The sequence below is a fragment of the Mixophyes fleayi genome, chromosome 3, assembly GCF_038048845.1.
Source record: "Mixophyes fleayi isolate aMixFle1 chromosome 3, aMixFle1.hap1, whole genome shotgun sequence".
NCBI lineage: Eukaryota > Metazoa > Chordata > Amphibia > Anura > Limnodynastidae > Mixophyes > Mixophyes fleayi.
The window spans coordinates 68,212,669-68,284,757 of record NC_134404.1 but is presented as its reverse complement, the minus strand read 5'-3'; the positions used below and the strand labels follow the sequence as shown (position 1 = coordinate 68,284,757).

The 72,089-nt window shown below is 41.1% G+C and overlaps 3 protein-coding genes across 3 annotated transcripts in view; all 3 read right to left on the bottom strand.

Annotated features, from left to right (window-relative positions):
* Positions 1–5,406, bottom strand: part of COPB2 (coat protein complex I subunit beta 2) — a 14,093-nt gene extending 8,687 nt beyond the window's left edge. The window contains exons 1-6 of the mRNA XM_075201672.1: positions 5,295–5,406; positions 4,100–4,237; positions 3,928–4,014; positions 3,293–3,419; positions 2,153–2,301; positions 1,873–2,019 (exon numbers count right to left, since the gene is read on the bottom strand). Of these exons, the coding sequence (XP_075057773.1) occupies positions 1,873–2,019; positions 2,153–2,301; positions 3,293–3,419; positions 3,928–4,014; positions 4,100–4,237; positions 5,295–5,297 (651 nt within the window). The 5' untranslated portion in view covers positions 5,298–5,406. The remainder of the gene's footprint in view (positions 1–1,872; positions 2,020–2,152; positions 2,302–3,292; positions 3,420–3,927; positions 4,015–4,099; positions 4,238–5,294) is intronic.
* Positions 5,407–11,526: 6,120 nt separating this feature from the next.
* Positions 11,527–15,401, bottom strand: RBP2 (retinol binding protein 2). The gene is made up of 4 exons (XM_075200531.1): positions 14,909–15,401; positions 13,615–13,793; positions 13,429–13,530; positions 11,527–11,715 (listed from the first exon to the last, which is right to left on the bottom strand). Exons 1-4 carry the CDS (start codon positions 14,979–14,981, stop codon positions 11,662–11,664), a joined length of 408 nt encoding a protein of 135 aa, XP_075056632.1. The 5' UTR covers positions 14,982–15,401; the 3' UTR covers positions 11,527–11,661.
* A 4,904-nt stretch (positions 15,402–20,305) lies between these two features.
* On the bottom strand, positions 20,306–39,369 carry RBP1 (retinol binding protein 1). Its single transcript, XM_075201671.1, has 4 exons — positions 39,163–39,369; positions 34,268–34,446; positions 22,488–22,589; positions 20,306–20,534 (listed from the first exon to the last, which is right to left on the bottom strand). The coding sequence occupies exons 1-4, from the start codon at positions 39,233–39,235 to the stop codon at positions 20,478–20,480; spliced, it is 411 nt and encodes a 136-aa protein (XP_075057772.1). The 5' UTR covers positions 39,236–39,369; the 3' UTR covers positions 20,306–20,477.
* Positions 39,370–72,089: the final 32,720 nt, after the last annotated feature.

The window sequence follows — 72,089 nt, the reverse complement described above, 5'->3', positions numbered from 1 at the left end:
TTCCCAGCGGATGGCCAATGTAAGCATATACACATAAGGAGTGGAAGAGGATCATTGGCACTATATGGAACATTTGGTGTTTGCACACGTCAATGTGTTATTGATGTGACTATGTGGAGATTGCATTTATCGATTATTTAAGACATACTTCAGTATATGCGGTTATTATTTCTCTTCTATGCAGGTTTGTCGCTTGAACTGAAAGCCTTGAAGAAGATTATGAACAAGAGAAAAATCTCCTAACTAATTGGACATTGAACTATAGGATGTGGACTTATCGTCTACATTTTGAGCAACTGACTCTATACGGCAAGTTATGGCGCCTGAGGATCTAGCAGCTCATTGTTATGTACAGACCATGTGGGTAACTTAAGAGTCCATTTGTTGTGATAAGGCTGCTGTAATTGTATTAGGGTGCTCTACGAACCATTACATTGCATCATCATGTTTGCCACCTAATGACATGAACCAATATCCAGCTAGTAGTATACACATTAGTGATGGCTGAATATTCGCCATGGAGATGCATGAAATCACCTCCTGCACCAGCCATCACTGCTGACATCTAGAAAGAAGGATTCATTGACTTATACTGCTTTCCCCACACACCTTTGTCCAGCTATCAGCAAAGGAACAGTGATATATCAAGACTGACCAGGCTGTTATGCTCATAGTTTGTTCATTCTTTGAGTTATTGTTAACACTGTATGCTTTACTTATTGTTTATGTCCTAGTTCAACCCATAATGGTCATCTGCTATGTGACGTCTGACACATTCTGATTTGCAATGAAATGCACCATTACAATGCAGTAAGAGACAGAAATAATACCAGATAAGCAGTTCAGGTTTTTCTCAATTCTTTTTATCTCTATTCTTTCCTCCTCAACCGCAGCTACTTTCATTGTGCTCTTTAGTAGGAATACTAAACGTTATTCCTACTTTAATGCATCTAGAAATCATGCTAAAATCTCCATAAACAGTTTAAGCAGCTCTGAATATAAGGGCACAGTGTCCAATGAAGGGTCTGGAAGTCTTCGAGCTACGCATTCTATAACACATGATTTTTACCTCAACATTTAGAAAAAAAAACACAACTTAAACATGTCTCCAGACATTTCCCAAATATATATATACCCCCACAATGATGGTGAACTGGTTCAGCTAAAAAAATAAATATTTCAGGAGCCAGATAATCAAATCTAGAAACCCGGCAAAGTAATATGTATTTAAGCACCTTGGCTATCAGACTCCTGGGATTTGTCCTGATGGTCAGTAATGACAAAGTTTAAGACACAAACAACCGACTATCCATCTTCTTGACACATGACTTATCAATGGACACCTATGCATCAAAACTCACAACACAAGTCATAAACACTCAGATATATAAAAGGGGTGTCAACTTTTGAAGATTCACCCTCAACATAACCGGAAAACACGCTTGTCGCATATCTAGTAGTAGGATCCCTTTAAGCAACTTCCATTAGGGATGGATTGAGTCCAAGGTAACACAGAGGACCGCTTTTTGCTACAGAGGGTCAGGTTATATAAGGGAGTTGTCCAAATGTGGACAATACCTTTAAAAGGAAGAGAATATTTTAAAAATATATATTTTACAAATTAATTTTTTCCCCAAAGCAACTATTCTATTTTTCGATTGTCCTTTTCCCCTGCTCACTATTTCCCCAACTGAAGCCGACTCCAACGTCATCAAATGCGTGAGCCAGCGAGTGACACTGTGTTGTGGTTTCTGTTTATTTTGCAGTAATCAGAGTGACATAAAAGGTTTCAGACATGATCCATTTAAATTAATGACAAAACCTTAACTAGAGACACAAGATTTGATTGGCATTTACTGTGAGCTCACCAACCTGATAGTCCCAAATCTTCACCAGTCTGTCATCTGCTCCAGAGATAAGGTAGGGTTTGTCCCCTCCACTGTAATAATCAATGCAGTTAACCCCTTTCTCGTGTCCCTCCAGTGTAAAGTTGGGGGAGGAAGAGCCAAGCTGCCAAACCTAGTTATAATAGAGGTGTGGTTAAATGGAGCGAGATGTCAGTACAATAGTCATGTAGTGCATGCAAATAAAACCAAATAGGTCCAATATGATAATAATGTACAAAGCAGTAACAGGCATAAGGTATACTCGCCTTTATGGTACGGTCTAGTGAGGCACTTGCAAACTGGTTGTTGTCCTTGGGATTGATGACAATCTGCATGACATAATGTGTGTGGCCCTCAAACACTTGGGAACAGGACCACTTCTTGTCCCAGTCCCAAAGCTTAATCAGCATGTCGTCTGCAGGAAACAGAGGCAATGGACTGTAACAACTTCCTTCCAACCTGTATCTGTATTGTACTGTATTCGACAATATGATCTATGTGTGGTGTGAATATATTTATAAACAATTGGAAACACTAGCCTTATCTTTGTCATTCCGACACCACCACTCTAAAATAAATGCATCTTGCATTAGGGTGTGCATTTTAGGACACACCTCATCCATATATTTCTTTTTTTATATATAACTAGCAGGGTCACCTGGCATTGTGCGAGTCTGATTTGTAATGTGTAGCAGTTTTTATATAATAGCAAATAATTTGGTAAAAGGACAAAAATGCTATTTAGAATATAAGATTTGTTGCTTTGTCGCTCTGACGTTATGTCGTGTTGTGGCAAGGTTTCCTTCCCACAGTCATACAATTGTATACAACCCAAAAATGATGTTTTCAATATTTGTCGCTTTGTGGTCAAATAGGTTACTTTTCGATACTAAATAACTATGTACGATTTGACAGCTTTACCTTGAGAGCTCTGGAAGATATTCACCAACAAATATATCTATAGATAGATGAGTTTAAACAGGTACATAATATTTGTCTGCTTCATTCCTCACTTTCAGCATCAAATTTACTTTGACCAGAAATTATATTATTCAGAAGAGAAGCAGCAACACCCCTAAAACCTGGTCTCACCCAGAACCCACCATGCAGTTAGCCCCTCAAAGACAGTTAAACTTCACAGAACACAATTATGTTAGCTTTTATTTCTCTCATCAAAAAAGTAATAATGTGGCAATTAAAACATCATGTTTATTACATTACTTAGGTATTATAAGGAATAACTGTGCAAAACAAGTAGTCCCCTTAAAGTTCTATGCCCTGGCCTCTAGTTTTCTGCTTTCATATTTAAACAGGAACCTGATTCTAACATCCTTATTATATCTCACAGAGGGGTGTATGTATTCATTATTATTTTAACATATTTAGCAAGCTCTTTGAAATCTTACCACTGCTGGTGAGGATGAAAGGCTGAGTGGGGTGCACAGCGATGCAGCGGATGTAGTCAGAATGCGCCTCGAACATATGAACCCTCTCCAAAGTGTTGTAGTTAAACACTCTAATCTGCATGTCATCCTTAGAAAACAGAACAGATCAACACCTTCATACACAACACATAGATACACTACATGCATTGATTAAGGTAAAGGTCTATGTCGCTACCTTATCTAACTGAACAGTTCTGCGTCATTAATTACTTTGACCATTCAAGTTTATGTTAAAGAACAAGAAACTTTGTGTGAAAAATCCAATAAAATTGTTTACTCAAAAGGAAAAAGAAAAAAAGGAATAAGAAACAACAAGACTTTTCACAAATGATCATGAGCAAGTAAACGTCAACTTTTGGAAGTTTATTCACATTAAAGCCTTTATATTACTGACATAAAGTTTGACCAAATAATTTTTTACGGATATTGTTTAATAATAATAATACTGTATTTAAAAAAAAAAAATGATGTGATCTGGGAGAAAGACACAGGCGTATTTATTTTACATTTGCTGATAAATTGTAATGACTCTCATACAATTGCCAATAGAAAAAAGTATACTTTATTAATATAAATATATATAGGTTTACACTTACTGCTCCTGAGACAACCCAGTTTTTCCTTGCCACAAACTTTGCTGCTCTGACAGGCAAATCACATACTTCAAAAGTTTTCACCAGGGTCTGAAAGAACAATAACAGGTTTTGAGGCATATTTAAAGTGGAATATCACAGAATATTCATGCAGTATTTACTTATATTGCACTACCTGTGTGTCGTGATTCCATACACACACGCTGCCGTTGTAAAGACTCGCCAGCATCCATGGCTCTGTAGGGTGTAAATCAACACTTTTCACTCGGTCCGACCGAGCGGTCAGCTTCCTCTTAATGTCAAGTCGCAGAGGCTGAAAATGATCAAACACCACAATTATAAGATTACACAAATAGAAAGTTTCACTTGACTTTCATAAATTTACATACTTTGCTGCAGCTGAAGTAAAATTGGCCTTCTACAAACAACTGAGCATTGCACTACTACAAATCTCACATACAGCAAGTGGTATATTTACTAAACTGCCAGATTGAAAAAGTGGAGATGTTGCCTATAGTGACCAATCAGATTCTAGTTATCATTTATGTAGTACATTCTACAAAATGACAGCTAGAATCTGATTGGATCATATAGGCAACATCTCCACTTTTTCAAATCCGCAGTTTAGTAAATAAACCCCAGAATCTTCTACATCAAATTTGTATTCAAAGTCTTGACATTTTACAGTTTATTTGTAAAACTGTCTCACAGCCTGATCCAGAAATTACATTAATTCTTAAGCCGGCCACACAGTTGGAAAAGAAACAGAATTATCTTTCAATTTGGCAACTCATGTGAGTGGCCGAATCAAACAAGTTCCAGTTGTTCAGGCACATAATGGCCTGTGTGTGCATAGACATCTTCCAATCACATTTTCTATCATACCCAATAACGATCCTATCACTACTGCAGCATGTGTGGGCACCTTTACTAATCATGCCTTATATTTGCTATTACAAAAAACCTCTGCACTATGTCCTGTGAAAAGTTATTTTCCATGTGTAGTAATGACAGTAAAAATGCATCAAGCACAATCGCTACAGGCTGTACAGTTAGGCAGAACAGCCCATGACAGCATTGATCACACACTCTTAAATTAGACTTTGCATACATGAATGTATTAGGCAATGAATTCAGACTTAGACAATCGGCGACTGTAGTTGAACTGCAAGTCCCAGCATGCCCTGTCTATGTCTGTTCCAGGACTACATTGTATACAATGAACCCTGACGTGTTAAGTGAAGGCCTGGCTATCCAACCAAACTATATATATATACACATATGGAGTTCTCCCCGTTACCCTCCCCGCACTTTCCCTGGGCTGAGGGGACCCTAGAGAATGTGGCCCCGGGCTCCCCGGTTCTGCTCACCATTTCTCCGGTTGCTCCTGCTCGTTCCCTCTGACTGACGTGGAGCTTCCGGGACCCCGGGCAGATCTCGCGAGTGACTAAACCCTACAGCTTCCGAAGGCTGATCAGTCTCCGTGACGTGGGACTGCCATCTTGTGGTTGGCGAAGGGAAAGATGAGTGACGTGGCCGTATCGCCCTTGCATCGACGCCATGTTGTGAGTGGCAAATAGATGTCATGGTTTGTCTGAAGATAGAAATAATAGGAACTCTCGGGGTAATATAGTAGGTCGTGCAATATGACTGGAGATTATCAGCATTGAAATGAGCTATACTCTTACAATGATGCTCATTGAATAGTTAAAACGTAATGTCCGATATTATATCTTACAACAAAGCTTCTTCTATAAAGTGTAATAATATTATGTACTTTGTATCTTGCATTTATAGAAATACAAACCTTGGCTTGAGGAAAAGTCCCGTGTTTATTCTCGTTGTTGTCTTTTTGTTAGTGGGACTACATTTGCTTTATTCCAGTTCTCTGGATTACTCCTGTAGCTGGTGACTGGTTGAATAATTCTGTTAATGGTGTTACCAGCACCCCTTTAAGTACTTTTAGTATCCTTGGATGTATCCTATCTGATCCATCTAGTGTTTTCATAAAGTGTTTAGCATTTACTGATGAGATGGGAACTCCACAGACTGAGCTGAAGGCTGGGCCTACATGTTACTGGCATAGCAAGCCAGACTTTTCTAAACCGTGGGTAAAGGGACGAGGACAAATAACAAAAGTAATAGTGGTGTGTTATTACTGTACGCCTCTTCTATAGAAATGGTTTGCACTGATAGCAATTCATGGTGGGTAACTTGACAGATTTGTCAAGAGGTCTGTAAACCTGATACGGTAGAGTGGAATGGGCAGATATAAGTGATCTGGTGTTTTATTACTGTACGCCCAGGCCCGGCCTTACCGTTAGGCAGCTGCCTAGGGTGCCGGGCTCTGGGGGGTGCCACTGATGTCGGAAACTAATTATTGTGTAATGCTGCGCAGCAGTCGCTGAGCTTAACTTACACTGCCATCGACCAAGCTGCACAGCTTCAGATCCAGGGGTGGTGGGGGGCGATTGGGGCTATCGCTTGAAGCTTTCCCTAGGGAGCCGAGAAACCTTGCACTGGCCCCTATAGAAATGGTTAGGACAAAAAACACGAAAATGGTGGATTACTTGGTGGGTTTGTCAAGAGATGTGTGATATCTAGATGGTGTTGGCCTGGTCAAAAAAGGAAATTGTGTGGTTAGCTCTCACAGACTTTTAGTTGGGATACATTAGTGTAACAGCTGGGACTCCCTGTCTATGGTTGTTGTGGTACAAGACGAACATTTAGGAAGGTTATATAGAAAAATGCCTCTTAAGAACCTCTGTGATGTCACCTGTGCTTTATTATAAAAATAGCGGGAAAAAAAAGACACAAATTGTATTATAAGCAATAAATAATTTGGCTTGATACAATATTTTATATTAAATGGATAACGCCTTAACTTGTGTTTATCTCCTGTAGAATAGGCATAACATGGAATCCATTAAAGTCATTTCCAAATGATAATTCCTGTAGAAAAACGTCTCTGAATGTTGCCTTGCAGGTACCGCTTTTTTTTAATTATGAGCAGACCAGACTCAATGGTTGCCTGCTTTAAGACCATTTTGGCTGGGTGAAACCAGGTCTGCAAGACAAGTTCACCAATCCTTTATAGGATTAATGATTTTCTTTCGAAGTTGAAGGTAGTGGAGATATATTTACACACATTGCTGACACAGGGAAAATCATAATGTTACAGGAAGATATGTGTTTCCTTCATTTTTTTTAAGAAACTCACATACGGTGGTATGTTTAATCCACATATATAAGTCTGCTAAATATTTATAATAATCACTGTTAGCTTAAAAATATTTTATGTATTGATAAGCAGGATGTGATTAAAGAGGACTGGATTGCAGGTTAACAATGAGTCCTGTAGCAGGGACATGTAGGTATGGATATTGCTATAATTTAAAATGACGCAGGTTAGTACTTGAAATCATTGTTTTTCCTCACTACAGCAGACCATATGCTATGTATGTATGTATAGAATGCAAGAGACATGATTTCAGACAGCAATATACATAATATTTTAAATATGGAGAAACAATGTAATATAGAGTCATCATCATCATCATCTATTTATATAGCGTCACTAATTCCACAGCACTGTACAGAGAGCTCACTCACATCAGTCCCTGTCCTATTGAAGCCTACAGTCTAAATTCCCTAACATACACACACAATAAGAGAGACTAAGATCCATTTTAATAGCAGCCAATTAACCTGCTAGTATGTTTTTGGAGTGTGGGAGGAAACCCACACAAACATGAGGAGAGCATACAAACTCCACACAGATAGGGCCATGGTCAGGGAATCAAACTCATGACCTCAGTGTTGTGACTAAGCCACTATGCAGCCCCATGGCCCAAAATATTGGGTTGCAGTTGTGTTTTCTAATACTGTTCTTCCATTATTGGAATTAAATAAATATTTTTGTATCCACTATGTATGTATTTATTTGGTTTGCAGTGGAATGAAACACAAAAAAACAGACAAATGTTGTAGCTTATTCCATACAGAAATCCTTAAGTTGCACAGACAATATTATCGTCACCATTTAGAAGCAGTTACAAATAATTGGATTTCAAGCAGGTAATTCTTCACTTTGGAACTGAGCTCACCTGCGGAGAGTATCGGGTGCATGTAATATAAATTCACTCATTAAACAAGATTCAGTAGACAAAATGACTCTATGGGCTAGATTTACTAAGCTGCGAGTTTGAAAAAGTGGGGATGTTGCCTATAGCAACCAATCAGATTCTAGCTGTCATTTTGTAGAAAGTACTAAATAAATGAAAGCTAGAATCTGATTGGTTGCTATAGGCAACATCCCCACTTTTTCAAACCCGCAGCTTAGTAAATATACCCCTATGTCTTGTTTTGTGTCACTGTGTACTACAATGAGCATCGAAAAAAGAAAGCCAGAGAATTGTTTGAGTATGTCAGATAGAAGATTGCAGCCAAGCATCTCAAGGTTAGAAATCAATCTCCATAGACCTTTATCTTCCAATTTCCACAGTACATAATGTTATTAGGAAGGTTAAGACTCATAGCACTGTAGATCTACACTCGGTGGCCACCTTATTAGGTATACGTGTTTGTTAATGCAAATATCTAATCAGCTAATCATGGCAGCAACTCAATGTGTAAAAATATGCAGACATGGTCAATAGGTTCCATTGTTGTTCAGACCAATCACCAGAATGGAAAAAAAATGTGATCTAAGTTAGTTTGACCGTGGAATGATTGGTAGTGGCAGACAGAGTTGGTTATAGTATCTAAGAAACCGCTTATCTTTGTTTCTCTGAAAACCCAGAAGGGTGCTTTTGTGGCCGTAGTGCAAAAATAACTGGTGCAAAATCCAAAAAGGTCCCTGTATCTCTGAAACTAAAAGATCCCTTAGAGGGCAACATTCTTCAGACACTCCCCTTTGCCACAAGGCTTGGGTGTTCTTTTAACCTGGGATCTGACGAAGCTTCACTCAGGCGCCGGAAACTTGCCCATCTCCATAAATAAGTTCAGGGTGGTGGGACACACACCGCTGGAGGTGCAGAGACCATAAGGGTCTATCACACCCCCTAGATTCATGAAAAGAGATATTTACAAGTGACAGTGATAAGGTGTCCAATAAATAATTAGTGCCGTGTGGGTACAATAAAAATATAAAAATTCCTCCTTGCAGCCAAAAGGCCAGGATTCAAAGAGGCAATTGCAGAAAAAGAAAAGTGTGGTAAAGTGCCATATAAATCACATGATGGTGCATCATTAATTCTCCGGTACATCCGGGCTGCCACTCCATTATCCCAGGCTTTTTTCCACGCAACCTCAGCCTTCTCTCCACAGGGCCAAGTACAGCACTGCACTACTGCTGTTGATCTTAGCCAAAAGGCTAAGAGAGCAAAACTGCTGATCACAATGGATTTTCACGCACAGTCTCTACAGCAGGGGTGGCCAACCAGTTAGAGACTAAGAGGCCAAAAATATCTATAGATACCACAAAGAGCCAACTTTACCTTTTATATGTGTGTGCATTTAGATATACACAGTATAAACGTGTATACATACCGTACACCGTAAATTATAACATCATTTACAATTTCTTGCTAAGCGAAAAAGAAAATATCCAACATTGCCAAAATGTTCAAAATAATCATCAAATCAGCGCAGCTCTGCACCGCACAGCTCTTATCTCGCTGCTGTGCTCAGTATAGGAGGTTTCAAAGGGCTATTTATAACCTCTTCACTGCACACTACCACTGCATAATCACTGTGGAGGGACACCCTCACTATGCTTTGGTCCTGCTCCAGAAGCCACTTTTTAAAGTTCAAAAGGCCACATGTGGCTCAAGAGCCGTGGGTTGACTACCGCATCTGGCTTGAGAGCTGTGGGTTGGGCTCCGCTGCTCTAGAGTTTATAGACAATGGTGTGCAAAACAAAAATCATTTTCTGACCTCTCTCATGCCTTGTTAGTTAGAGAGGTCAGAGGTGAATAGCCAGACTGGTTCAAGCTGACAAGAAGACAACAGTAGCACAAATAACCATGCATTATCACAGTGATATGCAGAAGAGCATCAAACCTGGAAGTAGTTGGGCTACAGCAGCGGGTTACAATCTTGTGAGCTAAGAACAGGAAACTGAGGCTACAGTGGGTGCAGGCTCACCAGAACTGGACAATGGAAGAGTGGCAAAACGTCACCTGCTCTAACAATTTCAATTTCTGCTGCAACATGCAGATATTAGGGTCCGAATTTGGCGAAAACAACGTGGATTTATCTTAGTGTACTTTTTTTTGCCATGCTACTATCTTCAGTACAGTCTTCCTAGGACTCCATCATTTCTGACTACTGTGCACAAAGAATGAACTTGCTAATTTTTCACCTACGCCTGACTTCTAAGCTATCATTGTATCACACAGTAATTCATCACAATAGCAAAGCACATGAGACTGAGAGAACCCTTTTCTCTCCCCTTAGTAACTAGTTAATTCCAAACTGGATAGTTACTGTATTGACCACCTGTTCACACACTCTCATACCTTGTTCTAGTGTTAAACCCTACGCATTTCATTCTTTTGTACATTTCTTCAGGGAAAAATATTGCAATCCTGAGGGATTGAAGACCTTGGACATTACAAATGGTGCAACAGATAAGCTGTTAACATTTTTATTTTGATGTATGTGCAATTTTAATTATACATATAATAAGTGTAATAAATACTAATAGTAATTTAGTAATAATTACTCATAAGTGATGTTCTTTGCTCTGTTTTTTTCTGTTCTTACATCTTACCAAGGATTAAGTGATCTACCTGGAAACCCTGCTAACAGATAAGCAATCATTTTATTTATATTGGATATACTTCCATCCATATTTATGGAAAACCTTTATTTTAAAAAGCACACTAATTTGCTACACTAGAGCATATGACTTATGCTAAATTAGCCTATGAAAACTTGTGTTTGTAACATAGGATTGAGCTATTTGTGGGGCAATACACGTGCATTTGTGGAGTAATATAGATGTGTTTATGATAGTGATACTGTGCATTTGTACTTGGAGAATATAGTCAATAGAGTTTGTGCATATTTATGTTTGTGTATATATATATATATATATATATATATATATATATATATATATATATATAAAAGATTAGAGTATATAAAACAGGTAAACAATTCAGAGTAATGGAGAATTTATACACTTATAGTACCACTGTCCCTATGATGTGTTATGTGTATCTCAGCATATATAATTATCTATTCCTACTGTATGAATGTGTAGCAGAGTCTGTGTGTAAGTGGCTGGAAGGAAACTATTCATGTTGTGTGTATGCAGTACGATGTCTAGGATATCTGCTGTGTTCTGAATGAATGCTATATAGTGATACATATGTTTAACACAGAGTTAATTTATAACAGAAAATCAATTGTAGCTTTCAGGTTAAACTGGAAATTACCATTGCAAGTGGTTAATTAATTTATAGTAGTTCTAAATAGTTATAAAATGGTCATTAGCATATTTTGCCTTGCTATTAGCCCCTACTAGCACTTCCTGTTTTACTAATTTAGCCACAAGGGAACAGTTATGTATGCATGAAAAACATTAAAAATGTATTAACTTTTATATAAATGTATTTATTTTTGAATGCAGAAAAATACATATAAATGTATCACAGATGTTACCACTGTTTACAAAGAAAAAAAATGTAAAAAAAACAACTTGGCAGGGCAGATGTCTTGATGCAGTTTTTAGTTCTTCTTCTTGAAAACCTGCTGGCAAACTGTACCTTCACATGTTAAGTCCTGAAATGACAGCACAAGATATGGTAAGCATCAATGATAAGCAAGTAGAACATTGCACTGCAGCCAGGGCCGGATTAAGGGAATGGAGGCCCCTGGGCTAAGGGGGCCTCCATTCCCCGTGAGGCCCCCCCCCCCGTGATTGGAGCTACCCCCAGTGATCTGAGCCGCCCCCCCCGGCACTTACCTCCTTCTCCGGCACGCTGTACGCTCTTTACTGAGGAGATCTCGTGAGAGTGAGACTCACGAGATCTCCTCAGTAAGGAGACTACAGCGCGCCGGAGAAGGACCGCAGTGAAAGTGCTCAGCAGCCCCCGCCCCCGGCCATTCAATACTGCTGCTGAGCACTTTCAAGGGCCCCCTGGATGCCATAGGCCCCTGGGCTGTAGCCCAGTTAGCCCTATGGTTAATCCGGCCCTGACTGCAGCACATCCATAAAGTAGACTGTTTGATATGTAGAGAAGTGTTTAGAGCAGAGTGTGAATCCTGTAACTTTCCAGCTGGAGCATCGCTGGTTTCCTAACACTGGTCTAAAGCGTTATTAAGGACTAGTTCTAGATAGGTGTATGCTTGTGGCTCCCCTGCCCATAGCCAACATATTAAAACTACTTTACTAATAATTTTAACTTTTGTAATAATTTATTTTATTTTTTAAACTAACAAAATGCCAATGTGCTATAACCAGTGTCAATTAGCCAGATATTTGTTTCATTGTCTAACTTGCATTAGATTAAATGTAATTGCTGAATAGTTGCTATGGCTACTGCACATTTACACGTTACTACTAAATAAAGCCCCCCAGTGTCACTTGTTAAGTGCAGGGTATCTTCAGTACATCACAAACATAGTTTTAAATTAATAATATCTATTAGATTAAATTGTGGACAAGCAATCTGGAATTGCTTTATAGCTTGTTACTGACATTGTTTTTGATCATTTTAGTAAATCTAAATATTTCTAATTGTACCACAGACAAATTGATATAGATCCAATAAAGAATTGTCTGCGACAATCTCAGAGCTCAGAATAAAATTCTTTGGAGTAGCAATGAATCCTTTTTAAGCATAGTGTGTGGAATTGTAATAATTTGGTACAGAAATCAAAGTATAAACGAAGGTGGTGTATTCATTGTAGCCTGCAGCATTGGCTTACTGTAATGCATATGATCCACACATATCTATCCTAAGAGATTTCTCTGACCGTGTTAGCTCTCACAAGCAGGACCCTCTCTAACCTTTGTCTCACGTCTGCACCTCCTTCATCAACCTCGTCTGTACATTTTCTTTTTTATGTGCATGAATATTGTGTTATAGTATTGTGTATCATTTGTAACTGTGACTGTCCGGTGCTGATTAGTTATGTGGCACTCTACCAATAGATTATGATGACAGTGGGGGATTTGTCTACTCTCTGAACAGGGAGTGTGATTCACCACCAGTCATTATCGGACCTGATGAGCAGATGTAAATTGGGATAGGAAGTCTTTATGGGACCAGACACACTGAAATTTGAGACCAAAGGTCTAACGTGACCTAAATGACTAGGAGTATAGGAGCTTATGTGGCCCGCTCATAGACTCATTAGGCCCTTAATAAAAATAATTATTTTTTTCCTTTTTATCAACAGCTATCTCTTCATTAAGGTCTACTAACTGTTCACTTTACAAAGCCTTTATTTAACCAGAGAGTTATTCTAACAAAAACGACAACTTCTTACCAAGTAGAGTTTGTCACCCTCGATCCACTGTTTCCAGCCACGGTCCTTTTTATCACCTTTCTGGACACAGACAAGTTTGTCTCCATCCCAGGACACTAAGGTCTGTAATATCAATAAAATAAATATTAGTTGCCAATAACATCCAAATGTAGCATTTCTGAACCCTAGAACCCAGCAGTAACATACCTTCACCACCCGATTATCCAGGCCCTTGGTCTTCTCTTCAAATTCTACTCCCACGGTAAAGTCAACCTCATAATTCCTGAATGTGCTGAGGGTCTTAGTTTTAAAGTCATTTCCATTCTGGACCAACTCTTTGGTCTGGCTCAAGTGAGCAGCAATCGTACGGGTGGCAATATCAATATCTGTAGAGGGAAAGAAGAACCATAGGTCACTTGTTAGAGTGGTGTGTTGAGTGGACACATATAAATTATCAATGGAATCTTTTCACCAAAATTCTGCAGCACTGTTTCCCAGGCTTGTCCTCAAAACACCATATCGTTGCTTGTTTTCATTACTACCACAAGTAGTTATCAAAACTTATATCATTCTGAATTCAGCCAGCTCTCAGTCTGCTCACACTATTATTCACAGTAAAATATTCTTAGAAGGAAATCTCTGTACTCTAACAGGAATATCCTGTACCCCAGATATACCATTCCCCACATCTGTGAGTTTTGTTATAATGCCAGCAGAGGGCACTGTGGAGTGGTGATTGCTACCAGACTTGCAGTTAAGGAGGAGGCAGAAAAAAAAAAACTTTCAAACTAATTTTTTGGTCTGTTTGATCAAATGGCTACATACAGGTGATCTGTGTTCTCTGTCTATTATATATCATGTCCAGTCTATTCATTCTGTCTTATTGTATCTTTTCTCTATTTACTCATCTGCGGTTATTCTATGCCAAGCTTATTTGGAGGTGACTATGCAGTCATGCAAAGTTGAGGGTGTTCTGTTCTTCCCCTGAGTCTCCGTTTCCTCTGATGTTCCTCTTCACCGTTCCTTCTTATCTTATCTGAGAACTCATGGGGCTAGATTGACTAAACTGCGGGTTTGAAAAAGTGGAGATGTTGCCTATAATAACGAATCAGATTCTAGTTATCATTTATTTTGTGCATTCTACAAAATGACAGCTAGAATCTGATTGGTTGCCATAGGCAACATCTCCACTTTTTCAAACCCACAGTTTAGTAAATATACCCCATGGTGGGACAGACCGCCACCTGTGCAATAGGCAGATCATAACAGAGGCTCCAGCTAACTTAACTACTGTAGATCTTACACAAAACACTGCAGATTTGCAACAGAGGCCACCAATCATATATGCTACGATATACTGTTTGGGAAAACAGTGTAATCTCAGAATGCACTAAAGCAACAGATCCCTAGAGAACAGCAAAATATTCCTAGTTCTCAAGAACAAATGAGTTCTAAAAATCCTATTAAGTTCAGTCAATTTAAAGCAGGAAAATGAGAATACCTAAAGCCTTCATGTATCCATCAAAATTGTCATTCTTCTCCATGACCCAGGTGCCATTGTAGTCTGCAGGCATGATGATGTTACAGAGAGGAGATGGTGCACAGGTGATGTGGATAGTTGTACAGACTACAGGAAATATGTATTCTGTCTGCAGTTATATACTCTGGAGCAGAAGGGTTTCTGGGATTCTGATAAAAGGGTTTCAAAGTCACAGATTTTATCTGTAGTAATAAGTCCATAGGCCACATCAGGGATATTATCTGAATATTTTATTGCAGAAGTGGACAGAGCAGGAACATGTTATAGAAAACTTCAGTGAAAGGGTTAGCTGATAAACAATGCTAGTATTAATTTCTCAGATCAAGTAGAATAAAAATACATTCTGCTATAGCACTTAGATGTACATAGACAAAGTGGGACATACCGTATTTCCCCATGTATAAGACGCACCTTTTTCCCCAAAATTTTGGGTCTAAAACCTGGGTGCGCCTTATACAGGGGTGGCGGAAACACAGGGGGGGCAGCATTACAGGGGCAGCGGGGGGGGGGGGGGAATCGAGGGGGAGCGGGGCACCGTTACAGGGGCAGCGGGGGGGATCGAGGAGGAGCGGGGTAGTGTTACAAGGGCAGCGGGGGGGGGGATCGAGGGGGAGCGGGGCAGCGTTACAGTGGCAGCAGAGGGGGATCCAGCAGGCGGGGGACAGGCAGAGTGGCAGCGGGGATCCAGCCGGCGGGGGACAGGCAGAGTGGCAGCGGTGATCCAGCAGGCGGAGGACAGGCAGAGTGGCAGCGGGGGACAGGCAGAGTGGCAGCAGGGATCCAGGAGGAGGGGGACAGGTAGAGAGTGGAAGCGGGGATCCAGCAGGCGGGGGACAGGCAGAGTGGCAGCGGGGATCCAGCAGGCGGGGGATAGGCAGAGTGGCAGCGGGGATCCAGCGGGCGGGGGACAGGCAGAGTGGCAGCAGGGATCCAGGAGGAGGGGGGCAATGGCACAGTGACAGCAGGAGGGGGGGCGATTGCAGGGAGAGTGTGCTGCCCGGCTGCTCTGATCACAATCAGAGCAGCCGGCCATTACACGCTTCCTGCCTTTTTTGACAGCTACCGTAATATTTTTTTTTCTCAAATTTCGGGGCCAAAGTTAAGGTGCGTCTTATACATGGGGAAATACGGTACTTTTTTTTTCTTCACTTATTTTAAACTCCTCCATTGTATTTTGCTGAAATTTTACGTGGATATTGTATTATCTAGCCTCAATCCGAAATGACATTGTTATTTTAGTGCAAAACTAATTGTGTATTGTACTATGCATTAATTTCTTGAATGACTTCCAGAGTTTAGATGCTTTTGCATTAGAAAGTGGAATCCTGCAAGGAGGATCTTTGTACACGAGAACAGGTTAAGGATGTTCAAAGGCGATCTGAATAAGGTGTTCTGCCAGGCAGCTCTAACAGAGCCATACAGAATGGAGCTATTGGTGACTGCCCTTTATGTAATGCAGCTGATTGGTCAAGCCATGGCAGCCATCCACTCAATGACGATGACGGCCTTTTATTTTAAAAGTTCTCCTGGCTGTCAGTCTGGGAGAAGTACCTCTTACAGCGCCAGCAGTGGTATCTGCTTGGGAGAGTGTTATTTTGAATATATTGGGGATCATTTAGAGATGGATGTGCATCTTTTCTTCTTGCATTAGATGAGCCTTTTCGTACTGCAAATACACATCAGCATAAGTCCATTTACACATCTTTTGTGTAGTGTTGTATTGCATCTCATGGAAAGGTGGAATATGGAGGCATTTGGACTAATACTTAAATAATTAGCGTTGCGGCTACAGCAAGTCTATTCCATGCTATATTATATCAAGTCACGGCCATCTATTCACATTACTTAACCGACATTTCCACTTGGACTACTGCAGGAAAGAAAATTCCCATTTGATTTTTTAAAGGCGAAAACAACAGATGTTTGCATTCAATTACATTTTATATTTAAAATTTGACTTGTGTATTTGACATTATTTTGTGTACAAATTGTGTAATGCAACTTTAGCATTTGCTACTAATGCAGTCAAGTCACATGTCTACTCTTTATCAAAGCTTTCTCAATGATATCTCACCCTATCGTGGGTCGTAAATATGCACACTTGTATGCATCAGATGCAAATGTTCTATTTTTGAGAGGCGTCCGACTGAACACATGCACATAAATATTTATGTTCATATTTTCCCTGCACGTGTCTTATGTGTATTTGTGTCCACCTCTTGATGAGCACTGTTATTGTGGCTGTATAACGCAGAAATAACTTATTGTAGATGTGTATTTTAATTAGAAGTGCAGTGCACCTCTGTATATCATTGCAAATGTACTTGTCTTTTGATACTGGTATGTGTTTTGTATGGAAATGTATGGACTTCTCAGACAGTATGTCATGTTTTGGTTTTGAAACTGTCCGGAGATAGTTAATCTCATGTTAATTAGACCTTTTCATCAATGAGTGACCAAAACATCTGTTGAGCCTGAAAGACAAGAGGAGATAATTAAATTTGCTGGTAGACTCCCTATGCAAGTGATCACAGATGAATGTGAATTTTGCAAGTTAAATTGCGTTTAAAGCAAGATTAGAGAAATGTTATATCCTGATGGTAAACATTCAATAGAAAACCTCAGATGTAGTGGCACCTCTAGTAGTCATGTAAAAAGGTATTAAACTTCTCCAGGCTGGTTTATGTGCAGGCACCTGGATTTGTTAGAGGGGCAGGAGGCTGGATTACCTCCTGCCAGGGTATCTGTGTAAATCTGTATAAAAAGCAGACTGTTTGACCATGTACTTTCTGGACATCACTAGTACATCAAACTAATGTGGAACTGTCTTTTCTGGATCTTCCTGAACCAATAAACATAGCTGCTTAAGGAATCTGCTTTGACGCCTACTTACCTGCTGTAATTCCTGTGACGTACAGATTAGACCCAATCTAATCCGTTATCTGGCTGTTCTGAGGTTGGGATCCAGCATTCCAGTAACAACGCTCTGCCCTCTACCCTGCAGCCCTGGCCAGTGTAATAGGCCAGGGGAACCATCATCAGCAACCCTGATCTGAAGGCAAGAGGTCAGGTGTACCAGCCAGGGGGTACACTAGCAGCAAGCGTTACCCAGAAGGACACTGTTCTAGGTGCCGCTAAGGAGCCTAATGGTGGCAACAGCAAAAGCCCTTCCTACTGCGGTTAGAGGACACAATTGGGAGAAAGGGTATGGTGGCAAGGCAAGCCCAGCCGCAGCAACACAGCGGACAGGGTGGCATAGGAGATCCAACCTGTCACAATTATGTTCTAAAATTGCTGTGGACTAGAGCACACTTGTTTTGCAATGTTTTTAAACCTATATTATACTTATTAGTATAATTACTGGGAAAATCTTTGCTTGACAGTAGAGCTATTTTTTATAGCGGCCTCTAGTAAAACGTTTTTTAATATTTAAGACATCCATCAGATATAGATATATATGCATAAATACAAAATTGAAACAAATTATACACATATTGTAAAACAGACCATTGTTCAATAACAATTTGGTTGTACTTTGTTTCATATAAGGTGCATTTGACACCACCATCTTGCCACATTAAATGACTACTATGTACTGTTGGAGGACCCTGCTTATCCACATTCCAATGTTTGCGGCTTTCCGTTTGCTTCCATTTCCCCTACCCGTTTACTCGGGAGAGGAGCCGCATTGTTACATACTTTATATCCTAAACAACATACATGTGCAGCAGCTATTCTCACATCGGCCAACCAGTGAGAAGAGCTAAGAGGGATGACGTGGAGGAATGCTGTTACTGGAGAGATTGAACACTGCCTATTTGACTTATTAGCATGCAAGTGACGCAGTTTTTACAATGTCTAACTCCTCCCAGTGCTGCTTAATGGTCAGGAGAGCTGGTAAAAAGCAGAGGGGCTGGTGGATGGAAGAGAGCATGGCCCATGTACGCTGTTTAGCACCTCTCCTTGGTGAACATTGTGGGGTTGGGAAACATTTCAGTAAATAAAACAGTAATAAAAATGTCTCAGTGGACAACAGATTTATTTTAAAAACTCACCAATGTCAAATTAACACATGCAAACATTAATTGACAATATTTTTTTATTTTATTTACTAGACCTGAAACATTATTTATAATTGAACCTTTTCTAAACACCCTCCAGTCTTCTGTGTGTATAAATTAGATAATTCATACACTGCCAATTCCTATTGGTGGACTTTAACTCCGCACTATAATTAAGATATCAGAATCAATGTTAATCTATGACTAAAGCTTTGGCCGGTCTTCAATAGCAAACCGTTCTCCAGCAGATTAGGAGAAGGCGTGTTGCATTGTGTTAGTATAGACTTGTATGAATGTGTATATATATTATTTATATAGCCACCAGTCAGCAGAGGCAGACATGATAGAATAAGTTAACACTTCAGTGTCTGGTTCCTGCCTCCCACAAAACTTCTTTTGTAATTGAAGATGAATGCGGACAGGACAAGCCTATAAATTCATTAGGAAACCGTCACATCACAGAAGTGCGAAGTGGAGACAGCCAAAACACACCATGGGTGCAGAGTCGGAACTAGCGAGCTGTACAGGGAAGCTGGGAGGAGGGTACCAGGGCCCACAGCTCGCTAGTTTTGACCAACTGCATCTGCCGTGCAGCGGGCCCCATTATCTCCATGGGCTAATGGTAGTTCCGCCACTGCATGGGTGTACATTAACCAGTCAGCACAATTGCCTAGTGTATGTGTAGAAGGGTGGTAGGTGAGGACTCATTAATTTCACACTTTATGGACACAAGAGCCACATGCAAGTGTTCTGGTAATGGTTAACTTAGCAGGCATTGAGGACTTAAGACCCTGGCAAATGCAGACACTTCTTTAGCCATAATATTACAGGAAAACACTTCTTATCTAATCATATCACTTTACCCCTTTAACAAAGTGTGAGCAGAGACATCTAGCTTACTAATTTATATTCTTAACCCACCCCTATCCCTGCACCCTTTGCTGGATTCACCAGGTGCCCAGTGCATAGCTTTAGTAGGGACATCTGTAATAATCTTGTATTCTGGATGAGGGAGGGACCTGACTAGATGTTTGAAATTACAGCTGGCTCCTGATTGGCTATGCAGTTACTAGCTATCCCAACCATTAATCAATCCTGATTAGATGACTTAAGGGGCTGATCAGCGGGCCTCGACACTAGCTGAAAGTACAGAGACCCTGTGGAATATTGCACACTGCTACATCTCAATGCTGTAATATAGAAGTAAGCTGTGTGTACAAATATTCATATGAGGTTTTCCAGTTTAGTGTGTAGCTGTAGTTTTACACCATGGACTCAAAAGTAATACAATGCAAAGTTAGGTTAGTGTTTTTATTAAAGTAACTTATGTCACATAAAACAAAATCACAGAAATGTAACCCTAAAATAATAATTACAATAGTAAAAACGATCGGTGTATTTGGGGAACTGAGGAGGTTTTCTAAAGGTCTTTCTGGGATGGAGGCTTTTTGTCTCGGTCAGAGTTGCCATTACTGGGGAACCTTCTTAAAAACCTGTTTGCAGACTGCGTCTCCAACCCTCATCTCCTGTGAAAGAAACAAGGTTAGGTGTTTAGGCAGTCGCCAAATAATCTCAGAAGTCTCTAGGGTAGGAAGAGTAATGTATATATCTATGTACACAAATGTATCAAATTACTTGGAACTGGTGACGTATATTACAGTGGTTAACTTGGAAACTTAAAAGTTACTGTATGGAAAATGTATATGGAATGCAAGTGAATCCTCTTTACATTGTTCATTTCCACCAGTGTGTATGTGTGTAATATATATATTTTTCACACATTTATGACATGAGACAGGGGCTGTACGGACATGGGAATGACTCATGCTAGCATCGCCTTGGCTGAATTCTTAGTCACAGAGGTCATTCTTATTTTTCTACTAGAATCTATGGGGTTTTGTTGAAGAATTCAAAAGGAGGAGAGGAGGAAATGAAAGATCTCCCAGAATAGAAACATCTACAACCCAGGGGAGGGATGGAGAGAATGGAGTCTTTGTGCCTAAATAAAGCTGATAGAACATTGCCCACATCCAATCCAAAACTATAATCTCAAGGGTTTGTCTCCTTTATGTTGAGAGACCTCTAACACATTCTCATGTTTATACCCGAAGACCAGTAGATGAGAAATAGTCATCTCAACATAATTTTTCATCAGAATGAAGAATGAATATAACCTTAAGTTACTGTCAGAATCATACCTCCCAACAGTCCCGATTAGGGCTCTGTCCCACCCAGGAAACATTGGGAGATATCTTCCGTTCACATAGCAGAGCAGCGGAGTACGAGTGCAACGCCCCTGCTGCACTGTTTGGAGGGGAAGGAAGGTATCCAAGAGCTTTCACTGCCCTGTCCCAGTGCCAGGGAGTGAAATGAAGGTTGCAGAATGGAAGGTTATGGGGAGGCAGGCAGACATTATGTGGGCTAATATCTCATATTTCTGAGAATGCGGTCAGTTGTCTAGGAACTAGTGACAACAATGTGCTTCTATCCTCATTTAGGTCACTAGTTCCTAGACATTTGATAGGTTGAATAAAAGGTTCAGTTTACAAAATGGCTGCCTCTGTCTGCTGGCGTAGTGACCAGATGTCCCTTAATTCTAGGGACAGTTCCAGGTTTGAAAAATATGTCCCTGGAAATACCCCTGTTGTTCAGTATTGTCTATCTGCACTATACTCACGTTAGATGCAATTCTTGCAGGCTATTTAAAATGCAAAGAATGTATACTACTATGATTTTCAGCCTGCAATGTCCCTAAAAGACTAATATACAATGTTGGCAACACTGGTGCAAGTGACGGGTTTACCTTAGTATCAGAATCCAACATGCAATAGTTGTGAAATGAGGATTACAATATATTGGGGCATATTCAATTGTCCGCGGTTTCCGCCATGGAAAAACTATTACTGGTATTATGGTAATAGTAAGCCGGATTTCAGCTCGCAGCTCCCTGAGCGGAAATCCAGCAAGTAAAGTACCGTAATACCAGTATTTACGCGCACCGTAACGACGGTAATAGTGCGCGGGGCGCGTCAATTATGGCTGTAACGCCAACAATTGAATATGCCCCATAGGGGTATTCAGGGCATATTCAATTGTTGGCGTTATAGCCAAAATTAACGCGTTCCGTGCACTATTACCATCATTATGGTAATAGTGCGCGTAAATACCGGTATTACGGTACTTTTCTTGCTGGATTTCAGCTCGCGGCTCAGGGAGCTGCAAGCTGAAATCCGGCTTACTATTACCGTAATACCAGTAATAGTTTTTCAGCGACGGAAACCGCGGACAATTGAATATGCCCCTTCAATTGTGTGCGATGTGCCAACATTGCAGCTTATACGTTACTGCAGAGCCTCTGCAGACGTTCTAGAGGCACTCAGTTGACAATTGAATTCCCCCCATAAAGTGATGGCAGAATACAAGGCATGCATGACAAGTTTCCATAGAGAAATACACAAGAACAGGACAGTGTTTTATACCAGGTGTAACTCATCTCCTTGCACCCACTGGGTCCAGCCGCGTCCTTCCTTCTCCCCTTTCTGTACACACACCAGTTTATCCGCTTGCCAGCTGACTGTGGTCTGAAAGGACAGACACATTTTAAAACACTTCATTACGTAGTCCCATACATTTCTAGTAATATTGCCGGTTTACTTTTATTTACTGCCCAGAACAGGGCTGCTCACCGGTAACCTGGATTCAGCTGTTTAAGTCTCTGATTGAACCCTTGTTTTTGCATCTCTGTTCACTAATTTGTGGAACTTAAAATTTAAATTTAAATCATTCAAAAGCAACAACCTAAAGAGTCAGAGTTTTACCAGTGCTCTCATGCATGATCTTTTAGTTAACAAGTTAATATTCCAAAGGTCACTCCACGTACTCAAGAGGGGAAAGGACATTGATATATGGCTGAGATAATTCTTAATCAAGCTACAATTTGTGTATGTATTAGATATCTATAGAAGCCACACAGAACTCGCTCAGCCATGAATAGTATACTTGTCCATCAATGCAGAAGGTTTCTGGATTTGGAGGTTACAAAAGACAGCATAAAATAATGTATGAAGTCTCTCACAGCAGCACTGACACAGGACGTTTTGCATGTACACGCAAGGCCATTTCTTCATTGCCAATATATTAAATTACTGTCCAGGGACAGTTTGCTGCAGTTCATTTAATATGCTTATATTACTGTCTTGGTTGCCCTGGCAGGACTACAGTTCCCATCCAGTCGGATGGTCTCAGCCCCCTGAAGGCTCTAACAGTCCAGTGCTGCAGTCCTCTCCCGCCTACCACCACTTGCCTGATTCAGAGACACAGCAGTGTTGTCAATGTGTCCCTCATGTGGGAAAGGTACAGACAACAGTGCTGTTAGTGTGAGAAAGACCTGTCCTTGTAGGATAAAGGGTTGGAGTAATGGAGCCATTAGAGCTTCGGGATAATCTGCCACACTGGGGTTATGCCAAAGGTAGGAAAAGTTTTATATCGGATCTCTTTGTGAACCTCCTCCGAAATTTAATGCTTTGATTTTTGAGTGACATTATACTTTAACTGCAAGGTACTCAGTTTTACCATGCAAATCAGTGTGCAAACAGAATTTTTTTTTTTTTTTTTTTTACTAGACAACGTTTGGTTCGGAATTTTCCTATATTTTACAATCTAGTCCTAATGTTGCGAAAAGACTACCACTCTGATCCCATTAGTCCCACTCCTAATCCCTTTGCCATTAGCAGCTTAGATTTGCTAGTTTAACACTTGGTTTCCCTGTAGCATAAATAGAGCAGTGTTCTTTGCCCCTCCAGAGTTTATCAGCAGCAAGGATACTATACAGTCATGTTGTGACTATCAGTGGCCTGTGACCAAAACAGGAAATAAGGGGGAATGGCTAAGGCAGCACTTTTCGGGGAGAGGGGGTGAAATTATTTTCTCTTTCAGTTTACTATAAAAGGAACAGGGGTTGTTGGACAGAGGAGCATGTGGAGGCACAATTGTTCATTTAGAGTATATTCATTTACAGTGCCTAGGAGAGCACAGACTCGAATACAGGCCTGGCCCAAAAGCTACAGTGGTAAATGTAACAAACTGCTTTTTGCCAGAATTTTACCAAGCCATTTAATAGTGCTCATTCTGTAGTTGCCAAGTGTCCCTACTTTTCAGGGGCAGTCCCAGGTTTTAACCCTGGCCAACTGTCCAGTACTTCTTATTCTCTATATTTCATTCACTTCTGGCTATATGCTGTTTTTTCTCTGGGCTTTAGATTATAGAAATAAATAATAATTGTAATAATTCATTGAAGATATATTGTGCAAAGACCAAGCGATTCAGAGTCACCTGCTCAGCAGAAAAGAAACTGGACATTTCAAAATGTTGTCAGCTATGTAATTTACATTTATCTGTGATAAATGATATGAAACAAGTTTTATGTGGAAGACGTAGGAACACAGGCGGCACAGTTAGTACATGCAAATCATCAGCTGAATGCATTATAGCACACAATCAACATGAAGTGAAGAGGGCGCTCTGCACAAGATGCTGGATCTGACCCAAGTTAACTCTATACTCTTTTTTGCCGATCATTATAGATAATGGTCTAACAGCATGATCAGTGCAGAGCAAGAAGGCAGCTAGGAGGTGTGGGAGGTCAGATGTACTGCAAAACAAACTACTCATCTGAAAAGAAAAAAAATCTGTCATGACCACTTATTTTGCTTCGCTTTCTGTGAAATCTGCAGCAAATCTGACTAGAGTATAAGAGGTTTTTGGTTAAGCTGAAGACAGAAATAAGCCATACTTACCAACCTATAGATATTTTATTATTATTTTTTTTTCCATTTTCCCCCTGCTAAGTGGAAACAAAGGCCCGGCAAAGCAGTAGGTATCACTCAGTGGCATTGGCAATATTTTAATAAATTGTGGTATGAACAGACTTTCTATTGCTGCGATAAGCATTTGACCCAAAATATTACAGGCCAGGAAAGACAACACAGTGTATTATAGGACAATGCAGCACTGATTATAAAGTCAGTCATTAAAGCCAAATGACTTTGTCCCTCTACAGAAGAGACTGATAGATATGCCCCTATTTTCACTTTATGGAGAAATTATTATTAAGCAGCTAAGATATTATTAATAAAGATCTAGTTTATCAGCATGTGTATTTATATATGGGAGCTTTCAAAATCACTTGGAAGAGTAGTGCTACCCAGTGGTTAAACAGTCATGAAATATTAAGAGACTGCTGGATCCACACTACCGAACAATCTCTTTTACTTGCTCTAATAGAACAATATTATGATTGTGACTCATCACAGTAAGAATTTGCTTGTGAAGGGTATTCAGTCAATATGTACTGCAAGTATCCAAAGTCAATAAGCTTTAAATAAATAAATTTAAAAAAATTCCAGTGGTGCAAGGTGGAGAAGCAGTTAAAAGGATAAATTAACCAAAAAGTGAATTTAGTTGAAATGTTACTTTGCCAACAACAAGCCTTTAAAACAGAGTTGTGTAATTATGCAGTGTCCCAGTAGCCATCCGCATGCATATCATCACTGACTGCCATGAAATGCTTGTGATTAGTTGGTGAAAGGGAGTCCTGGGGACTCCCAGCTTTGGTCATGTCGGACTTGGAACTCCGAGAAGAATTAAAATGATTGCAAGAATTCCAAGTGGAACAAGGCCAAATGTAGTATAAGGGCAATGTTATTTGGTACAGTTTAAAAATTTCACTCTACAGTCATGGCCAAAAGTTTTGAGAATGTGAAAAATAATTTGTCAAAAGTCTGCTGCCTCAGTTTTTATGATGGCAATTTGCATATACTCCAAAATGTCATGGAGTGATCAGATGAATTAGAATTAATTTCAAAGTCCCTCTTAGCCATGACAATGAACTTTATCCCAAACAACATTTCCGCTACATTTCAGCACTGCCACAAAAGGACCAGCTGACATCAGGTCAATGATTCTCTCATTAACACAGGTGAGAATGTTGACAAGGACAAGGCTGGAGATCACCGTCATGCTGATTGAGTTAGAACAACAGACTGGAAGCTTTAAAAAGGAGGGTGGTGCTTGAAATCATTGTTCTTCCTCTGCACGTGTCCTTGCAGGTAACCATGGTTAACAATCATCATTGCTTTGCACAAAAAGGGCTTCGTAGGCAAGGATATTGTTGCTAGTAAGATTGCACCTAAATCAACCATTTATTGGATCATCAAGAACTTCAAGGAGAGAGGTTCAATAGTTGTGAAGAAGGCTTCAGGGCGCCCAAGGATGTCCAGCAAGCGCCAGGACTGTCTCCTAAAGTTGATTCAACTGCGGGATCGGGGCACCACCAGTGCAGAACTTGCTCAGGAATGGCAGCAGGCAGGTGTGAGTGCATCTACATGCAGTGAGGTGAAGACTTTTGGAGGCTAGCCTGGTGTCAAGAAGGCCAACAAATGAGTCACTTCTCTCCAGGAAAAACATCAGGGACAGACTGATATTGTGCAAAAGGTACAGGAATTGGACTGCTAAGGACTGGGGTAAAGTCATGTTCTCTGATGAATCCCCTTCCAGATTGTTTGGGTCACCTGGAAAAACGCTTGTCTGGAGAAGGAAAGGTGAGCGCTACCATCAGTCCTGTGTCATGCCAACAGTAAAGCATCCTGAGACCATCCATGTGTGGGGTTGCTTATTAGCCAAGGGAGTGGGCGCACTCACAATTTTGCCAAAGAACAAAGCCATGAATAAAGAATGGTACCAAAACATCCTCCAAGAGAAACTTCTCCCAACCATCCAAGAACAGTTTGGTGATGAACAATGCCTTTTCCAGCATGATGGAGCACCTTGCCATAAGGCAAAAGTGATAACTAAGTGGCTCGTGGATCACAACATTGAAATTTTGGGTCCATGGCCAGGAAACTCACCAGACCTTAATCCCATTGAGAACTTGTGGTCAATCCTCAAGAGACGGGTGGACAAACAAAAACCTCCAATTTCTGACAAATGCCAAGTATTGATTAGGCAAGAATGGGCGGCCATCAGTCAGTATGTGTCCCAGAAGTTGATTGACAGCATTACAGGGTGAATTGCAGAAGTCTTCAAAAGGAAGGGTCAACACTGCAAATATTGACTCTTTGCATAAACTTAATGTAATTGACAATAAAAGCCTTTGACACTTATGAAATGCTTTTAATTTTACTTCAGTATACAATAGTAACATTTGACTATAAAAGGTCTAAAAACACTGAAGCAGCAAATGTTGGGAAAACCAATATTAGTGTCTGTGAAGGGGAGCGATGGGTGGTACGCTGGCACGTATGGGTACGTGAGCGCGTGCAACGGGCGCGCACATACCGAGTACGCGCATGCGCAGTTGCATATTAGAATCCCCACTGTGTGTGCCCACTTGGGGAGAATCGCCAGAGGTGATGACATCACCCCTGGACGCATAGGAAGCTCCACGTGTGTGTGGTGAATCACCACACACACACGTGGCTGCTGGGCAGGCTGGGAGTTTTCCTAGTCTGGACTGTAAAAGTCCAGACTCGGACTCCCCTGGCTCTCTCTCTGGATGCCTGCTGCCCCTTTACAACGAGCTCTACACTACACTGCAGAAAATACACTAGGAACATTACACTAGGGATACACTACACTGCAGAAAAGATCTATAGGATTACAACACACTACTGTATATATATATATATATATATATATATTACATTAAGCTACAAGAAAGGATTCTATGCTACAGGAACGTTCCCTACACTGCAGATAAGAATCGGACCGAGGATACAAGGACTTGATAAGTATTATATATATATATATATATATATATATATATATATATATATCTCCATAGAGCTATATGTGTATTTGTAATGTGGATTTAACTATTTATATACATATATTTGAGTAGCTATTGTCTGATATCTGTGATAGTTAAATCAATATTATAAATACTGATTCTTATTAAGGATACATATGTAAAGCTAGGATAGTGTAAGGAATAACGGTGGTGAACCTAGGGTTAATGTTATATTTATATACTACGTTATGTTGAACAATGTTATGATGTATGTGTGAATTGTGAATACAAGCTTTTCTGTGTTAACAGTAAAATACTTTGATTTAAATACATACATATGTTGTGAGTATTGATTATTTATAACGAATATATATTGTGAAGTGCTGCTGAGATACAGTGATTATTGGATAAATAGTTCTGTCAAACTTGTGTTATTTAGTGTGGTCAAAAGACTGAGTAAGGCAACACTGTGTAAGGAAAAGTGCATAAAAAAGGTGTGAGTTTTATAGCGAGTGTATCTAAGAATATAATTAAAGGATAGCGTGCGCATGTGAGGCGCTACCACAGGTCCTTTAACAGTGTCATTCTCAAAACTTTTGGCCATGTCTCTAGATACAAACTTCTACATTTTGTCACTTACTTTCAAGATTTGATTGTGTAAATCTTAGAGGCCATAATCAATATGACCAATAAGGGAGAGAGAGAGAGAGAGAGAGGACAGCTGCACCGACTACAGAACCATTATGACCAAGTGGGGAGAAAAACCAAAGAGGTGAATAGCGGGACAATTTAGGAATGTGGGGTTCACAGCACAATTCTAATCACAAAGTAGGAGAAGCTGAGTAGAATACCATCTGGGATTATTCATTGCCATAAAGAGATAGACAGACAAAGGCAGCAGCAGTGTCCTCTCACGGTTCTTCTTCTCTGTCCGACATGCCAATTCGTTTGCATTAGGTGGTTATTGGTACATTGCGAGTTTGTATTCAGCCTCATCTGCTTTATTTCCACTCTCCCTTAAACTTCCAAAATATAACAGTTTACATTTTAAGGGGCATATTCAATTAGGTTTCGCGTATAAGCGCGGCCGCACGGGTCCCGTACCGCAACATCGCAGATTTCCGTGCGCACGGAAATCTGTGATGTTTGGTACTCTACTGCACTTTATATGCTCAGCCGCACATAATCGCGGATGCGATTCCTAAGTGAATAACCCCCTATGAATTTAACAGCATTCACTTTATGGTGTAATTTCTCATAATATATAATTTACTTGCTCTGTTATTGTATATCCTATATGCTGTTCAGAATAGTTTCTGTAAACCGCTTATGGTAGTAAGAACACATATGTGTTTTGGCAACCTCAAGAGTTAAAAACATAACACTCACAGCGGTTCTGGCTCTGCCAAGAGTTCAACAACATGACCTTGAAGAAGACCTCTATGAAGAGGATAACAAACTTTTAAGGAAATGGATGTTTACACTATCAGACAGTATTGCAGGAATCATCCAGATGTGTGTGTGTATATGAGTGTGTCTCTTCTACGGTCATTGGTAATGGATGACCACTGGGTCCACAGTGAAGATGGAAATAGGGCTGAAAGGATAGATAAGGGCTCTCCAAATGATAACCCTTCCATATTTTTCCCACAGTATTTAATTTTCTTTCCTAGTAATACACAACCTCAAGAACAAAATGCCACAAGATGGATCAGAATTGAAGAATCTGGTGATACATTGGTTTCTAGATTATATTACAATTTTAATCAGATAAGTAACAAATTATAGCAATACACTTACAACTATATTTCCATGTTTTATCAGGTCTTCATTTATACACTTAGGAATCGAAGGCACTGTTTTCATATAAATACTTAATCAGAATTAAAGTATTAAATACTAAACTATAAACCAATTACTTTTGTCTGGTATTGTAGAACACACAATCCCTCTCACATGATGCTCCAATCTGGCATGTGGAACAGAGACAACAACCGGTGCAAATAGGTTATTCTACTTAAAAGTATGTAACAAAATCAGCATACATGTAAGCTTAATATACGACAGGGGCTGACTGGGCTGAGGGGCAGGTGGGCATTTGCCCCCTGGGCCAGTCCCATAGGGGGCTACCTTGGGCTGGGTTACCTGCATGTATTTTTCATTTAAAATGTTCCTTATAAGCTGCTGATCAGAGACTCGTCCCCCGGGCTAAAATTTTCCAGTCAACCCCAGATATGCGAATACTGGGCCTCCTAACAGTAAATGACATGAACATAAACATGGTCAACTATAACATGCAGCCCTGCCCTTACTAACACATTTAGGTCTGAGCCACCCACCAGACCAGCACACTCATCTCAGGACATACTTTAAAGCAGTATTCTAATGAGGTGTTTGGCTATAAGTAGAAAAGTTGCGGTGATGGATTTATTGGTGGAACAGGCTCACAGAGGTGCATAGTTCTGCCTCTGCATCAATACCATGAAATGGCCATGCCTAATATATAAATAGATCAGCAACATAACTGTCAGTCAATTCTGCTCTGCAGTGCGATTTGAATTCATGGCGGAACAAAAATGATCGGGTTAAATTCCACATGGAACACTTAAGGCCAAATTGTGACAGAGAAACGAACAACACTCTGCGTTAAACATGGAAAGCGGCAAATAATTTTTTTACTCCTCTCTAGTTACAGGTTCTGTTCCAGCCTACTTTAAAACTAGACTGCATAGACAAACAGAGGGGGCGGGGGGCCTGGAAACCCCCTCCAAGCCTGGGGCACTGTATAATGGAGGTGACTGCACCCTGCTCCCGCTTCACACAGCTCTGCTTGAAAAGGGAGAGCTGCGTGCACCTATCAGTAGTGCATGCAGCATTGCCCATGTATATTATGGGGATAGTAAAAGTTGGAGAGCAGCCAAGCACTGTCTAAAATTATAGCCACACCCCCATGCATGCTTGTCACGCCCACTGGCAGCATGGTGTGAAAATCTCCCTCTACAAATCCTGCGTTTGCCCTTGGACTGACAGACACACAAACAACCAGGCGCGGGCTGGCAGCCGGGGGCGTACAGGCGGCCGCATCACATGACACACGATGCAGCCGTGTCCAATGCCATGGCCACATCGCGTGTCATGTGATGCGGCCATCTGTGCGCTGAAGCGGCCGCATCCCGTGGCATCCCTGTTAGGGACAGCCTTCCCGTGGCATCCCGCATCCCTGTTAGGGACGGCCTTCCCGTGGCATCCCGCATCCAACAGCGGTGAGACTTAGTGGCCCGGGGGACTGATGCCCCCCTGCCGCCCGGCCCAGCCCGCCCCTGCAAACAACTCATTCATAGACAAAACCTGGCACAAACACACCATAAGCCATGCATACAAAACCTGACAGACATAAACCTAAAAAACAAAGCAAAAAAAGAAGACAGACACATTGAGGCACACAGACAATATCTGGCACAGACACACAATGGGCCTGAACCATTAAGAAGAGCAAGGCAAAAAAAAAGAAAAAAAGGAGTAACTTTGCTCCTGGACAAAACCATGTTACAATGCAAGAGGTGCAAATTAGTTTATTATTTTGCATGTAAGGAAAATATTGGCTGTTTTTTCATGTAGCACACAAATACTTGATAGCTTTATTTGTACACTGAAATTTAAAGTTTATCTAGGACATGCCCTATCCCTACTCTAAATCTGTCCCAACATTTTAAATTCATCTCCCCCTCCAATGCAACATGGTTTTGCCAAGGTGCAAAGTTACTCTTTATTTTTGCTTTGCTCTCTTAATGACTCAGGCCCAGGTCCTATAGAAAAAAATTCTGGCATGAGTACACATGGAGGCAGATAGACAACAAATGGTACAAAACACAGAATGAGACACCCTGAAAAAACTTGGCACAAACACACCATGACACACGCCGACGAAACTTGGCACAAAAAAAAATAATGAGGCACACCAACAAAACCTGGCATAGAGTGAGGGACTAGAGGGGGCGAACATCATTTCATATGTACTATGCAGAATCCTGGAGCACTCCTTGTTAGAAGATTATTTGTTTATGATATTTGCAGTAGATCTGCCTAGTGTCATAGTAAAGGGTCCTGGGTCCCACTGCAAAGTCTCACCTAGGGCCACCACAAGGACATGCAGAAGCATCAGCTGTCTATTAGATGTTGGAGAGATTTAACTTCTGAATTCTCCTGGGAAAACTGTTCAGTTAGCTCACTACACAGTGCCGATTTAGAAAGCCTCCTATAACCGCTAAACAAGTCTTGCTAGTGCAACCCCACCGCCGTTACTATGTGGCCCTGCCCCAGGTGATGGCATTCGAGGTCATAGGGAGGACCGTTTAGAAAAAGAGGCGAGTGCCTCGTAGGATCAGGGAGGATGCATGGGATGAGTCACTGGAAAGGTGGCCCCATGCAATGACGCGGGTGGTTACATCATTGGTAGAGGAGCAACCAACAGCAAGAAAGTGACTTGCCCCCTGGATAGGAAGGTCACATGGAGGACTAGAGTCTATAAAGACTAATTTCCCTGTGGGGTTTTTTTTGTAGAGGAGCCATATTGTGGAAGAAGGGAGGTCTCGGATTCCTGGCAAGGGGGTGCACAACGAATTCAGCAAGCGCACCAGTTAAGACCCTATTAAGGGGGGTCTAGAGGCCCAAAATAGAGGGACAGAATGCAGGGAGGCATCATCAGGGGAACCCCAAAAAAAATGCACCAGTGAAAGTTGGTGTGTGGAGGTGTGCATGAGAGCTACACATTGAGAAGAGGGGGAAAGACCCCAACAAGCAAGGAACCCAAGACAGAGGGGAGCCTTTGGAGGAGAATGCATTGATAAGAGACCATAGGAGAGGCAAATGTGTGTGGTTGGAATCCACAGAGAGCAATAGAGAACCCTGTATAGAGCCACCTTGTGAAGTGCCGTACCGTGGTAGTGTGTGTGTGTGTGTGTGGGGGGGGGGGGGGGGTCGCTGCTAACTGCAGAAGCTGAATTAGGGGAAGAGGCCCCATTCTATGAGAGCCTTCTTGGAAAGTGTCCCCATACCATGAAGGAGGGTTTCTGCAACTTGGCTACTCTAATATGAGAGAGTTCCCATGGTGAGAAAGGGCCCCGTGGTTGAGAGATCGGGTCATTTGAAGAGGCCAGAGTGCCTGGCTACTGGCCTGGTTGTGAGAAATTTGTTGCCATCCATTTACATGCACAGCAACAGTGTGGTTCCCAAGGAGACAAGGGTCCCTGGATACTGGGCTGTTCTATGTGGACAGTGATTGGGCGTTCAGCAGCAGTGTGACTGAGTAGGAGGGACCCTGTGAAGGGGACCATGTGCACTGAGACAAAGTCAATCCCTGGAAAGTGGGATGCAGAATAGGAGGAGAAGTAGCCCTGGTTATGGGGAGAGTGCATGGACCGTGGAATTGCATCCATTGCTTGCTGGTACTGGAGAGTAAAAAGCAGATATCAGAATGTGTGGAACCCAGTGGTTGAAGTAGACTGGTATAAAGTGCTATGCCTTACCGCCACTTCTCCTACTGTCTTCATTGTAAAACTATCAAATTCCATACCACCCCTTCAACCACTGTAGGAACCTTTGCACCCAGCAACAATAAGCACTGTGCAGGTGGCGTATTTAAGAGCGTAAAAATCTGCTGAAGTAATGTGCTGTATTCAGAGGAGTGTAAATAAAAATGTTCACTTGTTGTTTTTTTAGATCTGGTGTCCAATATTTGTTTTTTTGACTTTGGACTGCACACCACAAGGGTCCACGCCACACAACACCCTCTGGTCGCAGATGCCACACTCATGCCATAGTCGGTGCTAAAGGAGAAATACAGTGAAGGGTGTACCACACTGCATCCTAGCACCCCAAGTAAGTGTTCTGGCCGTGCCAGAAAGGTTTCACATTAGTTACAAAAACCAGAAAGAACCAAGCAGAGAAGAGCCTTTATAACAGGATCCCAGGGCCCCTGGTTTCTGCCACATTATGTGATCTGCAGAAAATAATCTATTTAATCGAACCCCAACAAAACTGTGTATATTGAGTCCTTAGTGCCAAATCATCTGCAGGTCTTAAAGGAACTCTGTTCCAGCAAATATGTTCTTACAGAAATCATGTTCCTGTCTGCATCCCCAATTTATCAACCTCAGTACAAGTGAATGAAAGCACATTTTTAAAAAGGCCGGAACAAGTTCAGTCAAAAAGTTAGTGGATAGTGTATAAAAGACAATTCAAGCATATACTGTACATTTCTATTAGCAACCAACTGAAGATAAAAGATTCATAGTGTGTAGATCAATAGGATAGAGGAACATGTGAAAGGATGGCTCTGCTACAAGGAAGTTGAATTCATGAAATTACCTCCCAGGAGTGGTGGCAAAGGCTAATACACAAAGGGGATAGAAAACTAATCTTCTCAATAAGGCACCCTTTGTTAAAGAAATGGACTAATCTGGTCTTAGTTTATACCATGCATTTGCGATCATCTACTCCAGACAAATCCTCTTCAAATTCCTTTCCCACATCAAACTCCATGATGTAGTTTCTAAAAGTGCTCAGTGTTCTAATGACCATGTGCTCCCCATTCTGAACAATATCTTTGTCTGGCTTCAGCAGAGTGGCGATTTTCCGGATTGCGACATTGACATCTGCATAGGAAAGAAGAGAGGAAATAATTTATAGTCCTTCAGGGGAGACCCTTCAAACCTTAATTGATTGCTCTTAGTAATGACATGTTCATGATTTTAATCTGGGATCTATCCCGCTTATACCAACATTCCAATATAATCACGGCAATATATACAAAACATACATTTAACCTTTGGGAGAAGGAGGCTTTGGCGCAATGAGCTTTATAGATTACAAATCCCACTAACATGCAGGCTAATTTTGCTGGTCTTAGAAGTGGAAAGATTTGGTCCTCAATAAGCAGGCTCTATATCACAGGTAGGTTTCTGTTGTGGTCAGAGGAGCAACAATCTGGTCTTCTGAGCACGTACGGAGGCCCTGCTTCAGTTTCACTGGCTTGTTATGTGATTTTAATAGTTTCCCGGCAGTGACAGAGCTACCAATGTGCCAGGGTGTGTGGTAGCTAAAGACTTCCCTTCACGTCCGGGCCATGTAGCTGCTGCACCCCTGCAACAGTGTTACTTCTGCCACTGCTGAAAGTCCTATCTAGTGGGGTGCAGTTTTTCCAGTAGGAAAAAGTCAGCTAGTGTGTACATGTCAGCTACACACAATGGAGGCACGCTACATTCATCCCACAAAATGGCTATCAATAAGAAGAGGTGAGTTACAAAATACCCGGGCCTGCCTTACAAGACTGGTGGCGGTAGACTATGACGGAAGTGGATGGGGCGAAAGGCACCGATCCAGTGGGACCACTCTTTCATCGATGGCTCCACCTTAGCTGGATAATGGGCAGAGGGGAAATTGTGGCAGATGACTACACAGATCAATAGCTTCATGGAAGTCAGCAGTCACACCCTTTCTAGCTTGTATGTACAGCACAATCTTTTGCCAAAGATGTGCATCCGGCCTTGGCTGATGTTAGGCCCCAAAATGCCGCTCTCTAAACAAGGCCTGAGTAACCTATGGTGACCAAGGGAGTACCTCATGGAAGACCTCTTGAATATTAGCCAGGCAGTATCTCACTGGTTCCTACTAATCGATAGGCTGAATACTGCTTCAGCCACATAACAGAGGTCTCCACTGCTTGATGCGGACAGGTCCACTTTAATATTAAATATTATATCTTTCCCCTATTCAAAAACTGAGTGGAGCGTATCATTTGAGCATTTATTTTTAATTTTAAGCTAATTATTGTCACTTATCCAATAATATCGACTATTGCAATTCCATCCTTACTGGTCTTCCCAAAGTCAGACTTGAACCCCTACAATCTATTTTGCACGCAGCAGCTAGATTGATTTTTCTTGCAAACCGTTATTCCTCTGCTGAGCCACTCTGTCAGTCTCTACATTGGTTGCCTGTATTTCAACGAATCCAATATAAAATTCTTCTACTAACATATAAGGCCATCAACAAAATTGCCCCGACACACATTTCCTCACTTGTCTCAAAATATCTCCCTACTCGACACCTCCGTTCTGCACAAGATCTACGTCTCTCTTCCACTCATCACATCCTCCCATTCCCAGTTACAGGACTTTTTTCAGACTGCACCCACTTTGTGGAATTCCCTCCCTCGCACAGTAAGACTTTCCTCTAGTCTTCAAACCTTCAAGCGTTCACTGAAAACCCACCTCTTCAGACAAGGTTATGATATTGCTCAACCATAATCTTAATTTCCCTAGATTACCCTATTACCATCCTCTACACAGCTAACGCAAGACAACAACCCTCTGACCAACATTGCCACACACACAGCCCACTCAATACTTTTACCTTTGCATTCTAGCTGGTCCATTGTGCAATATGATGTAGCACATGCCCATGTGTTTCAAACTCCCATTGTCCTATAGATTGTAAGCTTGCGAGCAGGGTTCTCTTACTTCTCTGTCTGTATGTATTACCCAGTATTGTCTTATTAATCTTGGTGTGCCCCAATTGTAAAGCGCTACGGAATCTGCTGGCGCTATATAAATAAATGTTGATGATGATGAATGTCAACATTACATAGCCAGACTTTACACATACTGTAGGTACCACAGTTCTTAAAAAGTGGTAGAATTATTAAACGGTATACAGTGTACGCTATATTCCTGACCGAATTAAAAACGTGCACTTTCTTCATACGGGACTTATCTCATTAAAATTAAATGATGGAAACAAAAGTGCTTTAGAGAAGACATTCAGGAGATATGAATAATAAAGCAGTATGCATCAGATACATCTTAGCTCTCCATAGTGGAATATAAGCCAATGCACAAAAATATTCTAAATTTATCACCTTGTATGGTAGCTGAAGGGTTAAGACCAAAATGTACCAAGATGACCATGGTGCACAGAGGAAATGGCTAAGTGATAAGGTAATTGTAGTGCTGTGTGAGAGGACCGGCCAGAGGGGAGGGCTCATAACAGTTTCACTGCTAAATAACCAGAGCCGTAACTAGGCAGGTGCGGGCGGTGCCGTCGCCCAGGGCGCAAGCCCAAGGGGGCGCATTAGCCGCCCGCTACCTGCCTCTGTGCCCAGGCTCAATCACTGCACACAGCGCTCTTACATCCATCTGCCTCCCTGACAAGAAACAACCTATTCCCAGCATCGGACGCTGTAGCTGCGGCCGAGCGGCTTCCTGCTTTGGCATTTGGAACGCAAGTTTGCATTCCAAATTCCGAACTTCCTGTCAGTGGAACGCACATGCGTTCCATTGACAGGAAGTTTGGCATTTGGAACACAAACTTGTGTTCCAAATGCCAAAGCAGGAAGCCGCTCAGGCGCAGCTACAACGCCGATCACCGCTGATGACCACTGCTAGAGAAAAGTAATTTTTACAACAAACTGCTCTTATAAGAGCATAATTCTCAATTCTGTTCCATTCCACTACCATTCTCACTCATCCCTTCCACCTACCTCCTCCATACCCAAACTCCTATTTCAGCCCACTTATACACCACTGCCACCCACCTCTACTCCCACTGATCTCACCAGCACCTTATTTTATTTAATCTCTCTCTATTTCTCAACTATAAATTTAATATTAATTTCTATTTTATAATACACATATTTGCAAATTTATGATAATCCAAATGCATCAGAAATATAGATAGAGTTATAGATCTCTCTCTCTCTATATAAATAAATATTATATATATATATATATATATATATATATATATATATATATATATATATTCATTCATGCATCCGGCTTATCATGTATTTGCAAATATGTGTAACAGAATTTTTTCAGTAGCCACACCCCCATATTAGGTTGGCCACACCCACTTGGCAAATGTCACGCCCACTTAGATGGGGGGCGCCGGTGTCCTGTCTCGCCCAGGGCACTAAAGTGTCTAGTTACGGCACTGTAAATAACACAGATACATTGTTACCAGAAAAGTGAAAATCTAATTAAAATTCTAAAACTGGAAGTATTGGATCAAGTTTTTACAGAATCCGCATTATTATACCATATATTTAGCTGTTGATATGTTTCAGAACTATGCTACTGATCCTACAGTAATACATTCAAGTTCTCAGGAAGAGTTACTATAGTAGAACTGAATATTCTACAGAAGATTTTTGAAGTTTTTAGACAAGATAATTTATGCATTTTAAGCTTGTGGTGCTGGCCATTAGACAAGCCAGATCATTTCTGAAAAAATTATGTCCACAAATTAAGAAATGCAACATCAGTTTGTGTGTTGGTGTGCCTATTAATTCATTACTCTGATGTAAACACGTATGCTCATGTACTCTGGTCCGCACAAATAGAAAGGTGTGACATTAAGCGTCTCTGTGAACAAAGACCGTTTGCTTGCGCTAGTGCGACAAGAGACCGCTTACATGAGAAAAGTCACAATTTTCAAAAATCTGTCTCACGATCATTGATCATTTGATTAAGGTTTAGTGGTATGGAAGACTACCTACCCAAATTTGACTTCATAAATTGATGTTACCTAGATGCATTGTACAAGAGTGTGTGCAGTGTTAAGTGCCTTTGTCTGAGTGGGAGTGATATTAAATAGCTCTCCAATGCCATGCTGTGCATCAGTGATTAAAATCAATGCAATCAAATCACACATGGACTATATATTTCAATGTATTGCATGTATATGTTTATTTATTAACAGTAACAAAGTTTATGGATATAAACCAGAAACATGTGGACCTCGCCATTTAATACACATCTGCTGGCGGGATATTCTCATCACCTTCTCTAAACAAATACAAACATATGTAAGCATGGACTTTAGTCACTTTGATACATATGCTGTCTAAATGTGTAGTAGGAATACTTAATGCAAATTAAAAATTCATCCAAATAAACATGAGCTTTCTCAGAAGAGAATGAATGGAATAAAAATACCATAAAAAACAAAACAAAAATAGCCAAATGTAAGATTTTCCTGCACACAAGAGGTCAAACAATAAAGAAGTAGGAATCACTGCAGCCAAAATCTGTGCTTATCCAGTGAAATTAGAGTTGAAATATGAGAGCTGTGCGTGAACCAACAGTTGGAATTTTAGATTAAAGAACAACATTCCTGTCTGCCTAATGCTGGCACACTGTGCAGATTATTTGCAAGACGTGTGGATATACAAAGGATTTAGCCATTTAATAATTAATGAGGTGGTATATTGATCCAGAGAAAGTCAAACAAAACCCTTTACCATGTTTCTGAGTGTAAACAGCAGACAAATCATCCAAAAAAGACAGACAACATCAAACCTGACTCACCAAGCGCCCTCAAGTAGCCCTCAAAATTCTCATTGCTTTGCATTTTCCAATAGCCGTTAAAGTCAGTGGTCATGATTGCTGGGAAGAACGGGCTAATTAGTGTCTGCAGATGAAGTGCTTGTTGCTGAGGCTGGAGATGTAGCGTGTGTTCCAGCTCTGCAGTGACCGAGAGCTGTGGTTGCTAGTCCTTTATGGGTTACTAAAACCTTGCTGCTAACTGAGCCCCTCCTAATTCTATCGAAATGCAAGAAGTTACCTCCCACCCACTGGGTATTGTAGAATCTGAACACTAGCCTGGTCTCTGTTACACTGAATATAAAACAATGTAGATGACCAATGATATATCAGATGTTATCCTGGAGTTTAACAGATCTGGGTGACTCCAGACAATACATGTATGCTTAGATAAACGCATGTCATTTCTTAGATCGGTGTAGTGTTATTCATTATTTTAGACCCTCCAACATGACCCTTTGTACCCGGTACAAAATCCTCTGGCCTAGAACATCCCACTTCATATACTTTTGTAATACACAAGCTGAATTCTTCAGTTGATATTTTAACACCCTTTATAGCAATGATTAATTCAAGCACAGGTATCTACAATAGTTAATTAAGTATAAATAAGTTCTGGAGCAGACCAATTTGTTCACAGTGGAAAGGGTCAGGCTGAGATATACTTTTGGGATGTATATGAAGCCCTTTCACGCTTCACACGTACTACTAAAACACCTCTCCATTTAACTAATGTTTTTTGAACACACGATGAACAGGCGTGGACAATGAAAACTAATTTTCACACTTTTGGATGCGGCGTAAGAGATAAAATGCCTATGGCGTTTTTAATAAGAGAAATAAAGCATCCGTCTTGATGTATCATAAAGCACTAACATACTATTCAACACTGTATACATGTCCATTTCATGTTTTGAATTAAATGGGCCAAGTGTGTCCAAGGGGTAGATTTACTAAAACTTCTAAAAAGGAAAAGTGGAGGTGTTGCCTATAGCAACCAGTCCAATTCTAGCTATAATTTTCTAGAACAGTGAGGAACAACGTCAATTAACTAGAGGCCTACATGTACAGCCCCCCAGCCTTCAAAGGGGCGGCACAGAGGTAGGAGCAGTGGCGGAACTACCATTGGTGCGTCAGAAGCCATGCATCGGGGCCACAGCTCGCTAGTTCCGCCTTTATGTAGGAGGGAGAGCAAACTGTACTCCCTCCTCCTCTGAGTATGCTGTGTGATCTCCTAGCGCTGTGCAGAGGAGGACATGTGATGCAAAAGTCGTCTGCCCCTGTTCTGATAAGACCGTGATTAGCCAGCTGGGTGGCTGCATGTGAAAGCTTAACATGTGGTTCCAGATGGAAATGGCGGGTATGAGGATGCTCTCTGTATTGTATGGCGGTCACAAGAATGCTCTCTGTATTGTATGGCGGTCACAAGAATTCTCTCTGTATTGTATGGCGGTCACAGAAATGCTCTGTATATTGTATGGGGTCACCAGGATGCTCTCTTTGTTATATAGCAGTTACCAGGATGCACTTTGTATTGTATGGTGGTTACTAGGATGCTCTCTGCATTGTATATAGGACCCTTTCTTTTATATTGCTAGGGAGACTTTAGAACCAGCAGAGAGCGAAAGTGGATGAGACCCCAGTTAGATTGATATGTCTGATGGTGGCCAGGCTTCATGCAACAGCAAAGACTTCTCGGACCCAACTTCCCAGACCCACACTATTGCTAACTCTGGGAACTCCCTGATGCTGGACTAAAGCTGTACCATTCATGTAACCAAGGTTTGTACTCCACCCACTCTGCCTATTTGTGTTTGCTCCATCTAACAGTGCAATGCTTTGCCTATCTGTGTGATAGCTCTGCCTATAGTGACAGGCTCCACCTACCATTGCTTTGTCTCCACCTATCATTGTGTGTTGCATTGGTCTAGCCTACTACTTATGTGGCTAGGGCTAATGGCTAACACTGCCAACTATTCTGTTAGCCCCGACTACATGAGGCCACTTTCAGAATTTTTCCCAGGGCCGTTCTAACTTCCCAAACCACCGCTGACGATATGGAATGTTTTTATTACATTTGTAATTTGTGCTTTCCTATACAAAGTGATGTGTAAAAATGAAGTTCTTTGATAAGCAGAAAATGGCTCTGCAGCCTCCCACCACCTCCGCATCCAGAAAACACCCTGTAAATATTTCACAAATTTTGGGTTTGTGTGTAAGAGGCACAATATGAAGCGCCCAAGTGTGACTAGCCCACATTCAGCACGGAAAACCCTGGTCTGCCCAGCTGAGTGATGCAAAATGTTGCATCGTGGCACCTTGGCCTTATAATCCATGCACTTACCTGTAAAAACAGGCACATATGTGTAAAAATAGGAGCACGGTGTCACTATATGGTATTTGTGTTGTGAGCCTGCGTTTTATGCAAATGGTCTTTACTATGTTGTAAAGCACTGTATTCCCATTTGAAAGGCATAAATATATTCCTAGCAGACAATGCAATGACTATGGATCTCAGGCTTGGGGGACTCTGTAAAAATAATGTCCCTTTAAGGCCCTCAATGAAATAACCTGTTTATGTACAATGCTACATTTTAATAAATCACAGTGAGGAAGCGATCCTGTTAGACACAAAAATCTAATCCTGAATCAGGTCATATACAAATGATTTAGCACTGGTTCCTAATCACATGCAATGCACTCCAGGGGGGCGGAGTGTATTGCCTGGTCATTAGACACTCCGTGCTAAATCTTTCTTAGATGACACCTACTTAATTTGGGTGTATCAGGAGTAAGAATATGGCTAAATAAGAATTCAAAGTAAAAGATTTTGAGGTAGAAGTAAAGGACTGTAGAAGAGATTAACACTGGCTATATTTGCACATTAATTTTACGTACATAGAGTCTATGCCTATGTGTATTGTGGATATGATTAATATAAGCCTTAAGAGCAATGTGCTATAGATTATCTGACACTTGTGTTTATAGTACCACTAGATCAATGTACAGTAGGTGAAATCTATCACCTACAAGACTGTTGGCTTATGAATGACCCCAATATCAACATGTTCAAGCCCTGTCTATTCTGCTGCATATTATATGTGAGATGTGCAAGAAAAAGCTTTTCTCAATCTTTAAATGGATTGAGAGCCACTGAATAATCATCTATAATCATCTATCATCTATCTATAGCAACATTATCTATCCACTCAGACTGCACTTATATAGAAGTCTCTCTAACCATTGTATAATGATGTATGTTCTGTGTGCAAAGAGAGATAATGGTGTCTTATTTACTGAGCGTAGGATCAACAAGAAATAGGGAAACTTGACATTTGCTTGGGAGCTTATATTTTGTTTGGTGAAATATGGGACTAAAAGCATTGTATATCTATTGTACTAAATATTATTTTGTAAAACCATCCAGGGTGTGCTGTGGAGCAGCAACAGAGGAAGCAGCCACAATAACTGCACAGGGTCCAGGGTCTCTGTTCTGTCGAAGTCGTATAATTGGATGAACGAAAGTATATTGGTTAATATTGTTTTATTGGTCGATAGCACTCAGTGTGTCACGCTACACTTAGCATACTGCGATCGCACGGTAAAATACGCACGTACACACTCGCATTACAACATTTAGTTATTTATATAATTCATATTCATATTGAATCCATTCTACAGTAATTTATGAGCAGATAGTATTTAGTTTATTATTAGTTTATATTAGAAATGAGCGGGCTCGGATATCTGAAATCTGAGCCCACCCGAACGTTGCCGATCCGAGCCGGATCCGAGACAGATCTGGGTATTCCCAATTGCAAAACTGAAACTGAGGCTCTGAGTCATAATCCCGCTGTCGGATCTCGCGATACTCCTATTCTATAAATTCCCCGCTAGTCGCCGCCATCTTCACTCGGGCATTGATCAGGGTAGAGGGAGGTTGTGTTAGGTGGTCCTCTGTCCTGCTATATCTCGTGCTGTGCTGTGCTCTGCTGTGCTGTGTTCTGCTCAGTCCAGTGGTGCTGTGTCCTGTGCTCTTTCCTTCTAAGGGCATTGTTATTTCCCCATTATTCCCAAGTTATTAAATTTTTTAAAAAAAGTTATAAAAAAAAATAAAAAAAATTATTATAAAAAAAAGAAATTAAAAAAAAATATCCAAAAACAATCCTGCAGTATAAGTCCATTGGTACTGCTATATTACAAAGTTCACTGATTCAGCAGTATAAGTCCAGTGGTACTGCTATATTACAAAGTTCACTGATTCTGCAGTATAAGTCCAGTGGTACTGCAATATTACAAAGTTCACTGATTCTGCAGTATAAGTCCATTGGTACTGCTATATTACAAAGTTCACTGATTCAGCAGTATAAGTATAGTGGTACTGCAATATTACAAAGTTCACTGATTCAGCAGTATAAGTCCAGTGGCACTGCAATATTACAAAGTTCACTGATTCTGCAGTATAAGTCCAGTGGTACTGCTATATTACAAAGTTCACTGATTCTGCAGTATAAGTCCAGTGGTACTGCAATATTACAAAGTTCACTGATTCTGCAGTATAAGTCCAGTGGTACTGCTATATTACAAAGTTCACTGATTCAACAGTATAAGTATAGTGGTACTGCAATATTACAAAGTTCACTGATTCAGCAGTATAAGTCCAGTGGCACTGCAATATTACAAAGTTCACTGATTCTGCAGTATAAGTCCAGTGGTACTGCAGTATTACAAAGTTCACTGATTCTGCAGTATAAGTCTATTGGTACTGCTATATTACAAAGTTCACTGATTCAGCAGTATAAGTCCAGTGGTACTCTCCTGTGCCGCATATAATTTTTAAAGGCTTTGCCGAGTGTGTGTGGCTTAGGGGTACGCTCTCTTGTGCTACATATAATGGAAAACAAAAATTTGGAGGATAAAGTAGGGAAAGATTAAGACCCACTTCCTCCTAATACTGAGGCTGCTGCCACTAGTCATGACATAGACGATTAAATGCCATCAACGTCATCTGGCAAGCCCGATGCCCAATCTCCTAGTACAGGGCATGTAAAATCCAAAAAGCCCAAGTTCTCAAAAAGTAGCAAAAAGAGAAACTTAAAATCATCTGAGGAGAAACGTAAAGTTGGCAATATGCCATTTACGACACATAGTGGCAAGGAACGGCTTAGGCCCTGGCCCGTGTTCATGACTAGTGGTCCAGCTTCACCCAAGGATCTAAGCCCTCCTCCTCCCCCCCCCCTACAAAAAATTTAAGAGAGTTATGCTGTCTGCAACAACAACAAAACAGCAAAGAACTCTGCCTTCTAAACAGATGACATCACAAATCCCCAAGGCGAGTCCAAGGGTGTTGGTGGTTGTGAAGCCTGACCTTCCCATCACTGTACGGGAAGAGGTGACTCCATCCAGCATTTGCAGCACACCCTCTGCATATGTTGGAAGGATCACCCACAGTGTAGATCCAGATTTGGATAATCAAGGTGTCAATGTTGTACACCGAGAGGAGGCTATTGATGTAGCTGAGCCTTTAAATGAAAAAGTCACTCTTCATTGCACGAATATTTGCAACAGGGACAATTTTTTGGTTAACAAAGTCAACAAATAACACTTCGACGCTGTCTGTTTTTCACATACTTGATGGGATCTCAATGATGAATGCTCTGTACCATGGTCGTCTAAAACAAGAGTTATTGACGTGCTATAACTACTGTAGTTTTTATAAATTATAAACACTACACTTGAAAGTTGGAGGAGGTATTGTGGCCCCAGTACCAAATTGGGTACCGGGGCCACTCCACTATGCAGTCCAGATAGAGGCGTATCAGATATTAAACAACGTTGACTGTTGCTGCCAAATCATAAATTAATGAAAATGACCTGTCATCGTCAAAAACAAGAGGTATTGACACGCTCGAACTACACCCTGTATATGCTGCAGAGGATGTAGGAGCAGGCAGCTGTGCAGTGGAATTCAGACCATTTGAAGGCGGAGGTATTGTGGCCCCGGTACCAAATTGTGTACCGGGACCACTGCACTATGCAGTCCAGAAAGCTACCTCGGTGAAACATTTTGGACTAAAAACAATATTGTGAGGTGTGAGGTGTTCAGAATAGACTGGGAATTAGTGGAAATGATTGTTATTGAATGTTATTGAGGTTAATAATAGCGAAGGAGTGAAAATAAACCCAAAAACTTGATTTTAACACTTATGTTTTTTTCAAAATAAATCCGAATCCAAAACCTTAAATCCGAACCAAAACCTTTCGTCAGGTGTTTTGCGAAACAAATCCGAACCCAAAACCTCAAGCAAATCCGAATCCAAAACACAAAACACGAGACACCAAAAGTGGCCGGTGCACATCCCTAGTTTATATATTATGATTATATGTACATCTCAGTGTTATTTAAGGTTCAGGTTATAGGAAATGTGTCATGTCTGATATCATTCTAATCCCCTATTCATCAGCAGCTGTCTGGTGCATTCGGCGAAGAGATCGCACATGGCATACTCTAGTTATAGATGTTAGGGAATAAACCTTTAATATGATGCTGACTATAAAATGCTAATAGACTAGTTGTAACTGGAGTCTTGGCGGGAAGAAAGGAGCACATCCCCTGGAGAGATGACCCCCCACCTTTGGATTCTTTAGTTTGAACTAGCCTATGACCTGTTTACCCTGGACCCACCTGAAGTCTGGACCTATAGAAGCAAGCCACGTCATCTGCATTGTTCACTCTGTAACACTGAATGCATATATATCATAGCTACGCTCCCACTAGCTTCAGTCTTCTCTGACCACAGTATTCAAGGGTGAACTACTGTTCACTGGTACCCCTGGGAGCGCAGCGAAGCGCATACAAGCGCAGCGGTATGTATGTATCTTTTGGTATTGGCTGTACTGTACTGTATTATACTTTAATCATGTATTGAACTGTTAAAACTTTACATCTGCTAAAATAAATCACTTTGTGCGTTGGAAACACAAAACAATCGCTTGGGCAATGCTTATTTGAAAACTATAGAATTATTTTAATAGTTCGCCTTGAGGTTTCATGGTTGCTCGGTTCTCTTACTTGAAGACTGCAGAAGTACCAGCATGACCTGTTTAGCGTTTATAGAATGCATTCTGAATTAGGAGGACACTGCGATGTCTGCACATCACTGCCTTGACAATTCAATACAAGAAGGTCTCCAATATCTACTAAACAGGCTGCACTGTCACCCGGGGATCAGGAGCTTTCAGCGATGCCACTGACTGTATGTATGTATTACTCTGTCTTATAAGTTTAAGGTAATATCCCACCGAGTACACTCAAGACTTGAAACTGATGTGATCTGGAGCACTCCGATTTAGGTCTCTCATATAAATAATAATAGTATAAAAACTTGAAAAGACATACACAGTTGTGTAACCCTTCCCCCGTATATGCAACCTCATCTCAAAGTGCTATGCTCATCCCAAGACATGCTGCTCAGCACCTCCTCACTTGCACATCTACAGGGCTTTTCTTTGAATTTGTCTTTTTTGCTCCATTAAGTTTTTCCCCAGTTTCTCATTCTTTAAGCCGTCACTGAAAACTCCCTTTTCAGAGAGGCTTCCCCAAAATTGTGTTCATTTCAAGCCCCTCGAAAACTTTCCAGTTACTGCTCTTTCAGCAAGCGTATTTCATTTAGCCCATGTCAGACTCACTTGTTGACTTTTCACTTTAAATTGTAAGCTTTTACGAGCAAGACCTTATTCATTTTTCTGTTTTGGTTTGCACCAATATGTAATATCTGTTTATCTTTTACAAGTTGTACAGCTTTACATAAAATGTACTAAACACTGAATAATACAACACAGGCACATAAATCACTCACACTTATTAAAATTATAAATCAGTGTTGGACTAAGAGTGTAGAAGGCCCCAATCTAAAAATTATAACTGGCATCTCCCTACCTCAGTTAAGTTGAGGTACAGTATGTATTATTGAGGCACGTATTATTATTACTCTTTATTTATATAGCATCTATATGTTATACATTATTCATTCACACTGGACACTGTGCCAGTGGTGCTTACAATCGAATTTCCCTACCACAGATACCAGGGCCAATTTATTTTTGAGCCAGTAAACTTACCTTTATAGTTTTGGACTGTGGAAGAAATTAAGGGCACCCAAAGGAAGCACAAACATGGATACATGGAGAACAAATAAACTTTACACAGACAGCATCCAGGATTTAAACTCAAGACCCAAGCTTGTGAAGCAGCATTACTAACCATTGTGACATTGTTAACCATAGCTAGTATGTGGTACCATACCCAGGTATATTTTAATACAGCCACAAAACCAATATGAAATCAAGCTCGATATCCAATATATAATCAAGCCACATGTCTGGTATATAGCACCACATATAAGGTAGTTCCAGTGCAGCCCCATGTCAAGCATATAATGCAGTCCTTCCTTGTGTTTGGCATGTAATGCAGCTACCAAAGTAGAAACAACTAGCATTACCAATGACACCACTGCTTGCTCCTGATTTGTAAATATCACCAGATAGGCAGTGTGGCCAAACTGCTGTGTGAAGAGGAAGAAGAAGACAATTTACCTGCTCAATGACAAACAGTTATGCTGCTGGCCATGGTCCATGCAAATCTGAGAAGATACCCTTTGGAGGCCAATCAGAGGCCACCGCAGCAAGCCAATCAAAGCTCACAGCAGGGATTGTCGAATTTGTGTGCTGGGGTGAGCCAATCCAGGGAGCAAAAACAAAAGGAAGCTGGATAAAAAGAGAAGACAGCGTGATCAAAACCAGATGATGCCACAGAAGAAAAGAAAGGAGAAGATGCTGGATTCAAGAAGAGACTTCTGGAGCAGAAGAAGAGTCGGAGATGTGTCACTGGAGCAGCGGCAGTGGGGAAGTCAAAGAGTTCCGCCCTGTTGCCAACAACAGCTGCAAGAACAGGACTTTAGGCAGACCTACCTTGGAGTCCGGTGCTAGGCCTTGGCACTATATAAGTTAGACCTTGAGCCTGTGGCCACCACTTAAAGTTGAAAACTAGACTCATGGGCACATCTATTATATTTTGGCACTAGGCCAATAGGCACATAAATTAATTTGGGCACTAAGCCTGTGGACACATCAATTAATTTGCGCACAAGGCTTGCGGCTCCAGATTGGTCAGGCCTTGAGTCTATGGTCATCATTTGAAGTTCAGCATTAGGCCCCTGTACACAAAGTTCAGGCTCATAGCCTGTGGGCACCAGCTTTAGAGGATTAGGCCTGTTCTTCTACAGCAGCCCTTCCTGTGTTACTTTCCCTACCCTGTTTCTTTCTTCTCCAACTCCTGGATGAAAGTCTCTTAACCTGAGAACACGTGCTGAAGATTCTTAGTCCTCCTTTTTCTTGTGTATGGCAGTGATTTAGGTGCACCGTACTGCTTAGGCCATTTCTGTAATTGCCCATTCTCCCTGTGCCCAAAAGGTAGACTTTTGTTGTACCTTCATTGCTACAGAACCCATTAGTCAGGCCGCCAATGTAGGCTTTTGATTGTTCTCTGTACATTTTTGCTCTGTGGCTTTTTTGTATTGTAGGTGTCACTGCTAGCTCACTTAGGGTTGTTTACCACACCTAGTGCTAGACATTAGTTTTGAGCAGCATCACACAGAATGCTGTAAGGACCAGGGCACTGCTGTTGTTGTTGCATTCTTAGTATTAGAAAGGGTGGCATATACTACATAAGCAACAGTTTAGTCATTTGGGAGGGCTGTGGCTCGCTTTTAAGGGGACCCTTTCCAGGAGCCACCTTTAGTTGCAGACTCCAATCAAGAGCAGTCCATGGGCCTGATTCATTAAGGATCTTAAATGAAGAGGTATCTTATTTCAGTCTCCTGGACAAAACCATGTTACAATATAACATGCACATAAGTTAAATACTGACTATTTTTTCATGTATTACACAAATATCAACTTTAAATTTCAGTGTACAAATAAGCTATCAAGTATTTGTGTGCTCCATGAAAAAACAGTCAGTATTTAACTTATGTGCAAAACAAAAAACTGAAATAAGATACCTCTTCATTTGAGATCCTTAATGAATCAGGCCCCATGTTACTATGTTGAATGTCCCCCATTCCATGTCCCTCTTTATTGGGGCCTCACCCTTGGTGAGTAAGATATTCATACGGGAGTCTTCCCTGTGGCAAATATTTGTAGCCCTGTGAACAGACCAAGAACAAAGCTAAGGGGTCGGCATCCGGAGTGTGGTGCAGTTACCAAATTCCAGCTTAACTCCTCGAACATTCCCCCTTCCTCTCTGTTACCACTTCCAAAACAACTATTGCTGTCTCCTTCGTAGGCCTGACCGGCGGTTGCTTGGATGGTCACTGCTGTTCAGCAGATGGACCAGTCGAGACCAGATAGGTCCCTCTTACAATTGTCTCACCACCCCTTACCACTGAAATTGAGTACCAGTTGTTGGGTAAAAAAAATGAAAGTAACAATATTTGTTGTGTGACATGATAAAAAGATCCTATAAAAACAAATCAATCAAGGCTGTAATTAGGTCAGATAGAGTGACCATATGTATATGTTGTTGAAATAACAAATCTTTTTAATGGAAGAACATACAAGAGGCCCTTTCCTTGCTTTTAATGTGCCTGTATTTTGTAACAATCCTTATTCCGTTTTAAGTGGTTACTTTGGATACAGGTCATAATGAAGCTCAGTTCTTCCCAGCTTAGATACTCTGTGTGACACAAACTCTGAGCACCCCCCGGGGATCTCTTTTGTCTCCTGCCGGCAAGTGGGATGGAGACAGTGTGAAAGATTAGTCCTATATCTCCACACCATGTCACAGCACGCTGCTCTTTGGTATGTGTTTGGGCCAAGGGTTTAATGTGTTCAGCAGAACAATAGGGAATCAGCTGAAATATGGCTCGCAGGGTCACTGCAGTGGAATAGAAGAAAAGACAATTTGTTTTAAAGATTACATTGTCTGTTAAAGGGGGTTACACAGTGGTCAGTGTCAGCTAGCTCACATTCATAGGATTCATTCACAACAGTTTTCAGTCTGCACTAATTCTTGTAGCCTATCGCCACATTTTCACTTTCAAAATAGATTTTTTTGTGGAACAAATAAAATATATGGGCCTTACAGCATGTCACATTGTGACAGTTTGTATTTTATTATTATAGCTAAGTTGTTACTTGCTGCACTGTGGGTGATACAAAAAAAAATCACCTAGATATGAGAAATATCCATTGCATGTTTATAAAGTCTGTTTGTATGCATCATTATATAAGCATACACTATATACCACTATTGCTGCAATAGCTCACCAACAAGTAACCAAAGAGAGGCTTCTTCACAGCATTAAATGTTTTATCTGGAAATGAAAGATAAAAGTACTTGGGTTCTCCAATTATTATTATTATTATTATTATTATTATTATTATTATTATTTTGTCTTTCATTTCCTTCTTTCAAAATAATTTGCTTTTCTACAATACATTACCCATACTTACCATGTAACTGTGGTTCAGTAACAACTGTTGCAGCTGATCACACTGGCTAAGGGGCTCACGAGCGTCAATTAGACACACTAGTCCTCGTCCAAAATTTTTTTATGTTAACGGTAAACAATTACTCTGTGCTACCATAGCAGGAGACACCACATGCCCAGGAAAACAAGCATTAGTGGACACCATCAGCACCCCCCACTGCACTCTCTAACCTCACCCGCAGTACCCAGGAAAGAGATTGGAGGGTGGGGGGGGGGGCCTGTCAGGGGTCCCTGGAGTCCTCTAATGCTGATGGAGGATCAAACCTCAAACCGCATGCGATATGTGGTGGTTTTAAAAAAAAAAAAACTAAATCACATGCGGTTTAGGAAAAAAGCATGGTAATATCAGATGTTTTACCATACACTACCTTCCAGGCTCGTACTACTCAGCGGGTGGTCCAGGACCAAACATCAAGCCACTGCATCTTTAGAGGTTGGGCCCAATGCTGAAGATCACTGGGACCCTAGTTATACCCCTGACCGGTGGGTAACAGCGAATTAAAATATAATAGTAATGCCCATGTTGAAATGTCAAACATGATAGTGTGATAATACATTTTGTAGGCCAATTTGGATGCTTGATGAAACAGTAGCAAAGCTACTAGATGTACATGCTAAAGTAAGTAATAGGGCTTACATCTACCCGGCACAGAGAAAACATGTTGTATGTGATGAGACAGGTAAATGTATGAAGTACAAGAGGAAAAATGTTTCCTTTTATTCCAAGTTCTGGGAATGTAGGAAAATTGACAGATTGTGGAATAAGATATTGACATTTATGAATAAAACTCCTAGATAACTTAAACCACCAAAAAAAACAATCCCACAGAAATAGATTTCCTTGACACGCTCTTTTCTAAAGAGTGTAAAGGTTGAATAGTTAGAAATTCTCTATTTTGATAGAAGGGCAACACTCCCAGACATTATAAAAGATGTACTTATTGGCGACTATGGAAAAAATGTCAGCATACTTAAAAAAGTAAACCCACAAATTCTCTCAAATTTGGGGCAATTGGTTCATCTACAATAGCCCCTCAGGCCCCACCCCAATGCCTGACCTAACTCAGAATATTTCAGCTCTCTTCCTTTGAACATGGTTGTGTTAGCCAAATCATATTATATTATTTTTATAATTATTAGGTAGGATAATAATTGTTTCACCGGTCCGGTCGACCGCGGGTCACCGGGGGTTCCAGGTTTGGTTTCAACAGCCCACCCCCTGTCCCCTTTAATCCTTCCCTCTCCCCCCTTAACTATTTCATACACCTATATATTACTGTTTGCCTCACTCAGGTTGTATATATCAGCTCTCGGCTGGTACCATGCGCTCAACTTTTTACAATATGCATTTTCTCCATCTGAGAATAATGTAATTTTCGTATGTAACCTTTGAGTTACCACTTGTGTTTGTGGTTTGTATTCACGCGGAATATTTGTGTATTGCACACCAAAAATGATAATTTTATAGACAATTCTATAGACTTTATAGACAAATTCTGAATTGTCAAATAGAAAATAAAACAAATTATACACTTTAAATGGCACAAGAATGCAGCCCACAAAGCTAGCACAGTCACACCTAACTATGATGAAATCTGAAACCAGAAGAAGAAGGGATGGGCAAGACGCTTTCAATAACCTATTAGAGAAAATATAGAAGCAAATAAAAAAACTAATTGAATAGTTTTAAACAAACCACAATGTCCAATAAATTTCCTCAATATTCTTGGAAAACTTTGAAAGATATGTAAATTCTCTTTCAGTCCCTGCTCCCCTTGTGAATGTACTTACTGGAAGGGGAGATGCCAGTAGCACACCTGACTCTGTGTATGTTTGGAGCATGAGCAGATTAATCCCTGGGTATTACAATCCATAGATTTAACACATGATGTGTTTCAAAAATTATTTACGATGTATGGCCTGTTCTCTCTCACTGGTATTGTACATGGAACGCAAAGGAAATAAAAATCTCGATAGTTTAATTCTGTTAACCACACTAATGGTCACTCAAGTAAGTAAAACCTCGCTAATGACTACTCACGTAACTAAAACCACGCTAATGACTACTTGCTAAGTAAAACCACGCTAATGACAACTCGCGTATCTAAAACCATGCTAATGACTACTCACGTATGTAAAACCACACTAATGACTACTCATGTAAGTAAGACCACGCTAATTATTACTCGCATAAGTAAGACCACGTTAATGACTACTCACGTAAGTAAAACCACACTATGGACTACTCGCTAAAGTAAAATCAAGCCAATGACTACTTACGTAAGTAAGACCATGCTAATGACTACTTACGTAAGTAAGACCATGCTAATGACTACTTACGTAAGTAAGACCATGCTAATGACTACTTACGTAAGTAAGACCATGCTAATGACTACTTACATAAGTTAAACCATGGTAATGACTACTCACATAAGTAAAACCACGCTAATGACTAGCATAAGTAAAACCACGCTAATGACTACTCGCGTAAGTAAAACCACGCTAATGACTAGCATAAGTAAAACCACGCTAATGACTACTCGCGTAAGTAAAACCATGCTAATGACTACTCGCGTAAGTAAAACCACACTAAGGACTACTCCCGTAAGTAGAACCACGCTAAGGACTACTCATGTAAGTAAAACGGGTGAACAGTATTATATTAATTTAACTTATCTAATTGCACCATACAGAGATCGTCTGTTGTAGGATTAACCACAGGAGAAGATTTTCATGGAAACTTCTCATACAGAATTCATCATAATGCAGAATGCACTGTATGCAGACATCCCAATAAAGAAATGCACTTTTTCCTTTGCTGAAAGCCGCCAATTTTTCTTCCGTCATATGAGGAACGGGAGACAACACATACCCTTTCCGCCCCTGGCTCCTCACTCCCATTTTATATGAGGCTAGTTTTTTTTTCTTCCATGCTTGCCCCCTGGGGCAACATTTGGAGCGCGTGGTGGTTCTCTTTCCTTGACTCTTTGTTACCCATGATGTGGATTGCAATAGTGGTGGAGAGGCAGAGGGCAGTAAAAAGTGGAGGGGCTGGAGGTTAAACTTGGGGAAGATAACAAGGGGCATAGGGGCCTGAGGAAAGAAATTTGTCAGTGGGGCAGGAGTGATGAAGTGTGGCATAAGGGTAGGAGAGGAAGTGTGTCATAGAGAAGGAGTGGTAGCATGTGGCATAGAGGCAGGAGGGGAAACATGTGGCATTGGGAAAGGAGGGTTAGTGGTGACATATTGGGCAATAAGGTTGGTGAGACAGGTCACGGTAGTGTGAATGTGTTGGAAAAAATAAATGATATAGGTTAGAGTTGTGTTGATTTGATGTGTGGTATTTTTTAAGAATTGATTGGACTGGTACATTTTGTAATAGAATTCTTGGAGGTTGGAAGGCTGCCCACTGCCTCCTGCTTCCTCATACATGTGTGTCTCTTCCACATCACGGATGTCCTCCACAAGGTCCTTCTTTTCTTCTCCTGTATCTGCATGTTCAGATAACATAGCAGATGAAAAAAACAACACATAAACATCTATGTTTGACTCCATAACATCCACATGTTTGCATCCTATTAGTACATTTCATAACAATTTTTGTATTTTTTTTTTTTTATGAAAGTCTGAGTGTATTTGTGGTGTCATCTTTTATATATATAAAAAAATAAAAAATATTGTATCATATAAATTTAAAAACAAGCATATCTGTGTCTTGTGTAGAATTTTAGCTAGGCATACATTTGAAATATCTTGTGTCAAAATAGGTCAATATCAATGCACTAGATGTCAAAAAGCAGATTTAACCATATTACGATGTATTGAAACTATAGTCCACACTAGTATATAAATATATCAGCAGCTTTGAAAAGCCTCTTAGAGTTTGCTATGCATAATAGTATAGGGGTATCACCAATAATATTGCCGACTGCCCCACAGTCTGGATGATTGTTAGACCAAAACTTTGCTTAAATTAGTGGAATAAATCATAACTTCTTACCAATATTTCATTTGTGGGGTGCAATTTATTCCACTAATTTGGGCAAAAAGACTGCCGAAATATTTAGACGATTAATATTCAGGGATAGGGTCTTCAGGATCATAGTGGGGAAGGGGGGGGGGTGGAGGCCTGAGAACTCAATATAAATTTGGTTTAGGGGGAAACAGGGGGGTATCTTGTTAGTATGAGAGTAGGGATCCGGGTGAAGGAGAGACTGGGGAACCCCAGTTCACTTAACTTAGCAAGGCACATCCTGTATGCCGGAGCGTCAGTTGGCAGAGCAACTAGCAGCCAAAGGGAAAAGTGGTCAGAAGAGAAGGGGAATTGGACTCTGGGGGCTCAACAGACCAAAACTATGGAGAGGGAGTGGGCAGGGCTCGGGAGGCAGCCCATGACACAAAGAGAATACCTCCCAACTGTTCCAATTCCGACAGGGCAGCCCCAACTAGAGGGAACTGTTCAACCGCCCTGTGGTTGGAACCTTTGTCCCGCTTGCAGGAAGTTGGGAGGTACCATGTTGAGCCAGTGGCTCGGGCAACAGAGGCAGGTGCTCTGGTGCCCACAGCAAATAAAGGGTGATTTGGGGGTAGCCTAGCGCTTATGAGCGCAGTACACACCCCCGAGGTTGTGTGACTATGCCTATTGCACTATGGTCATGCTGCCTAATGTAACACAGACATGCCTCCATTTGGAGTTGTGTCACGATTTGGATATTGACAATGTTGGGAGGTATAAAGGGGTGATAAAGACAAATTGAAATATCCAATTTGGTTAAATGCAATATGCCAGAACCCTGAAAACAGCTCCTAATACAAAAATAACAATCGCAACACATATAGTATTCAACATTTCTAAGGAAGAGAATCATAACCAATAAAATATGGAACTTGTTTGAAAAAAGTAATTAAACTAAAGTAAGATCCCAATCATCTGAGAGATAATGCTTATACCAAGGTCCAGTAGAAACATTATCTAAACAGCAAAACTACAGAGAGTAGAACAACAACTAAAACAGCGTAGCAGGTTATGGAAGGAAGGGCCCGCACTCTTGTCATATCTCACAACATGGTTTGATTGTCTTAGGTGTTGTCACGGTTACAAACAGAAGTACAGCTAGGAGTCACGAATATGGTGAAAACACTCTGTGTTTATTTGCAGACAAGTATAAATAACAGGTAGTCAGGAGTAGTGGTAATTACCAGGTGCAGGCTGATGCAGGAAATAATATAAATGTCCAGAAACAAGCAGGTACACAGCTAATGCAGGGAAGCAGGGGTATGAACAGATTCCAGGCAGCACGAACCAGAGGAGCAAGGCAGGAGGAAGAATCCACAGGTAACACAGGATATGACATCAGAATAGGACAACAATAACCAGCCATGTGTGCTGGGGAGGAACAGGTATATGTATGGGAAATGAGGACACACCCAGGTGCATGGGATGATTGGAAAATGGGTTAACCCCTAATGAAACATAAAAGGCACAACAGCAGCACCTCTGGTGATCAGAGGTACTGCTGCAATATATGAAAAGAAACACACAAAATGAACAAATAGTAAAGTCCAAATGTCCAGGAGGCAGGGACTGCCAGGCAAAGCAGTATGCTGTATACAGATCGTTACAGGTGTCTGAAAAGATTGGCAAGTTAAACAAAGAGAGGTGTCGAGGGAGAGGAGTTGTGCAAACTCAGCAGTGGAAAGAATAAACAGGATAAGTTTTACAGTTTCAGGGGCAAACGCAGGATTTGTAGAAAGGGGTTTCCACACTATGCCGCCAGTGGGCGTGGCAAGCTTGCATGGGGGCGTGGCTATAATATTAGACAGTGCTTGGCTGCTCTCCAATTCTTCCTACCCCCATAATATACATGGGCAATGCTGCGTGCACTACTGTTAGGTGCATGCAGCTCTCCCTTTTCAAGCAGAGCCATGTGAAGCGGGGGCAGGGTCCAGCCACCTCAATTATACAGTGCCCCAGACTTGGAGGGAGTTTTCAGGCACTAGGAAACCCCCCCTGGCCCCCCGCCCTTCGGTTTGCCTATGAGCTTTTTGAGGTAACACCAACCATCCGAGTGATGGAATCTTGAAGTTTTCATATAGTAGAGAGTTGCTCTTTGTAATCTGCAATAATAACCTAGGAGAAACACAAACTTAGCAAATTCCCCTTGGGGATCAGGCTTTGGAACAGATCGGGGCAGGTGCCTTCAAGCGTGGTTTATTTTGTTGCTGTCCATGCGGACGGCCATTGTGGCAGGACATGGGAATTAATAGATCCATAGCTTGTAGTCCTTTACCAATGATTTACTTGTACCACATTGTATTTTAAACAAGTACTTTTTGAGCAAGCACACGTCTAGACAAACCCTTACATATCAAAGATAGCTATTGTAACAAATGACATGAAAAAGGAGCAATATTATGTCCTTTACTGATTATTTGCTTTACTTGTTTTTTTTTGCCTTTGATCTTTCAGTGACTTTTTTTTAACATAAATTGAACCGCTGGTTCTATAAGTTATATATTTGTTGTTTAAATAGGCAAGAATTTAGTGTGTGAGGCCTGATGAAAAATACTTGGGTACCATAGTTCTATTAATATATCTGTTTACATTAAGGTATATGTTTATATGCTTATAGTTCTATTCAGGTATATGTTTATGCTAAATGTTCCCTCATGTACTGTGCATTGATCTAATGCATTTATATCACCTATTTCATAATATGTCGGAGGAAAGAGTTGCATGGCCTTTAGAGTTTGTACTTTATTCTTTATCAACTCATAAAACTCAGAGGTGTGGTTATAATGAGGTAAACTGATGCCATTGTCTAAGGTAGCAGGTTCTGGGGGGCAGAACAGTGGAGGGAAATTATTTTTATTATTATTAATTTTTTATTTTTATTTAAAAAAAAAAAAAAAAAGCTAATTTTGTTGCTGCAAAATTTGTGTCCTCCCCAATGGTGGAAGTCGGCTGATATATGGTGGTAAGCCATACAGCCACTTCTACCACCTTCATTTAGTAACATTTCCCATATCACCAATTCTAAATTTCCACTTCGACCACTGGTCCCCACCCTTTACAATAGATTGCAATAACTGGGTCATTTCTGCTAGTATTCCAGTAAAGCAAATGTCTATATTGATTTCTGTAAGTTTGTGCTTTTCTTGGCTATGTAGTGCCACAATGAGGACTTATATGATGGTAAGATAGCAAGGTAGATGTTATGGCAATACGTTAAATAGATGAGTATAACAAAGAAAACGTACGTACTTAGTATGTGCTGTACCTCAGAGCATGAGAAATCCCCTGGTTATAAATATTACTGCACTGCCACTAAATGCTCATTTGAGGCAAAGATCTCGGCAGAGCTAGTAGTGCGACATCATATAAGGAGTATATTAATCTGGTGTGTGTGTGTGTGTGTGTTTTATTTACATTTTTCCCTGGTGCATCATCATCATCATCATCATCATCAACATTTATTTATATAGCGCTAGCAAATTCCGTAGCGCTTTACAATTGGGAACAAACATTAATAAGACAATACTGGGTAATACATACAGACAGAGAGGTAAGAGAACCCTGCACGAAAGCTTACAATCTATACAGGGCCGGATTAACCCGAGGTCTAACTGGACTATAGCTCAGGGGCCTCGGGCATCCAGGGGGCCCTTCAAAGTCCTCAGCAGCATTATTGATCGGTCCAGGGGCGGGGGCGCCCCCAGCCCGATCAATGCTGCTGAGCACTGTCACTGTAGTCCTCCGTCCCCGGCGCTCAGGATTCTGTTTACTGAGGAGATCTTGCGAGTGAACTCTCGCGAGATCTCCTCAGTAAGGAGCTTACAGCACGCCGGGAACAGAGGACTACAGTGAGAGGTAAGCGCTTGGGGGGGCCCTCACAGGGTATGGGGGGGGCAACGGGCGGCTCACATTGGGGGCCTCACGGGTGAATGGAGGCGCCCTTAGCCCAGGGGCCTCCATTCACTTAATCCGGCCCTGAATCTATAGGACAATGGGAGTTAGAAACACAAGGGCATGTGCTACATCATATTGCACAATGGACCAGCCAGACTGCAAAGGTAAAAGTACTGAGTGGGCTATGTGTGTGGCAATGTTGGTCAGAAGGTTGTTGTCTTGCGTTAGCAGTGTAGAGGATGGTAATAGGGTAATCTAGGGAAATTAAGATGATGGTTGAGGAATATCATAACCTTGTCTGAAGAGGTGGGTTTTCAGTGAATGCTTGAAGGTTTGAAGACTAGAGGAAAGTCTTACTGTGCGTGGGAGGGAATTCCACAAAGTAGGTGCAGCCCGAAAAAATCCTGTAACCGAGAATGGGAGGATGTGATGAGAGTGGAAGAGAGACGTAGATCTTGTGCAGAACGGAGGTGTCGACGTGGGAGATATTTCGAAACAAGTGAGGAAATGTATGTCGGTGCAATTTTGTTGATGGCCTTGTATGTTAGTAGAAGAATTTTATATTGGATTCGTTGAAATACAGGCAGCCAATGTAGAGACTGACAGAGTGGCTCAGCAGAGGAATAACGGTTTGTAAGAAAAATCAGTCTAGCCGCTGCGTGCAAAATAGATTGTAGGGGTTCATGTCCCAGAAGTTCTTCAAATAGAACCCAGGGGTATGGCAATAGCCCTAGAGCTATTAGCAAAAGGTTGGTTATTCTTAGAGGGGGGAGCAACATTTCTTTGCTGGCGTGATTCCCTCATGGAATTCAGCCCCGTGCTGACCGGCTGAGGGCAGGTTGGTACTATGGCAGGGGGGTTCCACGTTGCGAGTTTCCCTGCTATAGTGCCACCAGCGGCATAGCCTATTGCTGTTATTTGCAATTTCAGGGGGACGCCACGCTTTTGTCCTGACAATTTTGCAGATACCAGCCTAGGCTGGCAAAACTATGGATTGTTAGGTTTAAAAAATATATATTTATTTTTCAGGTTTACAGCCTGTTGTGTAAGATACGTGCAAAGCGTGCCTTGTGGAAATGTACACAATTTATGCTCTACGCAGAGCTGCACATATCTTAAGATATGCGTGTGTCTGCACACTAAGTAACTTACATTAATTTAAGGGCATAGTTTTCGCCTATATTTTGACATTAATTACGTCCGGCTCTGCATAAGGCCCTCTGTGTGACAAGTAAGTGCATACATACAGTGCATGGTATGTTGAAAAACTAAATGATGGGCACAGAAAACCCATGCCCACCACATTATTATTATTATTATTATTACCATTTATATAGCGCCACTAATTCCGCAGCGCTGTACAAAGAACTCACTCACATCAGTCCCTGCACCCTTGGAGCTTACAGTCTAAATTCCCTAACACACACACAGACACAGACAGATTAGAGTAAATTTGTTAGCGGCCAATTAACCTATCAGTATGTTTTTTGGAGTGTGGGAGGAAACCGGAGCACCCGTGGTTAACCCACGCAAACACGGGGAGAACATACAAACTCCACACAGTCATGGTCGGAATTCAACTCATGACCCCAGTGCTGTAAGCAGAACAGCCTTATACCCACTATATACAGCTCATATCCAGTGCCATATCTTGTTTTTTTACAAAAGTTTTCATCTTTATTCACAAAGCCATGCACAGTCCTGCAAATGTAGCCACAGAGTGTGGCAGCAGTGCATGGGTAGAACTGACCCTATGGTGTGATGTGGCCATCTGGGGGTAAATGTATGAACATGCGGGTTCTTCAACACCCGCGTGTTCAGCGTGTTCGGCGATGAAATTTCAAGCGGCGCTGCATTGTAAAGGGAAGTTTCCCTTTACAATGCAGCGCCGCTTGAAATTTAATCGCTGAACACGCGGGTGTTGAAGAACCCGCATGTTCATACATTTACCCCCTGATGTCAAGTCTGATAGAAACAAGAAATACATGTATCTCATGCAATAGAAAATAGAACAGATCACTTGAGATGAGACCAATCACATTATTACACATTTTATTGCCAATCAGAATAGAGTGATTTTGGGGTAAATTAGTGGTGCTGATTCCGAATATAACATTGGTTTTGCTAGATTGGTTCTAATTTTTGAGATAATTGTTACCCCATTGAAAAGCATAAAAATGCTAACAATGTAATGGTCAGGCAGAGGCTACTTACAAATCGCATTGAAATTCATCAACATCATCATTAACATTTATTTATATAGCGCCAGCAAATTCTGTAGCACCTTACAATTGGGAACAAACAATAATAAAACGATACTGGGTAATACATAGAGGTAAGAAGGGCCCTGCTCGCAAGCTTACAATATATGGGAAATTGTCTCAAATCATTATCAGTAAATATATAATGGCATTTTATTCGGTATAATAACAGATAGACATAGTAAGCTGGCTTGGATAATTACAATTAATGCATAGTAAAAGACTGTATGATTTTTTTTTTATGTGTGTTATCAGGATAATCACATTAGAGGGTAGCAGCCATCACGTGTCGGTCCCATCTGTCTTGATACCTTTCCTCCATTACATTTATACCTTGATGAAACCTCTCCCCTTGTTCCTCACTAAAATCACCAATCTGTGTAAGTGGCTATGGAGACAGTGCTTATATTAGTACCCAATTTCTGTAAAGTTTGTGAGCATGTTTTGCACCAGTTCATAATTGCTTTGTGGTTCTCCATGAAGTTCTTGACAACTGAGACAGAACTGTCACATTTGCCAGCAGGGAGATGAGAATGGTAGTAGCTTCCCAGTAGTTAGTGCAACTGAACTAAGAGGTGCGGAATCTAACATGACCCCGGTATTCACCAGGGACCTTAACAAGGGAGTGTTGGTTTTGCTGTGTGGAACGTGCAGGTCGCAGTTCTCAAAGACATTCACTGGGAAAACAGGTAGGTGAAGATAGTGAGGTCAGACAATCAGAGGTTAATGGCCAGACGGGAACATGGTACCGATGAGAGGTCAGTGAAGCCTGACAATAGCTACACCAAACAGAAGCTTCAACACCATTTATACATTTTGTAAATTTACAATCCTTGATAAGTTAGGAATTTGAGGGCCATCCAGCTTTAAGTTTTTCCATACTTAGTCAAGGGAACGATCTACAAATATATTTGAAGCAATCGCCATCTTTGTCCAAGACCTTAACAAATTGTTTCATTAGTCTCAGCGTGATATGGAATGGTGGGAGAACGATCTGTTCCCTGTCAACCAATGGCTCATTAATGTTGTTTGCTGCACCTACAGTCATGTTTTCTCTTGAAGGCCATGTCACTTTATTCCAATGATCTGGCTTCATCCCTACTATCCCACAAAGAGATGAAACAAGGGTACTTTGCATATCCACTTAGCTGCCCAAGCAAGAAGTTAATTGACTTTATTGTTACTTGAAACACTTTGTGTATACAAATTGTCACTACAACCACTCCATATACAACTTGATTTATTTACTCTTATTATAGGTATTCAAATATATTACACGGATGAGAAACAAAAAACACAATAGACAAAGCAAACTGCTCAACTGGCATCTGTCAACTGACTGCCCCTTGGGTGACCGATCACTTGTATACGAAGGGGAAATATTCTAGAATGATCGTGGAGTGAACATCTAGAATATTCATGTGTCTCTCCTTTCAGAATTTTCTGGTAGATTCCCATATGCACACGTTATGGCTAAGTCTCAAGAACTAGAGCCAATTTAAAAAAAATACTTTCACTCAAATAGCCTATATATTTTTGGCTAGGTTGTGCTATTATTAAATAATAATGACCTACAATTATTTGATTACAATAAACACAATTACAAATAACAAATGATTCTATTCACAAATACACTGTCTTATCCCTGATTGTTAAGACAATCTTTGGCATACCCGCCTTTCCCACCTGTAGAGATGTTTGAACCAGCTGCGTAATGTCTCTGTAATCCGTTCTACAAATCTACAAATAAAAATCACCGTAATATATTGAATTTTTTTAGCAAGTAAAAAAATACTACATTTGAAAGAATCAAACAGGTTTTACCAAATTTGAGCTGATTCAGATATGTGCCAACTGGCACAAGCACATTCAATCTTAAATTTAAATAATATTTTATCGTTTTTAATGGCGAACTGCGAACTTTAGAGGTATTAGTGTACGCAGTTTGAATGACAAAAAAAATCTTAAAATACTTTTTACTTCACTCCTTAAAAATAAGATAGAAATATTAAAAAAATATTAATATTAAAAGCACAAATTTTACTGGGGATGGAAAATCTTGAACACTAACTGCGACTTCAATGCAAATGACAATTGTGATCCGGAATTTAGAGTCAAAAATTCGATTCAGAGTCAGTGATTGTACCACCTACATGTTCATGCCCATCGAACCGGTGAAAGTCAATTGATTTCAAACCAATTGAATTTTTTTCAGCATCTCTATCCCCTAATAACAAGCCTGTGTGTTTAATAGCAGAAGGATGTCCTAGATCAGCTTTACATTTCAGTGTAAAAATAAAGTGTTCAAGTATTTGTATGCTCCATGAAAAAGCAGACAGTATTTAACTTGTATGCAAAATAATAAAATAATTTGCACACCTTGCATTGTAACATGGTTTGTCCCAGAAAAAAACTACTATTTTTTTGCTTCACTCTCCTTAATGACTCAGGCCATATAACTTTCAGAAGTGTGTACTATCAGCACACAGGGGGTCTATTTAAAAGGTGCAATAAGCCATAAAACGAGAGAAAATAACTGTTTTCTCCATAGAATGGCCATTGCATCAATCTAGTCAATTTATGAAGGGGTTAACGGAGAAGGAATCAGAGATTTCACTGCAAACATTAGCTTTCTCTTTCCTATGGGGTCCAGAGAAGCCGGAATGGTTCTGCATGACATCCCGCCCGGTCAGTTTCCTATGCACGGACTTTAGTCACACATGTACATTTTACTTGAAACATTTGCGTGCAGCATTAGGCAGCCAGTGAAGAGTAAAATTATTTCATAGAATAGGGCTACCAGAGCAGCCCCTGCTTAGTAAATACCTGTGATACAACATTATGTCATACTTACCTACTTTCTTCAGCTCCCTTCAGGGAGCCAGCCAGTGGAGGGGGGCGTGAGGGGACGGGGCGGCCAAAATCGCGTCATTTCGGCCTCGCCCCTATGACGTCATGACGCAAATTGCGTCATTTGACAGCGGGGGGCGGGGCTAAACGCCGCGATTCATCGAGAATCGCGGCATTTGGGATCTAATTCTGCCCACTTCACTAGGAAGTGGGCAGAATTCGGGAGATTGCCACACTCGCCCGGGAGTCCGGGAGACTCTCGCAAAATGCGGGAGTCTCCCGGACATTCCGGGAGAGTTGGCAAGTATGCATTATGTACCACAAGGTTATCCTGCGATACATAAAGTTACCTATCACATTGTACTGAGCACCCTTAGAAAATAGATCCCACAGTTTTTACCCACCATTAATCTGATACTAAACTACTCTCATACTGGCAGCAACTATCTAAACACGAATGTATGAATTAAATAAAAATCAATACAAATGTCCTTATTACAGAATTACATTTTAGATTACATTTACATTTTTATTCAAAACTCATCTTAAACAGTCAAACAATTTTTCTTATATGAATACAAAAGTATATCTGTTTCTTAGGTACTTAAACATACTTATTTGGAGGTGAATTTCTGCAAATGGCCACCGAGTGGCAGTCTTGTATAGGTAATGCACAGATCTAGGACAGCAACTTTAAAAAGGATTATTTCATTTACAGGTTAATTTATTTCATTAAATATGTTAGTTTAAAACACACATATTTCCCCCATTAGCACTGCATTCTGAAAATATGCAAAGTCAGAAAAGTGCTAGTATGAGTCACAGAAGCTTCTACAACAAAAAAGTATTTCTGGAGGTTACAAAAAGACAGACACATTTATTGGGCTAATACATGCTTTATTACAGATAGTAGACCTGATTCATTAAGGAAAGTAAAGCAAAAAAAACAAAAGAGTATCTTTGAACCTATCTATCTATCTGATAGTATCTATCTGTAACGCCTGCGTGGAACAGGACAGATGCACACAGATAACTTACCTTACAAACGACCTCCACCTCCTGTCCGCTTCCGAGACACCCCAGCCACTCTCCTATCCCAGCAGACGAGCCAACGAACCTCTGTCACCTCACTCCACTTCCCTCTATGGAAGAAACAGAAATTAAGGCCGTGCCTACGGGGAGGGCTGTCTGAGACCACAGCAATGAGCAGAGACACTCAAGTCAATCTCGTTTGCTGCCACCTCGTTTTGCTCTTGCCAAGGGCGTGGGACTACGAGTACTTGAGAGCAGGAACAGTCCCACCTCAAGTACCCCACTCACCTCTCGGTGAAGGCCTAACCAGGAGAAGGAATAGAGCGTTATACTCACCAGGCACTACAACTTCCGGTCCCTGCTCTCCTGCTCCTCTCCAACACCTGTGGACAACAGACACAACACAGCCTCTCTCTACTCTACCAGTGAGGATAGTATGTACACCCACACAACTGCACTAACTAACAACAGGCGGCCCGACCCTAACAACTAACTAATGGTCAGGAACGCAACTTGACTATAAACTGGGTGTAATGTACTGCCTAAACCTCCTCCCTCTACTTTACGGGGAACACCAGCCGGTGTTCACGGTCTACTCTGGCGGGCTGTTCCCAAACCCTCATCCAGGTTGTACCGAGAAGATTATTTTCTCCTATGGGGTCACTCACGGAATCCTAAGGACCAGTCGCACGTGGCACGAAAGAGCCACGTGCAAGATAAAGTATTCGCAGCACAGGCGGAATAAGACCCTGCTTCTGTATCTGGAATGCTTACACGTAATACACACACCTGCTATCTAACCAGATGGTTTAGTATAGCACTAACAGGAGCTTTCTGCTCTACTGTTACCTAGGACTATCACCTAGCGTACTCACGACGCACTGGGACTGCACCCTTCTCTACTCAGGGCTCTCATGCCCGCTGCCTACAGGGCCTGGTGCCCTCCTTACCATGGGCCTTATGCCCTACACCATGGGCTCTCTGCCCAGCTAACTACAGGGCCTGGTGCCCTGACTAGGGGCATTTTGCCCCCTCTCTGCCTTGGGCTCTGAGACCACTAACTAGGGCCTTGTGCACTTCACTATGAGCTTTATGCCCCTACCTAGGGCCTTGTGTCCCCTCAACTATGGGCTCTATGCCCCTGACTATGCCTTGTGGCCTACCTATAGATTCTAGCTTAGCTAACTAGGGCCTTGTGCCCTTTTACACTATCGGCTTTAAGCCCCCTGACTACCTACATATGGGCCTTGTGCCCAATTTACCCTGGGCCTTGTGCCCCTAACTGGTGCCCGACTGTGCCACGGGCCTTGTACCCAACCTAAGTGCTAAGTATACTTACCTGCTCTGCGCAGGATACTCAGCTTGACCGCGCCGTCTTCTTTTCCGGGTCTTCCAGACCCTCCAGCCGGTGGTGCCTCTTCTCCCCTTCGGCGCAGCTGTCTTTTGGGTGGGGGCGCTCTTAGCCCTTACAAGGGCTCCCTGCCGACGTTTCCGGCTGTGACTTCTTGTGGCAGGGTAGCTCCTTGCCCTGACAAGGGCACCCTGCCACCTCCACTGGCTTTTCTTTCTTGATCCGGCACTCTGGACATCACATGACGTCCTCTTCTCTCTCTGCCGAAGAACTTCTGCCAAGATGGCGCCGCCCGGCGGCTTAAATAACCACCGGCTCGATGTCATCACTGGGCGCCGCCACGAGCATTCATTGGCTCGTCGCGGCGCCAATATTTTAAAAGGCCTGAAGTGAGCCAGGATTGGCTCACTTATCCGGCCACCAATTGGCCAGCAGGGGCCAATTGACGGCCTATCTCATATCTATCTATCTATCTATCTATCTATCTATCTATCTATCTATCTATCTATCTCATATCTATCTATATATATATTATCTATCTATCTATCTATCTATCTATCTATCTATCTATCTATCTATCTATCTATCCCTGTATATATACAGTGGCAAGAAAAATTATGTGAACCAAGCTGCATAAATTGGTCATAAAATATGATCTGGTCTTCATCTAAGTCACAAGAATAGACACAGTAATAGCACACAATCAATTATATGTTTTGATGTCTTTTTTTGAATGCAAATATTCACAGTGCAGAGAGGAAAAAGTATGTGAACCCTTAGATTTAATAACTGGTTGACCTTCATTTGGCAGCAATAACCTCAACCAAACATTTCCTGTAGCTGCAGTTAAGACCTGCAGAAGAAATCAGAAGAAATTTTGTACCATACTTCCTTACAAAACTGTTTCAGTTCAGCAATATTCTTGGAATATTTGGTGTTAATCATTTTCTCCAGGTCATGCCTCTGCATCTCAATCAGGTTGAGGTCAGGACTCTGACTGGGTCACTCTAGAAGACTAATCTTCTGTTAAAGCCATTCAGTTGTTGATTTACTTCTGTGTTTTGAGTCGTTGTTCTGTTTCTTCAACCAACTTCTGCTGAGCTTCAATTGGCAGAAAGGTGGCCTCATATTCTTATGTAACATGTCTTGATAAAGTTTAGGATTCATTTTTCCATCAGTGAGAGAATGCGGCCCAGGCTCTGAGACAACAAAGCAGCCCCAAACCATGATGCTTCCTTTACCATACTATACAGTTGGGATGAGGTATTGATGCTGGTGTACGGTGCCTTTTTCTCTCCTCGCGTTATGTTGTCTGTTCCTTCCAAACAATTCAACTTTCGTTTCCTGCGTCCACAGAACATTTTGCCAGTAGCGCTGTCGAATATACAGATGCTCTTCAGCAAACTTCAGACATATTTATTCTTGCCACTGTATTTATATTTATCTAAACTTTATATATGTATATTACAGTACTATGTGCTGTGACATTAATTTATTAAGTAACTTAATTTATAAATAAAATGTACCCTAGAGCAAACTGAGAATGCTGGTCCAACAAACATGATACATGTAGTACACCGCACACTGCTAAGTCCATGTGGCAGTGTATTATGGCATATTATGGTATTACAGCATGCCTTCTTTATTGCAAAAACAAATATATACCTGACCTGCTGGGTTTTGTGACACATAAAAATGAGTAATTATTGCTGCATAAAAGTGAACACTTAACATGAACATTATGGTACAAATATGTTTTATATACGCATTAGACTAACATGGCACTAGGTAGCCAATATACCTCCATGTAACAAACATGCTCCATATTGCCTCACATGCTAGTATATAGCGAATCTATTCCAGATAGCTTCACATACCACTAGGCTGCTAAAGTGTCTCCGTATACTATATGGAAGCATATGAAGATATATGCCACCATTTTGTCACCCTCTCTACCCTTATAGCCTAGAGTATTCACCCCTACTACACAGGTTGGATTGTAGGGAGCCGTATTGGCAGCATTGTTGTGTCTTCATGTCTCTGTGTCTTCTGACTCATCTGCCCCCCGGGCTGGTCCCATAGGGGTCTAATACAGAAGTGGAACCTGCTCAATCAATTTATAGGCTATAGCAGGTGCTTGAAAGGGTGGGGTTATCCTAATAGGAACAAACACACAAAATTTTCCCCCAGCACACTACTATAGCCAGCAAAAGACCTGCCATTTCTACTGTAGATAAAAATGCAAAACTCTTAGTTGCACACATATGCAAGTGTATGTTAAAGCCATCCTGCCACTGCACGGTGCTTTTGCTAATATGGTGGTCCTAACGCTAAACAGTGAGGGTTCCATATATTTGGGCCATACATATGTGTTTTTAAATTGAGAGCTATCTTACCAAAGAGGTACCCCAGAAGCCTCCAAACAGCAATTCAGCGCCAGTACCCCCTCTCAGCTACTGACACCAACATGCCTCTCAGAAAAATACAGAAGTGGAAGCTGCTCAATTAATTAATAGGCAGGTGCTTGAAAGGGTGGGGTTATCCCAAAAAGGAACAAACACCAGCATACTGCTATAGCCAGCAAAAGACCTGCCATTTCTACAGTAGATAAAAATGCAAAAGTCTTAGTTGCACACATTTGCAAAGGTAGCCCCACAAGGGGCTACCTTGGGCTGGGTCACTGGGCTACCTGTAATTTTTTCACTGTCAAATGATCCTAATAGGCTGTTGAGCCATGTCTAGCCCCCTCCAGGCTAAAATTTGCCAGCCAGCAAACATGTGACACATGATGAAAACATTTAGCAGGACTGCATATCAAACAAGCCTTCATTGAACATTACTGCACCATATAAGATCCACATTATATTTCAGAAAGGCCAGGATCTAGTATATACTTTTAGGTGAAATGCTGCTCATTTCTGTGCAAGCTCCTCCCTCTCGAGGTCCGCAATTCGGGACTGTCCACCGAAATCTGAACAGTTGGGAGGTATGAATAAATGAGACTAAACAGTATTGTAGGTAAACATTCTATTCAGTGACAGGGGTGGCTCAAGAGTGTATTTATTGTAGGTAAGGTCAGGTGCACCTGAATATGTGCTGGGCAGACCATCAAGGCACATCTGGGAAAAATCAAGGGTTCTGTGGTGCGCATCCAGTGTGCTTTGTACTTGAGGCCCATGGTGGTCACAGCGGCAGTAAAGATGACACAATATTTGTGTCATTAAGCCCCCCCGCAACTTATCTATTGCGTGGGCGAGAACCCGGGAGGTTGCCCTGCTCTCCCTGGAGATCTCCCAGAAATGCGGGAGTCTCCAGGACATTCCGGGAGAGTAGGCAACTATGCCTTAAAGAAAAGCAGCTAATGAATCTCTAGAGACTGAAGTATCTTTTACATTTATGTCTCCATTACTGAAGTCATGTTGTCTTACCTGTCAGTCTTTGATTAAATCTTGTCTCCATAAAAATGGCCACCTCCATAGTCATCAATACATGGACATGGGACACAATTTCTGAACTATGTCATCAATGCACAGATGGCGAAGCCGACCACGTCTTGTACTGGCTCAGCATCTTGGAGAATGCCAGACTCTTCAGAGAGTAAGGGAGATCACCCTTATTTCAGAGAGTCTCCCTGACATTCAGGGAGAGTTGGCAAGTATGTTTTTATAACACCCTAAGCAAATAAACCGTTTTGCAAATTCTGATACAGCCACAAGAGGGCCACAAAGGGCCTGACATTTTTCTGCAAATCCCAACACTTCTCTTATACAACAATTCCTACAACTGGCGCTTCTATAGATAACAAATCCGAATACAATGATAGCAATCTGTGTTGTATACATATTTTTAAATCAAGTAGTTTTAGATATGTCATACAGATGGATTTCAGAGAACAGATAACTACACAGTTCAAGATTTCAGCCTGCAAATCAGTTCAGTGTTTCTCTCAGAGTTGAAAATCCTGCACAAAAAATACAAACTGACAAGAATCTGTATGTTCTAGAAATGTCACAGGGGATTTACAAATCTCCTTAAATAGCACAAATGTATCTGCTCCTGAGTCACACGCAATACTATCAAATATTCTGACATCTTGGTTTCGAGTGGCAGAATCAGAATTAAAAAAACGGGATATTTACATCAGCAAAGATTCCTGCATCTCATTTACTCTGGTATTATTTATCATTGTGACACAGAATTGCACATCAGCCAATGTGAGTAAGGATCTTCTAACCTTTTCTCTGTGCAGAGTGCAGAAGTCTAGAGGCCGGTCAGTGGTATGAGGTCTACGAACCTGCAACCAACAAAACAGACAACAATGATAGTGAATCACTGAAAGGTTTAATTGTGAGTTCAAAATATTAATATGAAGTGACAGTAAGAAATAACTTCTATTTCTTTCTTTCCGCTGTGAGCACTACAACCCAATCCTCATTAGTACCAAAGTAAACAGACACATTGCTATGGAATTTCATGGTTACTTGCTCATTTACCATGGTAATACTGCACATTTTTTTTTGTAAGGATCACACTGGCGCTTTTTTCGAAAGGGAATATTCTATTATATTCAGGAAAGTCCTTCATCAATGTCCACTGGAATTTATATTTTTAATTTGCTGATGCCCAGGTACATAAAAGCACATTATGTTTGATGTAACCTTGGTATTACAGACACGACATGGCCTCTAAACATACAGCGTCATTCAGTTTTATTATGTGTACTTTCTTTCAAGAAATAGAAATGAATACAGAACAAATATCAAGAATTGCATAAATAAAAAAGAGTATTCAGATGGTCATTTTCAAAACCAGAGGGCATGTGTAGGTTCAAAAGCTTCCAGTGATAAATTTGTGCAATGTTTTTTTGTGTTTAGAAATGGGCCCTGGAGGTGCCTTGTTGCTTAGCTTGTTAGAGGTAACTGTAAGATTCTACACCAACGCAGCACTATGTACCTACAGTAGGCACTACCAGGTAGATTAGGTGGCATTAGCGCCTATTTCAAAAAAATAGATCACAGTCCAAACAGAAAAAAGATAACAAAATATATGAAAAAATAAATAATATATATAAAAGAATTAAGAAATCTGCAAAGTGAATGGAGTTTTTTTTTCCATTCTACCTTGAGAGTTTTATGTGATTCCCCACTGTTTTAATGACAGCTTCTGGACTTTTGTCCATCTCTATTAACTATGTAATAGTTTCCCCATAGAAAGTAATAGATAACACATGGACTAAACATGCAAACCGATACCAGGGGTGCACAGAAACCCCTCCCCTCCGCTAAAAAAGTGCCCTACATAGCGGCACTGTACTATACAGCAGCCGCGGCGCTGTCAAAGAAGCGTCCACGGCGGTGCTGTATTGTATACTACTAATCGGAATGCACCACAAATCAGCCGAGAGGAGCTGTACTTGCACTGAACCTAAGTTGACTCTTCAAAATTAACAGGTTCCAAACGCCTGTCTACCATGAATGTGCCGTTCACCATCCTTGGTTACCCTGTACAGTGTTCTCCTGCCACAACAAAGGCAGAACCATTCACAGGACTATTGTCCTGGCAGTGATCATGCTCCCAATCTGCTCCAAATAGCTCTGGGGCTGAACCAGCACACCTGTACCATACCACGGCCCGTGCAGCAAGTGGCCCATCTTACCTCTGGGGCTGAACCAGCACACCCATACAATACCACGGACTGCGCACTATTTGGCCCACCAAACTTCCGGAGCTGTACCAGCACACCCGTACTATACCACAAGCCCGCACACCAAGTGACTCATCATGCCTCAGGTATTGTACCTGTAGTTAGAGAACTGGGCTCACGCATCAAGTGGCCCCACTGAGATTTGGTAACTGTCCTTCGCACTATGTAGTACATCAGCAGGGAAGGCTGCACACTGCACCCAAGTATCAAACACTGGATCCAGGAGTTAGGATTGAGAGGTAGAGATGCTTTT

What these genes read in the sequence shown, in the direction of transcription:
- RBP1 (XM_075201671.1), bottom strand. Translation starts at nt 39,235, where the DNA reads ATGACCACTGACTTTAACGGCTATTGGAAAATGCAAAGCAATGAGAAT. An exon ending in TAGATGATCGCAAATGCATG is followed by an intron (nt 22,590 to 34,267) that starts GTATAAACTAAG and finishes CTGTCCTTTCAG; the next exon opens with ACCACAGTCAGCTGGCAAGC. An exon ending in AAGGAGATGAGTTACACCTG is followed by an intron (nt 20,535 to 22,487) that starts GTATAAAACACT and finishes TTTCTTTCACAG; the next exon opens with GAGATGAGGGTTGGAGACGC.
- RBP2 (XM_075200531.1), bottom strand. Translation starts at nt 14,981, where the DNA reads ATGCCTGCAGACTACAATGGCACCTGGGTCATGGAGAAGAATGACAAT. An exon ending in TGGATAATCGGGTGGTGAAG is followed by an intron (nt 13,531 to 13,614) that starts GTATGTTACTGC and finishes TTGATATTACAG; the next exon opens with ACCTTAGTGTCCTGGGATGG. An exon ending in AGGGTGACAAACTCTACTTG is followed by an intron (nt 11,716 to 13,428) that starts GTAAGAAGTTGT and finishes CTGTCATTTCAG; the next exon opens with GACTTAACATGTGAAGGTAC.